This window comes from Oncorhynchus mykiss, chromosome 28, assembly GCF_013265735.2.
Source record: "Oncorhynchus mykiss isolate Arlee chromosome 28, USDA_OmykA_1.1, whole genome shotgun sequence".
NCBI lineage: Eukaryota > Metazoa > Chordata > Actinopteri > Salmoniformes > Salmonidae > Oncorhynchus > Oncorhynchus mykiss.
Genome location: NC_048592.1, coordinates 28054334 through 28126276, shown reverse-complemented (window position 1 = coordinate 28126276; position 71943 = coordinate 28054334). Strand labels below are relative to the sequence as shown.

The window sequence follows — 71943 nt, the reverse complement described above, 5'->3', positions numbered from 1 at the left end:
CTGTTATCCCATTTTGATGATGTATGGCATAGAAATGACTATTGAGCCCATGGTGAGACGGAGCACACCAACTGACTGTACTAGAAAAAGAAAGGAGGGATAGTCTATTGTAATGTTATACATGGATATGTAGGCTATGCGTTCCAATGCACACACACACACACACAGAAACTGTGGACCAATTTCTTCTCTAGAATGATAATAGTTGTCCTCAACAATCAATGCAGATGGAAAGTATACAACGACATGGCTTCAGAAATCCAATTTGTGTGGCAGACGTAATTTGACCATGTTTGCCGAATACCCGAGTAAATCACTTGCCCTGTGTCTTACAGAGAATATTTATAATTAAGCGATGTAGTTGGTTGATGATAATTAAAATTTTGCTATGCATCGACGCTCCTGTCAAACATCAGCTGTCCCCGTCAAGCCTCACACACACGCTCCCTGCTCTCCCACAGTCGCACTCAGAGCTATCTTTTCACTCAGTGAACCACAGCTCCCCTTTCCAAACACACACACACACACACACACACACACACACACAGAACAGGAGCCGGTGTGTTCGTGTATAGCTATTGCATTTGTTACGGTTGATCTAACTTGAGCTAATCTCACATGTTCTGCATTGACTCAGCAGGTCACTGTACCTCCTCATCTCATCTCATCTCTCAGTCCTTATGAGTGTATCATGAATGACGTACAACCCTAATGTTGAACAACTGAAGAGTCCACTGATGAAAAACCTAATGAGCCAGCGGCACAACTGAATGTGATTGCTGAGATTATCATCAAAGTACTTTATGCAATGAGTTGACATTCCCACCCTTCATAAAAAGCGGAACAATTATCTCTCTGTAAATATTCTGTTTGGGCAATTTTGTGAGATGGGAGGCATCGCTGACTGCACTAGCCTGGTCCCAGAGCTGCATGTTTTAGCCAACTCCTCTGACTATGGTTGTCTTACCATCCAATATGTCCTCAATGTAGTCTAAATTCTCATCTGCAAGGCTTTTCCTGTACAGGATTCTTAAGGTAAACTGAAACATTACGCTCAAAGTGGAACTGACAGAGTTTTAACTACTTTGCAGATATGAAACAAACATACAATCGTAATATTAGTAAAAAAAATAAAAATCCCAGTTTATGCTACAAAACCGACTTCCTAAGAGGTTTTAAAAATAGGTTGTATTTGCTTCAACATTCCATGACGTACAGTAATACATTGTTGGCAGAATAGATGTACAGTATGCAGTTCAATAATGCATGATTGATATAATTCACCAATACATTTCTTGGTACTCCAAAAAATATTGCTATCAGGTTGTAAATCACAGATGGCCTGGTACATTGTTTGCTGCCTCTATTTCGGTATGCACTGTTTCAGTTTCAATAACTCAATATGTTGGACAAAAACGGATGAATGTAACAAAGTCTGGGAATGTCAATACAATCAAACTAGCAAGGGCAATGATCAGAAGTCAGTCATAACATAGCTAATAGGCTAGCATATCTATTCATGTAGAAAGCTAAAATCACAGAGCCTAACGTTAGCTAGATAGCTAGCTAGCTGCTAGGAGGATGTCATGTCATTGGAGGAGTGGGTGAGTGACTGACTTTTTCCCCTCATATCATTTTTCAGTGACTATACTGTACACAGCTAGAGCTGCAGGTGTAATTTGGTTAGCTAGCAAGAACTTGAACCTTCACAAATTCACTCTGGCTATCTACTCCGACTTCAGAGCACTCTCGTCTGAGTGTGCCAGAGCACAGAATAACTGATGAATTTACGACTGTGCAACACCCACTGAATATGACTGACCGGTGTCAGTATACGTAGGCAAAAAAAGTAATACTTAGTCACGAATGCTCTAGATAACATGTAAGCAGCCTAACCAGCTCTGCTACAGCGAATACAATGGTCAGAGTAAGTTGTTCCCTCATTTTTGTCTGGAAGTAGCTAGCAAGCAAGCTAGCTAACTTTAGCAGTTAGCTTTGGGTGCTTGGTTGGGACAAGCATGCACTGTTGGCAGGCAAGCTGCAGAAGGATGAGTAGGCTACAATTAAACAAAGGTCTACTGTAGCTCTGATTGGCTATGATGCACAGGTCTGCGTAGACTCTGGTCCTGGACGAGACAGATGTTTTTATTAGGATTTACTGCAGACAATTGTCAACATTTTCACAAATGCATTAGTATACGTAATTCCCAAACATTCTAACAATTTATGAAAACGTGAAAATGACCACATCTAAGTGCCCGCTTGTCAGAATTTCTTTCAAAAAGTGTCATTCTTCCTGGGGGTGTACATGAACATATTTTAATAAGATTTCATGTTGCTAAAATGCTGTCAGTTCCACTTTAAACTGCAGTACATGGTAGATAGAAGTACGATACAGAATTTAGAGCACTGTGCGCTGAGACTTGGTCTTGCCTTCTCCCCCACTAAACCAGAGGCAAATTACAACATCCCTCACACGCATTGGTCTGCGTGCCATACGGGTGAGCTCTCGCAGAGGTCAAGACAGGTCAGCTCAAACCTAGAATTATTAACTGATACAGGTCTCACTATCTGTGTGATCAGCATGCGAATAGCAGTCCCTACTGTGTTTAGCTATTCCTATACCACACTATTAGTAATAGAAAACCACCTCCTAACTACTCACCTATGACCTTGCTGGTAGAATTGCTGCTCATGGGAAGAAGTTGTGTATCTTAATTGCACTTTTCCTTAAAACAACCAACTCAAGGGGATTTTGTTATTCAGCTAATACATCTAATACAGTATATGCAATGTGTGTGAAACATTGGTTCATATCCGGCTCGAAGGACCATCGCTTTTTCAGCATGAAACTTTGAAATTCTCACAGTTAAATAATGTTGAATAAGTTGTGTATTTCTGAACAGGTAAATGGAGAGATATTTAAGGAAAATGTTCAGTACAAGAGTTATTGAAGCAAGCTCCAAATAACATGCTCGAAGACTAACTTTTAATGTCGAACGATCTTCTGCTCTCAGTGTGAATTTTATTCCACGAGTCATATTATTGATCATTCATGATGACATTTCCCTTTAATTATCTTAGATATTTTTTATTTTACCTTTATTTAACTAGGCAAATCAGTTAAGAACAAATTCTTATTTTCAATGACGGCCTAGGAACAGTGGGTTGCCCCTGAACTGTCTGTTCAGGGGCAGAACGACAGTTTCAGCTCGGGGATTTGAACTTGCAACCTTTCGGTTACTAGTCCAACACTCTAACCACTAGGCTACCCTGCCGCCCCAGATCCAGTGGAGTCAGTATGGAGATGTTATAATATCAAAGAGATTAAAGTCCCTTCCTTAGAAACCTGAAAATCTATTCCTTAACTACTTTTTTTTTTAAATGGCAAATATCAATTTCAATCATTTATTTGCATGTTGTCTTTTCCTCCCAACATTTTTCCTTTCCAAATTTAAAGCAAGATGTCTCACTGGTTCTGAATAAGTACAACCTTGGCATACTCGCAGTCCTCCCTTATCTTGCTTTAAAGAAGTGCAAATAAACTCTCAATTAGATTACATAAACTGTGAACAAGACTTAAAATGTCTTCCCTGCTGCTAGGAACAACAGTTAAAACGGTGAAAACACAAACTAATGTATGTTGGAAATAAAGCAGGAAGCACCCATTGTACCCAGCATGTTCTCTCGATAGATTCTGAACAATAGAGCATTTGTTAGGTGTTGTTTTTTTTTTACAGTAAGTACACTTGGGGAGTTCGAAGGGAAGGCAAGATAATTGGGATCGATTTTATATTGCCTCTGATTGTTGCAAATCTGCTGTCTGATCCATTGTGTCTGTACTGTGGTCAACATGATGGCCTGAAAAGTATGACAATCTATTTGTCTCCAAAACCCCTTTTCCTTTGTGGAAAAATGACCTGTTTTCGGGTCTCAACAATTGACGGTTCAATACATTCCCACCAACAGGTTAACCACCAGTGCAGTATGAAGAGGCTATTTGATATTTGCTGGTGCCATATTTAAAAAGGGCAGTGTCTGAGGGAGTCCCAGTGGGGAGTAGCAGGCTTGAGGGTTTGACACTAATCCACGGTGATGTATCTGTTTAGTTAGATTCTCAGATGAGGTAGAGCGAACACACCGCACTCACTATCACTTTGCAGCACCTGCCATTTTATAAGCTGACAAATTGCATTTATGAGGCACTCCAACAGCTCATTTAAGAAGTGTGTGTGTGTGTGTGTGTGTGTGTGTGTGTGTTTCCTATCCTTCTATTCTTGAGGAACACAATTCACACTAACGATAGGAGTCTTTTAATTTATTTCCATTCTTTCTTTTCCCAGGAAACCACAGTTGAGCTGACTATGGGTGGCAGTGGCACATCAAAGACATAGAGGCGCAATGATCTAGTCAGCATCTAATCTCCGGAAACTAAGGATTTAAGATGTCGTGACCAAGGAAGCGTTTACAAAACACTGAGACATTTCGCCATATTGCTGCAGTAGTAGGTATCATGTAGCAACCTTTATGCCAGAAGCTAGACTTGCACAACAGCAGTCCTAGTTTACCACCTGAGGCTTGAAATTGCCCACTGCAACCTTCATCCTGTCCATATAAGAGCCTGCCTTAATTGCTCAAAAACAAACACTGTGGGTCAAAAGCAATGCATTTACATTAGAACACATGTCTACGGTAAGATATACTGTACAGTTTAGCCATGAGATTGAGCTAATTTCCGACAAAGACCACAGTACAGCCCTCCTTCTCCTCCTCATCCCTCCATCCCATTTCCATGACAGATTTGTGTACATTTGTGCGTCTCTGCAAGGCAAGGTGAAACATGGAAAAATGTTTCATTTAGCCGGCAGGTGGCTCAATTATCCTCTTCCCAGCAATTAGGCACAACACATCGTCATCTTCAAGGGCACCATGGACAAATCTGTTATCCTGCTCGTTTTCCAGCAGCGCTGAGCCTGTCAGACCATGGTTTCTACCATGGTTGGATCCACTGTATGCATATAGTGTGATTGTGGGGGGAGGGGGACAAAATGCTAGTTCTGTTGTTTACAAGTAAGCCTGCTGTACTGATTAAAAGACCTTTCGGTCCCACTTTACAAAAGTGTTGCAATTACTGGGGTATTTATTTGGTAGTTACATAGAGGTACAGTGTAATTACAATATAAAACTGTGCCTTCTTTTGTAAATAACACTTATCTACATAGGCATTGTAACAACTTTTCTCCAATAGATGTTCAACTAATTTGCTCATTCACCACCAGAGTTAAGAAAGTATCACCTTCCCTTGCACCGCACACTTTTGTCCTGCACTGTATCCGTGGCAGACAACATTTGGAGAGGGCATGAAGGTACGCAAGCCGTGTTTCTCAGTATGTACAGTTAATGATGTGTTGTTTTCAGATTAGACTCGTCTAGTCAGAGAGGTGCCAGGGAAACAAGGTTGTTCTGTCTTTACAGGAACAAGCAGAGGCCTTTTCACAAACAGATGAATTCAAATATGCAGCAATAGCCAGGGAGAGCAGACAGATTTAGGAAGGGTCACTGTATCACCTAATGAGCCTCAAACAAACTCCACAATAAAACTGTTGCTTGGTCAACTTCTCAATATGTTTGTGGGTGCTAATTCAAGCCAAGTAGACCTACACAATAGCACTGAGTATGAAAAGCAAAAAAACACTTGCTACGACGTTGTTGTTTCGCAGTGTACCGAAAATCTCAGGTGATTGAGTTTTATCATACTCTATGTCTGCCAAAGGGCATGGAAATGGCCTCGTCCTGGCATGGAAGCTAGTGAAATGAGACTGACCTAATTGTATTGCCATTGATTGTTTCAACAGTCACTGTTCGTTTGACTGACAGTGACCTCATAGGTAATGATCATTTGTCCAAGGTAATGAAGAGATAGGATGCCTCGGAAATTACACCCTATTACCTATATAGTGAACTACTTGGTCAAAATAAGTGCACTACAGGCCAAGGAATAGGGAGACTGGTGAAAAGTAATTCACTATATGCTGTCATTTGAGATGCGGACTCAGGGATTTGTCTTTACCATCTGTAATCACCTGTTGCGTTTGAATGATGACAACTGTATAATCCTCCTATCGTTGTCATGTCATGCATGGCACATCCAGATCTGATCTGGCATCAGTCTAGTAATGACCTGTCTTCCTCACTGTAAACCCAGAGGCTACAAGCAAAAGCCTCAGAGAGCGGCAGGTGTGGCCGACTGTTGCTCTGAAGCATCAGGTTGAAACACTTACAGTGTCCCCACAGACCTATTCAAAGGTTGGTGGAATCCTTGATATAACTTTGATATAACTCATTAGATTAACTTTAATGTCTGCTATAATGTCTGCTTTAATGTCTGCTTTAATGTCTGCTATAATTAAACATCATGATCATAATTAACCATTGTCTCAATTCACATCAGACTAAAAAAATAAAAATAAAGAACCACAGTGTCCTGTGGCTGTGAAGGAAATAGTGCCTTGGTAAAGAACAACAGTGTCCTGTGGCTGTGAAGGGAATAGTGCCTTGGTAAAGAACAACAGTGTCCTGTGGCTGTGAAGGGAATAGTGCCTTGGTAAAGAACAACAGTGTCCTGTGGCTGTGAAGGGAATAGTGCCTTGGTAAAGAACAACAGTGTCCTGTGGCTGTGAAGGGAATAGTGCCTTGGTAAAGAACAACAGTGTCCTGTGGCTGTGAAGGGAATAGTGCCTTGGTAAAGAACAACAGTGTCCTCTGGTGGTTGTCATTTAAAAATCATGCACTGTTCTGGTCTAAGAGTTTACAGATGCAAAATTGCACATTCTACACCTCTCTCTTTCTCTCCTTCTCTAACACACACACACACACACACACACACACACACACACACACACACACACACACACACACACACACACACACACACACACACACACACACACACACACAATAGATGTGTGTTTTTCCAAGGCCTAAACTGTCAATCACCCCTCCCCAGTACCATAGCTTAAGCTTCAACTTTAAAGCTGACATTAATTTGGAGCTAAGGGGGCAGGGGATACATGCACTATTCAAATATTTAGCGACTCACTGTGTCTATGTATGGAATACTTGTGTTCTTCTTTCATTCCAGCGCTTTCATGTGAATATCAAAGACATCAAAATAGAGTCCCATAAAGAAGTTATTGAGGTTACCACTGAAAATTACACACGCATATTTGTGTGTCATCAACAATGAGACATGGGACACAGCACTGCGTGTGTTTGTCTCCACACACACCAGTGCATTCACCTCACGTGGTGGTTTGAGTATAATGGTCTCTCCTAACTGACTCTCTAATGTTTGCCTACTCATCTCAAGCATGTCAGATGTCTTATCTTCTCCAGGATAATAAGATTGCCCTTGAATTTGTGGAGAACAGTGTTGGAAAATAAATGTTGGTGGGGGAGTGGTTACGATAGGGCAAAATGACGTATTATCTTGGTTTGTCAATGAAATCATGACTTGTTTGATTTCTCTGGGTGAACGGAATAAGAGCTCCGTGAAGCAGGAGAGTTGAATTTAGTTTAGTTAGTTAAGTTTAGCAATTTTTTTTTACATCCTGCGTCACTCCGTCAAGGGAAGTAAAGTATTATTTCTAACAAAGATGTCTACATATATTTCAGGATGTTGTGTATCCCTGGAAATAATCAGATTTCACGTAAACTTTAGTTTTGAAAACATAGCTTGTCCGAAAAAAAGTGATCTCTCGGCACAACCCCGGGTATGGGTTAACTTTTTAAAACCATGTTTATATTTGTCTTATCTTCATTTCCCAAACAAAATTCAACACAAACACTTAATATATATATATATTTGAATAATTTTAAGCATCTTTTAACACAGGCTTAAGACCTAACAAACACTTTGTACTTTTTTTAAACAACACTTTTAACATAGGCCCTGTTGTTACCTCATATCCCAGCAACAATGCCTTGCATTATGCCTGGGAAGAAAACATTGGCTCAACTTACCCCAAGACAAACATTTTGACTATATTAGCCCACGTAGCTCATATTGAAGTTTATACAGACACCAACTGGTGTATAGAATAATCTTAAAATTATCTACTTTGGTTTAGTTAGACACAAGCATCATGAAACCTCAATAAATAACACAATAACACAATCAATTAATTTGACTGGACCTAATTTGCTTGCCCCTTTTTTCATGTGGTTTCTTACTTCACAGACTCCATGAAATTATTACCTCCTCTTAAATATTTGGTCAACTGATTAACTTGCTATGCTGCCTAAAAAACAAGTGTGGCTCAACTTACCCCACTCTCCCCTATAAACATTGAAAGTAAACAATTTCTCTCATGGTTGAAGTCACAGGCGTCACCAACTAACAACAACTATGCCTTGAATCACATTGTAAAGCCACATTCTGCCGTGTTCTCCCAACAGCCTGCATTTTTCTTGAAGGCTGGGACAAACACGCCTCATTCAACTCATTGAGGGCTTGATGATTAGTCGACAAGTTGAATGAGGTGTGTTTGTCCAGGGCTACAACACAAATGTGTGCTGCTGGGGGAACTGGAGAACTGGAGTTTGGAAACACTGGCCTATTGTACTGTATGACAGACATACAAGAACATATTTTCAGGCCCTTTCCCTCACCCATCCCCTTTCCACCAATCAGAATCATTATGCCCCGTCCCACATTTTTCTTTTTTTCCCTGACAATAACACGTTTATCTCTCACCTAAAAACCTTCTACTCTACTTTCATTAAAAAGGCCAGTGTCCTCTAGCTGCATTACTCAGGAGCTAACGAGTTAGGGATAATTAAGAAGCCAAGCTCAATAATGGGGAGAGGAGCAGTAATGCCAGGGTAATTGAGGCATGTGTGTGTGTGTGTCTGTGTCTGTGTGTGTTGTTACCATTGCTGTGAGGGGCAGCTCATGAGAAAGATAAGAGCGGCATCACCACAGTCAGTTCAGGGTGAAATGCCACATTCGATGACTGTCGTTCACTAAGTCATTATGCTGATAAAGATTGCAGAACGTTGTGTGCGGTTTAGTGTATGTGCAATGAAATGTATATTTGAAAATGTAGAGGAATTGAATGAATGCAGACACAGACAGTCCAAGTATATGAATACGTATCTATTTGTAAAGTAAAGGTGAAGGGTGAGAGAGGGTGTCTGAGGGTGATAGAGAAGGAGGGCTGTTATGAGACATTCATGTTATTGTGTAAGGTACCCATTGTGGAATATGTACACTCTTTTTCAAGCCAAAAAGAGGTGTAAAAGAAATGGTGACCTTACGCCATGTTGATCCAACCCCTCTTCAATCGTGACACGATTCGTATACAGAGAAAGAGTCCTTCCTATCCTGTGTCAGGGGAAACAAGAGACAGTATTAACAAAAACAGCATTAGTGTATGTTGTTACTACTCTTCAAGGTTATTGAGCCCAAGACAATTATAGGTCAGAGGTTGTACCTTGTTCCCAGCAACAGTCCAGCCACCCAGTCTAGTCCAGCCACGCTGATAAAGGTTATGACATTTAGGACGATCTATGGGACATAGAAGGAAACGTGAGGCCATGTTGAACTGTTCTTCTGATACACAGCAGTTTATGAGTAAAGTGTTCTATAAGTATGCATGAAGCTACGATCGAAGTACTCACATTGAAGTTCTCTCTCACGAAGGCCTCTCACCAAAGGCCCACAGTACAAGAGACAACCCACCTGAGGAATATCTCATGGAACAGAAGCAGGGCATACCACATGATGGATGGATAAGTCTCTACTAACATGGATATATCTCGATTAAAAGGTGCCAAAGTCCTCTCCTGGTGTCTTACCTCAGAGATGTTCATACAACACATTTATGAAACCACCACTTAGCTTAAAAATCAATCATTATACTGATTTGAGGTTGAACAGACAAAATAGTTGTGTCATAATTTCTATTTCCTGACTGACTTGCTGCCTCTGCTCCAAGCCCTGTTTTATCCAATGAAATGCCAGTAGGTGAGTGACATTTAAGCAGTGTTATTTGGGGACTGTGTGTCAGGGAAAAGGGCAGGCCAGGTGGATTGATTGTCCAGGGCAGGGGGTGGTAAAGGTGTTGGAGTGAGTGGGTTTCATTAAGGTCTGGTAAATCACGGAGAAAAACAAAGACATTGTATCCCTATGCCATTCACAAGGACTATCTCCTATACCAGGGGTACTCAACTACTATTTGATAAGGCCCGTTCACGCAAATTTCCTAGGAGGTCCGGATGGATATTGTAATTTATCGGCGAAGAAACAAACTACCACCCTGCAACCCCAAACTGTTTCAACTTTTTACAACCCTCTTGTTGGCGGTGAAAACTTTTTGCAGATTTAAGCATATTTCCTGCAATTCTACACAATTTGCCATGGGGTGGACAGAAAATGTTGCCTTTTCAAATGTAATTTCTTGCAATTCTACACATTTTGCCATGTCTTATTTGAGTTCATATACCTGAGTAACTCAATAAACTCAATGGGGGCCCCCTGGGGGTCGAGGCCCCTGCCCACGTAATGTGGCCATGATAACTTCAAGATGTAGATATATGGTTAGCCTAACTTACCTACCTAGCTAATATGGGCTAGTTGATCAACTGGACATGTCTGACAGGTTATGAATAGCTCTTCAAGGTCTGTCAGTGAATGACATAACAAGAGGAAAACTGCCCATGCACGAGCAAAATAATAAATAATAATAAATACAATTTTAAAAAGTCTGGACCCGCGGCCTGTATTGACACTGTCCTGGGTCCAGATCACGGTCTGCCAGCTGCGTATGGCTGCCCTTCACCATTCAATACCTGTATAACGTTCATACACACGACATACAATTCTGTACCTATACCATTCATAAGGAGACTTGTATACCATTCTACCTGTATACCCTTCATACGGACTGTACCATTATTGACCTATCTACCATTCATACGGACACTCTCCGGTTCAATTCTATACCTGTATACTATACCATTCATAAAGACTATTATACCTTTCTGTGCTTAAATATTGTTTAATAACATGTCTCATGTAACATTCTGTACCTGCACCATTGACAGTGACCATATGAATCTCTCAAAGTCGTTCCTATCATCAACTGTAGGAATTCAGTGCAGATACCCATGACAGCTAGTTAATAGGTAGGACAGACAACAGTTACGACTACTTCTCTGCTTGTGATTTCTAATTATAACAACTTGATGGCTGGGCAGGACAGGAATAAGCAAATATGATTGAATGTGCCTCAGAAAGGTAAAAGACATCCATCTTCCAATACGCAGCTTTTTTAAGATGAGATCAATAAAACTATAAAACACTGCCTAACATTTAAATGGCCTCATTTGCAGGCCTTCTGTAAGGGAGAAAACAACTGATATTGACATACAGGAAACTCTGAGTAATGGTTATGTTGAGGGTTCTATTTTATTTATGGACTGATGGAGGCAGGAATATATGATGAGTGGTTCTGTATGCGTCCCACAGTTTCAGATAAACTTTGCAACAACTTTTCAGTTCAGTATTTTTTAGTGGCGCTAAATAAAACCCATGTATTTAAATGGCAGTTACATAGACATGAACAGGGTTATGGGACATGTTACATAGACATGAACAGGGTTATGGGACATGTTACATAGACATGAACAGGGTTATGAGACATGTTACATAGACATGAACAGGGTTATGGGACATGTTACATAGACATGAACAGGGTTATGGGACATGTTACATAGACATGAACAGGGTTATGAGACATGTTACATAGACATGAACAGGGTTATGAGACATGTTACATAGACATGAACAGGGTTATGGGACATGTTACATAGACATGAACAGGGTTATGGGACATGTTACATAGTCCTAAGCAGTTTCAAATCGCAACTAGGATGCTGTATACAGACAGCATCCTAGTTGAGCATTGTTCCTGTACCTGCCATCTGAAATTAATTACAGCCTTATGTGTATGGACATATGTCGAAGAAGCGAGTGTTTTCCAGTTAAACAATGACAATACTAGGCTATCTATTAGAATGGAAGACCCTGGATAAAATCTGTTTTTACATGTTGAGGTTATAGATATGCCTTTGTCGATGGGAATCTTAATTTTTTGTTCAACTGTACACTTTTATTAGCCTTGTACAAACATCCGGAAGTTTTGCGAGATTACATTCGGGTTTCGTGACATGGATACAGCTAACCATTTACAGTGAATTCAGAAAGTATTCAGACCCCTTGACTTCTTCCACATTTTGTTACGTTACAGGCTAATTCTAAAATTGATTAAATTGTCCCCCCCCCCCCCCCCCCCCCCCCCAACCCCTAATCAATCAACACACAATACCCCATAATGACAAAGCAAAAACAGGTTTAGGTATTTTTTTAAATGTATTAAAAATAAAAAACTGAAATAGCACATTTACATAAGTATTCTTACTCTTTACTCTGTACTTTGTTGAAGCACCTTTGGCAGCGATTACAGCCTTGAGTCTTACTGGGTATGACGCTACAAGCTTGGCACACCTGTATTTAGGGAGTTTCTCCCATTTTTCTCTGCAGATCCTCTCAAGCTCTGTCAGGATGAAGAGCGTCGCTGCACAACTATTTTCAGGTCTCTCCAGAGATGTTTGATCGGGTTCAAGTCCAGGCTCTGGCTGAGCTATTCATGGAAATTTAGAGACTTGTCCCGAAGCCAATCCTACATTCTCTTGGCTGTGTGCTTAGGGTCGATGTCCTGTTGGAAGATGAACCTTGGCCCCAGTCTGAGGTCCTGAGTGCTCTGGAGCAGGTTTTCATTAAGGAACTCTCTGTACTTTGCGCCGTTCATCTTTCCTTCGACCCTGACTAGTATCACAGTCCCTGCCGCTGAAAAACAACACAGCATGATGCTGCCACCACCATGCTTCACAGTAGGGATGATGCCAGGTTTCTTCCAGACTTTCATTTTCAGGTTTCATTTTTTTACAATTTCACCCATATTTAACTAGGCAAGTCAGTGATGCTGGTCTGAGAATCCTTTAGATGCCTTTTGGCAAACTTCAAGCGTGCTATCATGTGCCTTTTACTAAGGAGTGGCTTCAGTCTGGCCACTCTACCATAAAGACCTGATTGGTGGAGTGCTGCAGAGATGGTTGTCCTTCTGGAAGGTTCTCCCATTTCCACAGAGGAACTCTAGAGCTCTGTCAAGAGTGACCATTGGGTTCTTGGCCATCTCTCTGAACAAAGCCCTTCTCCCCCTATTGCTCATTTCGGCCGGGCGACCAGCTCTAGGAATAGTCTTGTTGGTTCCAAACTTCTTCCATTTAAGAATGATGGAGGCCAGTGTTCTTGGGGACCTTCAATGCTGCAAAAAAAATTGGCACCTTTCCCCAGATCTGTGCCTCGACACAATCCTGTCTCTGAGCTCTTCGGACAATTCCTTCAACCTCATGGCTTGGTTTGTGCTCTGACATGCACTGTCAACTGTGGGACCTTATATAGACAGGTGTGTGCCTTTCCAAATCATGTCCAATCAATTCAATTTACCTCATCTGGACTCCAATCAAGTTGTAGCAACATCTCAAGAATGATCCGTGGAAACAGGATGCACCTGAGCTGAAATTCGAGTCTCATAGCAAATGGTATGAACACTTATGTAAATAAGGTATCGTCATTATGGGGTATTCTATGTAGAATTTTTTTTATTTTTAATCCATTTTAGAATAAGTCTGTAACGTAACAAAATTGTGGAAAAAGTCAAGGGATCTGAATACTTTCCGAATGCACTGTATGTAAGCTTGCAAAATCAGGGTGGCTCGCGAGGCTAAAACTGTATGGCTGTTATTAATTTCAGACGCTAGGCATCGGAACGATACGCATCTGTATACAACATCCTAGACGCAATCCGAAGCTAAGTCCTATGATGCAACTTTCATGTAACATCAGAGTTTTGTGGATCACTTTATAGAAGTTTTTCTATATGACCTTAACCTTCATGTATTTGATGAAGAGGTACAAGAAGGAGGAACAAATCTGTCAGGAGTAGAAAGCAAGGCACAACTTTTCAACTAGGGAATAGCCAAAGTGGATACCTGAGCTGGCAAGGTGAAAACCCTGTCGATGTGCTGTTGAGCAAAGCACTTCACAGTAATTTGCTCCAGGGGTGCCATGCAACTATGGCTGACCCTGTATAACAACACATTTCAAAGCACCTATCCAGTGTGTGACAATAAAAAAAAAGATTTGAATAAACTAACAACTTTACAAATCTTTGATTCAAATGGTAGACTTTGCTGCCATCATGTGGATGGTAGAAAAACATTTTGAATACCTTTTACATGTTCAATGCACAAATGTAACCCATAACTGAATGTTAATCAGATGTTTAGATTAGTCCTTCCGTTGACTATCATATGGAAAGTATAAAGTTCACATAATCTGCACCAGTCTGGAAAAGCACGACTTGACAAAAGCCATGATGGCTACGGCAATGTGGCCACAAACTCTTGGTACAGTTTCAATAGTCCAACTTGCTCAAACTCCCTTTGTAGCTCCTCGAGGGACAAAAACTCTTTGATTTCAAAAGATGAGATCCTGTGAATGAGAGAAGAAACACATTGAGGGATGATAGAGTGAGGAGCAGTAAATGAAATCAAGGACTGATTACAGTGAGTTCTTGAACACATTACCAGAGACCTTTATAATGCCCAAATGTACAATTGCAAAATGCCCACGTTATGACACAAATTCATATGGAAAAGCTGAGGAAATCCTTAACCGTTTGAGGTCTGAGACTTGGGTTTCGCAAAGAACTCTCATCATCTTCTCTTTGCATCTCTTTCCTGATGAATCCACATCTACTTTCACAGTTCTCTGGAGATGGATGTATTCCTACAGAAGGAAAACAAACAGTTGTTTTGGCCTGTAAATATAATGACCTGTGAAACCAGCAGTTAATTAATACTGTTCAAGTACAAGTTTAGCATGGGTAGTAGTTATTCCTGGTTGGCAAATGATGAAGGAGGCAGGGTAATAATGATCAATAAATGTATTGTATGATGTTGCAATAATTAAGGTGCCAAGTCAACATGTCCCAACACTGTTTGTCTGAATTATATTTTCCAACTTTCATATTCAGTTCAACTTTCTGGACATGCACAGTTAATTACTGAACAAAGGAAAAGTGAAAAACAACACAGACATTTTGTGGAATGACATACATACTATGCTTTTTCAGTAATTAATTTAGGTTCAGATGGAGTATGAACACCACATCTTTAAAGAAGTGGATTAGGCCTCAAACAAAACATATTTATGGAGGGGAGTGAATTTGGACAGTGAAGCTACCATTTGTTATTTGTCTCTATAATCCAGCATTTTAGATTTGAGATAATATGTTTTACATTAGGTGACAGTATAGAATGTCACCTATTTTGGGGTATTTTCATACATACACTACCCTATGTATTTATTTGGACAGTAATACTAAAACTTTAAATTTGAGATCAAACGTTTTATATGAGGTGGCAGTATACAATGTTACCATCTATTTGAGGGTATATTAATAGATACGTTTTACCGGTTGGAAATTAAAGCACTTTATGTATCTAGTCCAGCCATTTAAAGGTGTCATAAGAATTCATTTTACTCAATGTTTAGTATTTAGTCCCATATTCCTAGCACGCAATGACTACATCAAGCTTGTGACTCTACAAACTTGTTGTATGCATTTGCAGTTTGTTTTAGTTGTGTTTCAGATTATGTTGTGCCCAATAGAAATGAATGGTAAATCATGAATTGTGTCATTTTGGAGTCACTTTTATTGTTAATAAGAATATAATTTGTTTCTGAACACTTCTACAAGAATATGGATGCTACCATGATTACAGATAATCCTGAATGAATCGTGAATAATGGGTTAGGGTTAGTGATTATGCCCCCAAAACACGATAACCTCTCAATAACCTAGCATTTTTGTGTGTGTGGGGGGGGGGGGGGGGGGGGGGAAGATATTTATACCTCTAACTTTCTCACTCCCCTGTTGACTTTCATTATTCACGATTCATTCAGGATTATCCGTAATCATGGTAGCATTCACATTAGATGTTGAAATGTTCAGAAACATATTCTAATCTTATTAACAATAAAAGTGATGATTTACCATTCAATTCATGATTTACCATTCATTTCTATTGGGCACAACATAATCTGAAACACAACTAAAACAAACTGCAAATGCACCCAACAAGTTTGTAGTCACAAGCTTGATGTAGTCATGGCATGCTAGGAATATGGGACCAAATACTAAACCTTTGACTACTTTGATAAACTATAAACAAATTTGTTCAAATACTTATGACTTCTTCAGAAGGGGGGGCCTAGATACATAAAGTGCATTCATTTATAAATGGTAAAACAGATATGTATGAAAATACTCTTAAATAAAGGTGACATTCTGTACTGTCGCCTCACATGAAACATTTAATCTCAAATCCAAAATGCTGAAGTATAGAACAAAATGTAACATATGGAAGGGAGTGTACATGACATCATTATATCCAACATATCGTGAGGGTTTACATAGGTTAACATACACCTGAGCCAAATACATTTAAACTCAGTTTTTCACAATTCCTGACATTTATTCCTCAGAAAAATTCCATGTCTTAGGTCAATTAGGATCACCACTTTATTTTAAGAATGTGAAATGTCAGAATAATAGTAGAGAGAGAATGATTTATTTCAGCTTTTATTTCTCTCATCACATTCCCAGTGGGTCAGAAGTTTACATACACTCAATTAGTATTTGTTAGCGTTGCCTTTAAATTGTTTAACTTGGGTCAAACGTGTCAGGTAGCCTTCCACAAGCTTCCCAAAATAAGTTGGGTGAATTTTGGCCCAGTCCTCCTCACAGAGCTGGTGTAACTGAGTCAGGTTTGTAGGCCTCCTTGCTCGCACACGCTTTTTCAGTTCTGCCTACAAATTTTCCATAGGATTGAGGTCAGGGCTTTGTGATGGCCACTCCAATTCCTTGATTTTGTTGTCCTTAAGCCATTTTGCCACAACTTTGGAAATATGCTTGATATCATTGTCCATTTGGAAGACACATTTGCAACCAAGCTTTAACTTCTTGACTTCTTAACTAATGACTTGAGATGTTACTTCAATGCATCCACATTATTTCACATTATTTTCCTTCCTCATGACGCCATATATTTTGTGAAGTCCACCAGTCCCTCCTGCAGCAAAGCACCCCCACAACATGATGCTGCCACCCCCGTGCTTCAAGGTTGGGATGGTGTTCTTCGGCTTGCAAGCTTCCCCCTTTTTCCTCCAAACATAACGATGGTCATTATGGCCAAACAGTTCTACTTTTGTTTCATCAGACCACAGGACATTTCTCCAAAAAGTACGATCTTTGTCCCCATGTGCAGTTGCAAACTGTAGTCTGGCTTTTTTATGGCGGTTTTGGAGCAGTGGCTTCTTCCTTGCTGAGAGGCCTTTCAGGTTATGTCGATATAAGACTAATTTTACTTTAGATACAGATACTTTTGTACCTGTTTCCTCCAGCATCTTCACAAGGTCCTTTGCTGTTCTTCTGGGATTGATTTACATTTTTCGCACCAAAGTACGTTCATCTCTAGGAGACAGAACGTGTCTCCTTCCTGAGCGGTATGACGGCTGCGTGGTGGCATAGTGTTTATACTTGCGTACTATTGTTTGTACAGATGAATGTGGTACCTTCAGGCGTTTGTAAATTGCTCCCAAGGATGAAACAGACTTGTGGAGGTCTACAATTTTCTTTGCTGATTTCTTTTCATTTTCCCATGATGTCAAGCAAAGAGGCACTGAGTTTGAAGGTTGGCCTTGAAATACATCCACAGGTACACCTACAATTGACTAAAATAATGTCAATTAGCCTATCAAAAGCTTCTAAAGCCATGACATAACTTTCTGGAATTTTCCAAGCTGTTTAAAGGCACAGTCAACTTACTGTATGTAAACTTCTGACCCACTGGAATTGTGATACAGTGAATTATAACTGAAATAATCTGTCTGTAAACAATTGTTGAAAATATTACTTGTGTCATGCACAAAGTAGATGTCCTAATCGACTATAGTTTGTTAACAAGAAATTAGTGGAGTGGTTGAAAAACAAGTTTTAATGACTCCAACCTAAGTGTATGTAAACTTCCGACTTCAACTGTACATCATATTCATTATTTATCATGTGTTATAGCTGATCTGAAGAGACGTCATTGCATCAGTTAAAGTCTAAACTCTACACTACCTTGATACTCCTTCTTGCGCCTTGCAGAAGGACCAGTATCAACTTCCCCAAGAACAGCCTTCCGGTGAGCCCCAAATCCGAGCTCCACTTTTCAATTGCCTTTATATATTTTGTTTTGGACCTCATATGGTCTATTAGAAAAAGAGCTATCCACGTCTCCTCCTCACCACCCTCCTCTTGCACCTCCACCAGGGACTGGTCATTTAAAGTAAGTTCAGTGAAGTTCTGTTGGAGCCACAGCAGTAGTTCATGAACCATGGGGTCTGGCTCCAGTGTGGAGGCCTTTTCCAGCAGACTCTGCTTGATGTGTTGGCATTGTTTCCTGGAGAGCTGTTTAGAGCTGACACTTATTTTTGGGACACAGTGGGGGTACTCTGTTGGCAGCTGGAAGAGGAGACTCAAAAGAGTTCTCTCACTGGTGGCTGCTTCCACCTCCATCTGGATGCGGAATACAAGTCCCTTTTCTGCTGTGAAAACACTAACATGTTCAAGTAACTCACAAAACATCACACCACATGTAAAATACTACTAGCTATACATAGCTAGCATCTAGGCTAGCCAGCTAGCTAACATAAAGTAAAAACTCTAGCTACAGTGTACATAATGTATTGTGGAAATGCCAACTCCAAGTACCTTAACACCACAATGATTTCATCCACGGGGTTGAGCGCAGACTAGTTTGGGAAATTAGCTGCCGACACACATGCAGTCGATACCTCAAAATATAAATTCTTAAACCCTTACAGTGTACCTATTCTTGTTTTTACATGCCTTTGTTTTATTTTAAAAAAGTATGGATTTCAGCAAACAATCAAAAACAACCACCGACTGTTTCCTTGTTGAGATTTGCACCGGGTTGCAAGCGTTTTATTTAAAAGTATAGATTTCAGCAAACAAAAAAAGCATGCAACAGAAGACAAACATAGGGACAAGGTAAGGGTTTAAGAAAATACATTTTTGAAGGGTTCCCCAACTGGCGGCTTGCGGGGTGATTGCCTCAAAATAATTTAAAATAATTTAGCAAATAAATATTATTTTAATTGTTGGACGAGTGATTTTAATTTTGGAAATCTGTTCCATAGTATTCCCACGCTTAAGAGAGATATATGTTTTTGCTTCTACATACAGTGAGTCATGTGGCCATGGCTTGCTGTATTAAGCAGGCAGACTGGGATCGCAGCACGTTAGAATGTGCAAAACAAGCAAATTTGAGTGTGGTACGATCATTGGTGCCAGGCGCGCAGGTTCCAGTATCTCAGAAACAGCCAGCCTCCTGGCCTTTTCAGGCATGATAAGTGTCTAGGTTTTACAGAGAATGGTGCAACAAACTAAAAACATCCAGTCAGCGGCAGTCTTGTTGGCAAAAAACAGCTTGTTGGTGATTGGTCGAAAGAGAATGAGACACTGGGCTACACTCCTATCTGCTAAAAACAAGAAGTGGATCCAGTGCGCATGCAACCACAAATACTGGACAATTGAGGAGGGGAACCTGCCTGGTCTGACAAATCCTGGTTCCTGTTGCATCATACTGATGGCAGTCAGGATTTGGAGTAAGAAGTATGAGTCCATGGCTCTATCTTGCCTGCTGTCAACGGTACAGGATGGTGGCAGTGGTGGTGTGGGAAATGTTTTCCGGGCACACGTTAGATCCCTTGATACCAATTGAGCAACATATCCATGCCACAAATAATTCAGGCTGTTCTGGAGCCAAAGCAGTGTCCTATCCAGTTCTAGATGTGTGTACCTAATAAACTGGCCAATGAGTGTATGCGATCATGTACAAAATGTAAGCAGGGTTAGAAATTATGTTTTAAATCAAATAAAGTATACAACATGTGTAGTCTAACTGTGAAACACTTACTTAGGGAACCTTCCCAACAATGCTGAGAAACAAAATAGATAAATAATAGAAAGGTAAAACACGTAATAATAAATACACATTGAGTAACAAACTTGCCTATATACAAGTGGAAACAGTCAAATAGTATACCTGTTTCGGCTTCTTACGGTCAATTTGTAGCCTACAAATTATTTGTAATGATGTTCTGGGCTCGACGTCTGAATCTAGTCGATGATCCCTGGCATAGCGATTCTAAGGAGTCGGAATTTCATTTAAAAAAAGTATAATCTGCGCCCAACTCCGTGGATGAAATCATCGTGGAGTTGAGTTACTAGGCAAATCACAGCTAGCTAGCTCAACAATTTACCTGATTTCTCAAGTAGCTCAAATTCGTCCTTTTCACAGTATATTGCTGATAAAACGGACATTTCATCCAATGCCAGCTCAGACATTTCAAATAACAACTGTCATTCAAAATATCTCAAAAGAAATCGGTGCTTCTTTCACTCATTTTGTAAAAAAAATTTACGCGTTAAATGTGTGCTTGTTGTTTATGTCCGATGTACTTCAAGTCCCTATTTTTAGTTCCACCCGTATCCAGACAAGAAACTATGGTCAAGAGAGCTGATTTACTTGTAGTGTAGCTAGCTAGTTCAACTTGTAATTAAAACTACACTACATGACCAAAAGTATGTGGATACCTGCTCGTCAAACATCTCATTCCAAAATCATGGGCATTAATATGGAGTTGGTCCCCCCTTTTCTGCTATAACAGCCTCCATCCACTCTTCTGGGAAGACTTTCCACTAGAATCTGTTGGAACATTTCTGCGGGGACTTGCTTCCATTCAGCCACAAGAGCATTAGTGAGGTTGGGCACGGATGTTGGGCGATTAGGCCTGGCTCGCAGTCTGCGTTCCAATTTATCCCGAAGGTGTTAGATGGGGTTGAGGTCAGGGCTCTGTGCAGGGCAGTCAAGTTCTTCCACACCGTTCTCGACAAACCATTTCAGTATGGACCTCGCTTTGTACACAGGGGCATTGTCATGCTGAAGCATTATTCATCACTCCAGAGAACGCGTTCACTGCTCCAGTCCAATGGTGGCGCGCTTTACACCACTCCAGACAACGCTTGGCATTGCGCATGGTGATTTTAGGCTCATGTGCGGTTAATCTGACATATAAACCCATTTCATTAAGCTCCCAACTAACAGTTATTGTGCTGACGTTGCTTCTAGAGGCAGTTTGGAACTCGGTAGTGAGTGTTGCAACCGAGGGCAGACGATTTTTACACACTACGTGCATCCTGCACTAAGCGGTCCTGTTCCGTGAGATTGTGTAGCATACTAGTCCTGTTGTGAGCTTGTGGCCTACCGTTGTTGCTCCTATATTTTTCCACTTCACCACAACAGCACTTACAGTTGACCGGGGCAGCTCTAGCAGGGCAGACAATTTACAAACTGACTTGTTGGAAAGGTGGTATCCTATGACGGTGCCACATTGAAAGTCACTGAGCTTCTTCAGTAAGGCCAATGTTTGGCTGGGGAGATTGCATGTGTGCTCGATTTTATACACCTGTCAGAAACGGGTGTGGCTGAAATCCCCCCTATTGGGTCAAAAGGGAAATAAAAGTTATCTGAGTTTTTCCCGCTGTGTACCGGAGTCCTCTTTGCTAGCAACATCGGTAAACAGTGTCCTTCGCCCCCGCCTAACGAACACATGCCATTAACAGAACTGCGGGAAATAGTGGGCGAAGGACACTTATCGGTGTGTACTAGCTTTAGCTAGATACCGTTGTCGCTCCCAGAATCTTCTTCTTCTGTGGGGTTTATCGACAGTTGGCATCCAACGTTATGGTGCATTACCGCCATCTATCGTACTGGAGTGATAGTTAAAAAACGGACCGATACAAATATAGAGGGGTACCTGCAGGAATGCCCGGAATTTCGAGGCTACAGTTGCACCCTTCTCAATTGTACCGAAAAACGGTTAATTACTCAGAGCGTCATTATCTGTTCACAATACACATTAATCACATCTGATGGTCAACAATAAATAGCAGCGTGTGATTTTCAGATAGACAGCTTATCTCCAGTTTTCATCTATACAGAAGCTTATACTATACTAAATAAAACAAATAATTTGCCCTGAATTTAACTAAATTATAATTTTAAAAAGGCAACTGTGTGATGCATTGAAAATCAAGCCAAAGAATACACATTAACCTGTTTTATCTGGGACAATACATTATCAATTTGTCTTCATTGAGAGTCCATTCCAAATGGTTGCTTCCATTGACCTGGGAGTTGACGCATTTAGTCATTGGGACACTTTAAATACATGCTACAAACCCACAAATACAGTAGCCCTCCCTTTAACTTAAAACAACACCATACAAACATGCCTTTACTTTAAACATAATACGGGATACAAATAGCACACAGTTCCATTTTATCAACTTAGGAGAAAAGATTCACTAAAGAAAAGCCACCAATTAGTATGTCCTCCCAAACAAACAATTTTTATAGTGAGTAAATATACATGTGATTGCGTGTGTGGACTCAAAGTCAATCAAAACAGTTCACTTCAAGCAATGAAGCCAATCTAGCTGTCAATTAAAAGTTGAGTTATTAGCAGAGTGCCAGAGTCTGATACATTAGTACTCCCTCAAATCAATGAATGAGAACATAGAGACGGTATTCAACCCTGTGAATCTTAAGTGGTAGAAGATAGCCTTGTCCCAGATCTGTACGTGATTTAGCCAACTTCTCTGACTATCATTGAATGGCATGACATCATACAGAACTGGGATCAGGCTATTAGTGTGGGGAGTGTTGGGGTTTAAGAGGAGGTCCAGCGCCACCAGGCCACTCTCATACGGTCCCACACGGCGCTGAGGGAGTCAATGGCAGGACGCACGTCCAGGATGGTAAAGTTCTGCTTATTGATCTCACCGCCGTCGTAATAGTCAATCACATAGCGCACCTCCTTTCCACAGCGGTCTACGATCCAGTCGTGCCTGTCAAACGGTAAGCCATACCTGCAAACACAAAATCCGGTCGTATGATCTAGTGTATCACAAATAAAAACAACCAGAAAAAGAGTGCTAGTGGTACTTCTTGGGCTAGGTCTGTGTCAAGAAAATGTATATATTTTTGCATGCAAACTCAGCAAAAAAAGAAACGTCCTCTCACTGTCAACTGCGTTTATTTTCAGCAAACCTAACATGTGTAAATATTTTTATGAACATAAGGAGATTCACCAACTGAGACATAAACTGAACCAGTTCCACAGACATGTGACTAACATAAATGGAATAATGTGTCCCTGAACAAAGGCAGTTCAAAATCAAAAGGTAACAGTCAGAATCTGGTGTGGCCACCAGCTGCATTAAGTACTGCAGTGCATCTCCTCCTCATGGACTGCCCCAGCCCTCAACCTCCGAACCAACAGGTCCCAGATGTACTCAATGGGATTGAGATTCGGGATCTTCGCTGGCCATGGCAGAACACTGACATTCCTTTCTTGCAGGAAATCACGCACAGAACGAGCAGTATGGCTGATGGCATTGTCATGCTGGAGGGTCATGTCAGGATGAGCCTGCAGGAAGGGTACCACATGAGGGAGGAGGATGTCTTCCCTGCACTGATATTGCCTGCAATGACAACAAGCTCAGTCCGATGATGCTGTGACACACTGCCCCAGACCATGACAGACCCTCCACCTCCAAATCAATCCCGCCCCAGAGTACAGGCCTCGGTGTAACGCTCATTCCTTCAACGATAAACGCAAATCCGACCATCACCCCTGGTGAGACAAAACCGCGACTCGTCAGTGAAGAGCACTTTTTGCCAGTCCTGTCTGGTCCAGCGACGGTGGGTTTTGCCCATAGGCGACGTTGTTTCCAGTGATGTCTGGTGAGGACCTGCCTTACAACAGGCCTACAAGCCCTCAGTCCAGCCTCTCTCAGCCTATTGTGGACAGTCTGAGCACTGATAGAGGGATTGTGCGTTCCTGGTGTAACTCGGGCAGTTGTTGTTGCCATCCTGTACCTGTCCTGCAGGTGTGATGCTCGGATGTACCGATCCTGTGCAGGTGTTGTTACACATGATCTGCCACTGCGAGGACGATCAGCTGTCCGTCCTGTCTCCCTGTAGCGCTCACAGTACAGGCATTGCAATGTATTGCCCTGGCCACATCTGCAGTCGTCATGTGCCCAAGATGAGCAGATGAGCAGGGACGCTGGGCATCTTTCTTTTGGTGTTTTTCAGAGTCATTAGAAAGGCCTCTTTAGTGTCCTAAGTTTTCATAACTGTGACCTTAATTGCCTACCGTCTGTAAGCTGTTAGTGTCTTAACGACCGTTCCACAGGTATATGTTCATTAATTGTTTATGGTTCATTGAACAAGCGTGGGAAACAGTGTTTAAACCCTTTAAAATGAAGATATGTGAAGTTATTTGGATTTTTACGAATTTGAAAGACAGGGTCCTGAAAAAGGGAGGATTCTTTTTTGCTGAATTTATGTAACTTCCATGCAGAACTGTTTACATCAAAAACTCACCCCATGGGGGATGGTAGGGGACGCCATGTGCGACTGACGTGTTTTCCGTTTGCTCCCGTGGTATTCTTAAAGTTTATGTGAATTTTGCAGCAGAACCGTATTTATTTTCAAATATTAATTTGGTGATCCCTTTCCGTAAAAACCAAGACTACTTTGCTTCCGAATGTCAGCATGTCGACCAAACATAAGGCCAAAAGCATGACTTTGAGAAAACCCGGCCTACAAGACCCGCTCTCATCACCGCCCTCTCCTGAGTCTGAGGGCCCGGGGACGCACACTTTACCCGGGGGTGCGGCTTGGCCTGGCGGCGCTGAAATGAACATTCTCGAGGCCATCAAACTACTACGCTCTGAGATAGTTGAAATGAAAACACAGGTGGTTGCTACGATTGAGGCCAGAATACAGGAGGTTTCTGATACTTTAAAAGCAGATTTAACCATCCTGCGGAACGAGACTGTGCCAGCAATCACATTACTCAAAACAACAACTGCGTCACACACTACAACGATTGCAGCACTGGAGACCTCCGCTACCAATGTCTCCGATTTAACTACATCCCTGGAGGCTGAAGTTAAACGCCTAGCTGCGGATTTGAAAAAGGTGAAGGAGAGCTGTGTGAGTTTAGAGGGATTCTCTCGCCGCAATAATCTGAGACTTGTATCGGTCCCAGAGTCAGCGGAAATGTATCGCGCCACGGATTTCATTTCAGGGCTGCTGAAGGATGTTCTTGCCTTAGATGAAAAGCCCCTGATTGATCCGAGCCCACCGGTCGCTGCGCCCAAAGCCCCGGGATGGGGAGAGGCCCCGTGACATAATTCTTCGAGTGCACTTTTTTCATGAGAAGATGGAGATCCTCTGACGAGCCCGCAATACCACTCTGAGCTTTCAAGGACAGAGCTTCTCCATCTACCAGAACTACTCCCCCACTGTTTCCAGGCAGCGCGCCTCTTTCGGACAGGCGAAACGAGTGCTTCGGGACCATCCAAGTGTGAAGTATGGACTGCGATTCCAGGGCCGTTTATGGATATCTCATGAGGGTAAAGACTACACATTTGAATCTCCGGATGAGGCTATGGCTCACATTCAACGTCACATCAGGAAGTCTTGAATATGCTCACAGTTCATCAACTGTTGCTTGCGAACTGTGGATAGTAAGTAACCCACCTGTGGTACAATTATGTTTAGATATAACAGGCTAGTCTTGTATAGTTGGCGAAACTATTCAGGCTTATTTGATGTGATCTAATGTTTTGATCATCTAGTGTGCGTGCCTTACAAGCATTCAGTCATTTTAATTTAATTGTATTAAGGTTTTACTTAACTCCTGTGTCTCTAGGCTGTCTCGCTCACCTATTTAGTTTGTTTACACATTGTCTCAGTGACTCAAAATATTTTTGGTTATTTGTTTACTGCATCCGTTTGCATTGGCCCAGTAAACAGTAAATGTCTCGAGGCTACACGGTTTTTGGGGTCTCACTTTAATTTTAAAAGTTTTGAGCGTCATTTATGCCCAGCAAATGTTCAACGTTGCGCACACATAGTTTTTTGGTATTGGTTGTAAGCTGTCTCAGCGTCAACTAGACTACGATTATAATTACTATTATTTTTGATTGTCTTACTACGATTTCCTTACTTCAAATTCGATTTTTGGCTGAGAGCCTTTATACATTTTATTTATTTTCTCTCTCAATGCCTGTTATAAGACTGGGAATACAATTATATACATCTACAAGTGGTGCTTTTGTCATTCCGTTTGCACAAGGGATTCGCCTTTTTTTTATTTGAAAAAAATACATACAAATCTTTCTTTTTGCTGCTTGATCCACTAACAAAACGCGACTTTAAAGAGCGGGACTGTGGGTTTAGGTCTAAGACCGCACTCTCACAGACATACTGTGCGAAGAGAACATGTTCTATTTAGGCTTGTACCTCGTTTGGGGAGGTATTGTCTAGGATGGGGGGAGGGGGTGGGGGGGCAGGTTGAATTGTTCAGTTCTAATGTTGTCATTTTGTCTTTTTAGTTTTTTTTTCTGGTTTTTTTCTGTACTTTTTCCAAACATTTACCACCGTACATTATTACTCTGAGACAAGTTATTCTGGGGGTTTTGGGCGCTCATTGCTTTTCCATTCTATGCTCTAATGACAGGGTTGAATAACGGGAATGCCCAGAGGGGCCGAAATAATGCGATCAAGTACATTTCATGGAACACGAAAGGGGTTAACAACCCGGTGAAGTGTAAGAGGGTGTTGACACACTTAAAGGGTTTGAATGCAAATATTGCATTTCTACAAGAGACTCACTTGAGGACTGGTGAGCATTTTAGGATGCGTAAGGACTGGGTTGGTCAAGTGTTCCACTCAAACTTTCATAGTAAATCAAGAGGTGCTGCTATTCTGGTTGATACAGCTACTCCCTTTGTAGCTTCTGAGGTTATTGCTGATCCTAAGGGACGATACGTCATAGTAACTGGTGAACTGTTTTCTACCCCTCTTGTTTTGGCTAGAGTTTATGCTCCCAATTGGGATGACACAAGTTTCATTTCTTCCTTTCTGTCTGCTGTTCCCAATTTAGATTCTCATTTGTTGATTTTAGGGGGGGATTTCAACTGTAAAATGTCCCCTGTTCTTGACAAGTCCTCACAAACAAATACAGGCCCATCTAAATGTGCCCTACTTATTCCATCCTTTCTTCAGAAATATGCTATGTTTGAGGCCTGGCGTTTCCTACATCCTACAGATAGACAGTATTCCTTTTATTCTCATGTTCATCAAACATACTCCCGGATTGATTACTTCTTTTTGGACAAAAAACTTCTGCCTAACCTTCGGCAGTGTACTTACGAGAGTATTGTTATCTCTGACCATTCACCATTAGTGCTTGAACTAGAGTTTCCCCAGCGACCTCCTATGTGTTATCAATGGCGTCTCAACCCCATTTTTCTCTCAGATAAGGAGTTTGTCAATTTCATTTCTTCTGAAATCACCTTATTCCTAGAAACTAATTCAACACCAGGTATGTCCTGCTCTACCATATGGGAGTCTCTCAAAGCATACCTACGTGGCCAAATTATTTCTTATACAGCCAACCAAAACAGAGTTCGCTCCCAGCGACTTCGGGACCTGAGCGAGTCCATAGCCACATTGGATGAGAAGTATGCTACGGATCCTTCCTCTGATCTGCATAAAGAGCGCCAACTACTCCAATCTGAATTTGATGAGCTTTCTACCAGGCAAGCTGAACAGTTACTCTTGCGAGCTCGATACAAAGTCTATGAACAAGGCGACAAGGCCAGTAAACTCCTTGTGCATCAGATCCGTAAATCTGAGGCCTCACGTTTAATCCCACAAATAAGGACCCCGTCTGGTGCCACCACAGTTATACATAAAGAGATCAATGATCAATTTAAACAATTTTACTCTGCGCTATTCACCTCTGAATCCCTTCAAGACCCTTTGCTGATTGACTCCTTCTTTAATGGCTTGAATATGCCTTCAATTGATACAGACTCCCATGACTGTCTAGAAGAAGAATTTACGCTTGAGGAGATTGCAACAGCAGTGTCCGCAATGAAAAGTGGTAAATCACCGGGTCCGGACGGTTTTCCAACCGAATTCTACAGGACGTTTTCTGGTCTGCTTTGCCCATTCTTGTCTCGACTATTTGCAGAGTGCCTTAATACTTCAAAGCTACCGCCTAGTCTTTATCAGGCTTCAATTTCATTACTACTAAAGAAAAACAAAGACCCCCTGGAATGTGGATCCTATCGCCCAATCTCGCTTTTAAACTGTGATTACAAAATCCTAGCTAAGCTTTTAGCCATCCAAATGGAAGGCTTGCTACACCAAGTAATACACTCTGACCAGACTGGCTTTGTGAGAAATAGGCATTTATTTTTCAATATTAGGCGCCTTATGAATATACTGTACTCCCCAGCGTCGGGGGACCCGGAGGTGGTGGTCTCACTTGATGCCGAAAAAGCATTTGACCGCGTTGAGTGGGATTACCTAACAGCTGCCCTTTATAGATTTGGCTTTGGCCCCAAATTCATTGCGTGGATAAAGATTATTTATTTTTCCCCTAGGCTTCGGTACGGACTAATAACTTGTCCTCTGACTATTTTCCCTTGCACCGCGGATCCAGACAGGGTTGCCCACTCTCCCCCTTGTTGTTTGCTTTGGCAATCGAGCCTCTCGCCATTGCACTACGCTCTAATGATGCTATTCAAAGCATAATCAGGGCGGGCTGGGAGCAGAAAGTCTCGCTATATGCTGACGACCTCCTTTTGTTTATCTCCAAACCCGATACCTCATTGCCACGTGCTCTATCTGTTCTTAAAAAGTTTGGATCAATCTCAGGGTACAAGCTGAATCTAGGCAAGAGTGAGCTTTTTCCGGTAAACAAGGCTGCTTTAAAGTGCTCTTTTACAAGTTCTCAGTTTAGGATTGTCTGGGATCAATTCACCTACTTGGGAGTAAAAGTGACAAGGAAATATTCAAATTTGTTTCAGGAAAACTTTGTTGCTCTAGCAGACAGATTAGATTGAAACAATATTTTACTTTTTGGAATTCGCTACCCCTTTCTCTTATCGGAAGGATTAATGTCATTAAAATGAATGTGTTGCCCAAATTTTTATATTTATTTCAATGTTTACCCATTTTTATTCCAAAATCTTTTTTTATTTCACTGGATCAAACATTCATGCATTTTATTTGGGATGGCAAGGTACCACGGATTGGTAGAAAACATTTACAGAAGCCTAGGTCATTGGGGGGTTTAGCTCTACCAAATTTCCAGACATACTACTGGGCTGCAAATTTCAGAGCCGTTCTGTACTGGATGCAGACTGATCCTACTGGCCCTAGACCACTCTGGGTCCAGATGGAGTCTGAATCGTGTAAACCTGCAGCACTTTCCTCTGTGCTGTGCTCATCTCTCCCAGTGTCCCTAGGCAAAAGGTGTGTCAACCCAATTGTAAAGCAGTCTCTTCAAATTTGGAATCAGTTCCGTTTAGCCTTTAGCCTCCGAGGCTTTTCTCTATCAGGCCCAATCAATCAAAACATTTTATTTCCTCCATCTTTGAATGATGGGGCTTTTGGCATTTGGCACTCACTAGGCCTCTCCTCGCTAGCCCAATTATTCTTTGATGATATATTTGCCTCTTTTTCTCAGCTGCAGGAAAAGTTCAATCTCCCCCAATCCCACTTTTTCCGCTATCTCCAGACTAGAAACTTTGTCAGAGCTAACACACCTGGATTTCCCAATAGGCCTGCGAATACAGCTATAGAGAGCATCTTGGAGCTGAACAAGCTTCCTAGGGGCGCAATTTCAGATGTATATGCAATCATTCATGACTTACAGAACCCTTCTTTGGTGCCTTTAAAGACTCGATGGGAAAAGGATTTGGGGGAGGAACTTGGGGAGGACGTCTGGGAATCTGTGCGGCACAGGGTGCACTCGTCCTCTTTTAGCACTAGACACAGCCTCATTCAATTCAAGGTGGTTCACCGTATCCACTGGTCAGGGGGCCAAACTTGGAAGAATATTCTCTGATTTTGATCCTACCTGTGTCAGATGTAAAGTGGAACCAGCCACACTGTTGCATATGTTTTGGGGCTGTCATAAACTGTCAGGTTTCTGGGAATTAATATTTAAATGTTTCTCTGATATATATGACACTGTTATAGTTCCGTCTCCCCTTACAGCCCTTTTTGGAGTACTGCCCATGGGTACCCCCCTATCAAGAATCCAGTCGGACACTGTTGCTTATTCAACTCTTTTAGCTAGACGGCTAATACTACAGAACTGGAAGATGGCAGCTCCCCCATCTTATAAATATTGGGTGAGGGATGTGTTGTGCTCTCTGAAACTAGAAAAAATAAAATTCAACTCACGTGGGAACCCCAAACTGTTTAATGAGGCTTGGGCTCCATTCCGGTCTTACTTTAAACAGTCCATCCTCTGATGGCATTCCAATTAATACTAAAATAAGTCTGTGACTTAAGGGTTGGAGGAGCTTCTCTGTGTTTTTGCTGGGGGGGGGGCACATCTTGCCCGAGAAGAGACTGAAGTGTGAGCTTGTTTTTCCCAGTTATTTTTACATTTTGTTCACGCCTACATTAATTATCATTCTATTTTTTTTATTTTTTATTTTAAAGCATTGTAAACTTTATTTTTGGTCCAGTGGAGGGTCGGTCTGTGGCCATGACTCTCTGTGAGTGGTTGCATTTCTCCACCCTTATCCCTTGACTGTTCACAGGAACAATGGTGAGGTGTTTGCTCTGTCCCTGTACTATAGATTGCCCTTTAACCTCTGTAGCCTTCTGCCTGGTGTGTTTAACTTGTCTAAAGTATGGTATCTTTAAAGCTATTTTTTTATTTGTATTTTTTTTCTAGTTGAGTATATTATTTATATTGCTTTGTCTTGTCTGTGTGTGTGTAAAACTTAATAAACAGAGTTAAAAAAAAAAAACTCACCCCATCCAGTGGCGAAATCTGGCTCTAGGAGTGAATTCTTTTGCTTTGCCTCCAAACCGTAACAGGGAGGGTCCGCATGGACATTCCCTAGAAAGAAAGAAATTAAATACAATTCACATATCTGGTATGGCACACATACAGTGCCTTGCGAAAGTATTCGGCCCCCTTGAACTTTGCGACCTTTTGCCACATTTCAGGCTTCAAACATAAAGATATAAAACTGTATTTTTTTGTGAAGAATCAACAACAAGTGGGACACACTCATGAAGTGGAACGACATTTATTGGATATTTCAAACTTTTTTAACAAATCAAAACTGAAAAATTGGGCGTGCAAAATTATTCAGCCCCTTTACTTTCAGTGCAGCAAACTCTCTCCAGAAGTTCAGTGAGGATCTCTGAATGATCCAATGTTGACCTAAATGACTAATGATGATAAATACAATCCACCTGTGTGTAATCAAGTCTCCGTATAAATGCACCTGCACTGTGATAGTCTCAGAGGTCCGTTAAAAGCGCAGAGAGCATCATGAAGAACAAGGAACACACCAGGCAGGTCCGAGATACTGTTGTGAAGAAGTATAAAGCCGGATTTGGATACAAAAAGATTTCCCAAGCTTTAAACATCCCAAGGAGCACTGTGCAAGCGATAATATTGAAATGGAAGGAGTATCAGACCACTGCAAATCTACCAAGACCTGGCCGTCCCTCTAAACTTTCAGCTCATACAAGGAGAAGACTGATCAGAGATGCAGCCAAGAGGCCCATGATCACTCTGGATGAACTGCAGAGATCTACAGCTGAGGTGGGAGACTCTGTCCATAGGACAACAATCAGTCGTATACAAATCTGGCCTTTATGGAAGAGTGGCAAGAAGAAAGCCTTTTCTTAAAGATATCCATAAAAAGTGTTGTTTAAAGTTTGCCACAAGCCACCTGGGAGACACACCAAACATGTGGAAGAAGGTGCTCTGGTCAGATGAAACCAAAATTGAACTTTTTGACAACAATGCAAAACGTTATGTTTGGCGTAAAAGCAACACAGCTCATTACCCTGAACACACCATCCCCACTGTCAAACATGGTGGTGGCAGCATCATGGTTTGGGCCTGCTTTTCTTCAGCAGGGACAGGGAAGATGGTTAAAATTGATGGGAAGATGGATGGAGCCAAATACAGGACCATTCTGGAAGAAAACCTGATGGAGTCTGCAAAAGACCTGAGACTGGGACGGAGATTTGTCTTCCAACAAGACAATGATCCAAAACATAAAGCAAAATCTACAATGGAATGGTTCAAAAATAAACATATCCAGGTGTTAGAATGGCCAAGTCAAAGTCCAGACCTGAATCCAATCGAGAATCTGTGGAAAGAACTGAAAACTGCTGTTCACAAATGCTCTCCATCCAACCTCACTGAGCTCGAGCTGTTTTGCAAGGAGGAATGGGAAAAAATGTCAGTCTCTCGATGTGCAAAACTGATAGAGACATACCCCAAGCGACTTACAGCTGTAATCGCAGCAAAAGGTGGCGCTACAAAGTATTAACTTAAGGGGGCTGAATAATTTTGCACGCCCAATATTTCAGTTTTTGATTTGTTAAAAAAGTTTGAAATATCCAATAAATGTCGTTCCACTTCATGATTGTGTTCCACTTGTTGTTGATTCTTCACAAAAAAATACAGTTTTATATCTTTATGTTTGAAGCCTGAAATGTGGCAAAAGGTCGCAAAGTTCAAGGGGGCCGAATACTTTCGCAAGGCACTGTATCATGACATGCACTGGTCGTTCAGGAGTAATTTGAAGCGTCAGTAAAGTGCTTATTAAAGTGCTGTGATTATTATTATTGACGCTGCTGGTCATCTATGAACATTTTAACATCTAGGCCAGGTTCTGTTATAATCTTCAACCGGCACAGCCAGAAGAGGACTGGCCACCCCTCATAGCCTGGTTCCTCTCTAGGTTTCTTCCTAGGTTCCTGCCTTTCTAAGGAGTTTTTCCTAGCCATCGTGCTTCTACACCTGTACTGCTTGCTGTTTGGGGTTTTAGGCTGGGTTTCTGTACAGCACATTGAGATATCAGCTGATGTAAGAAGGGCTTTACAAATCAATTTGATTGATTGAAGTGCGCTCAACCTTACATGGTATTGTACCAGAGTCTGAGATGTTGATTGGTTACTCACTTCTTATGGAATTGTTCCCATTTGAGGATCTCCTGCCATGCCTGGTCATTGTTCTGGTTGTGAATCTTGATGATGTTTGTCATGTCTTTTTGACCAAGATCTTCATCCTTCCAGTGCCATCTGTGAAACAATTTTAATGAGTCAGTACACAACAGTAGAAACCCAAGCCCATAGAGATATAACTATAGGTTCTATCAATTCAATACATTCTATCTCAATGTCCAAGCCATATCTCTTCAGTGTTCTGATAGGTCGACTGACCCTTTCCTCAGCATGGCATTCCAGAACATCTGTTCCGAGGGGTAGACCCAGTTCTGATCTGTACCACCCCGGGGGATCTGGGACTCCTCTCTGTTCACTGACAGATCAAAGGGCTGACCTGGGGCAGGCTGCTGATTGGGTGGCGGCATCTGGATAAAGAGAAATAACAAAACATAACGATGAGATGTAGTCTTCCGGGTTTTAAGTCTCATCAATATATGCTGTAGTGTCATCTATCTCCTAATTGACTTGGTTTGATTCGATTTTAGCCTATTAGTCAACCAGTTCCTGGGTTATGAAAAAAGAGAGGTACACTAAACAACATTTAGTACATCAGTTTATATAAAAACTCTGTAACACTTTACTTTAGTGTTCTTATCACAGCGTAATTATAGTTGTAGGAGTAACAAGTATTGTAATTACATAGTAGTAAGAATTATACACAGTGCATGTAAAAGTATTTTAGCTGCTTTGCGTACCATGTTTGCTATATCGATGTCAGACACAAATTTCTCTCTGTTGGCTGCTTTCATGGGGCACTCCACAAACTCGTATGCCCGATCCTGATGTGTTGGCCCTGCCTGGTCTGAAGCTGGGGCTGTTGGGGGGGCTGTGCTCGCAACCTGGGCCGGGGTGGATGCCTTGTGCATGGGACACTCTGGTGGTGGTAATGGTGCACCTGAGAGGATAGGTCAAAATACATTAGTACAATGAAAAATAATATCTGCTTTGTTATTGCTATGCAAGGTGTGATAGCTGATGGGGTTATGGGTATACATTGCAGACAACAGAGAACCAATAGACAAACACAAACAGTATCAACCTGACACAGCTGAAGAGACTTACTTGGTTTGGTCTCCTTTTGCATGGGGCATCCCTGGGGTGGTGAGCCAGCATAGGGGTGAGCGACCACAAAGCCCTCTGCTTTAACTGTAGAACCAGACATGGGATCCATTCTGCCTGACAAGTTAGTCACTGGATAGGTCTACACCCCAGACCTGTCAGTGATATAACAGATATTAACGTTAAGAAAGAAGAAATGGGTAAAGGGTCATGAATTCCTGCTATGCCTCATCCCACGTCTAGCCTGTTAATTAACCAGTCATACAGCTAATGGTCAAAGATTTAAACAACAGCACCCCTAACTTGTTATTTCCATATGTCTGTAACTCATGACAGTTGTCCTAAATAGGATATTACAGTAACTGTTGAAATTAGCATTGCAACAGCAGCGATTATGTAAATATCACGACTTTGCATGCACTCTGGACCATATCAGCTGCCGGATACCGTAGCCGTAGGACTCCCATCCCATGCTGGTTTGAAATTCGTTTAGAAATGACAGACTAATTTCATGACTAAACTCGTTGCCTATTTCTTGAAATATATAAAGTAAAACAAACGATTTTACTATGGATTAATCTAGTAAATATAAACGTGTTACCTTGATGAAGGTAGCCCGTCTATGCTGCAATGTCGTGAAAGTTAGCAAACACTACACACCCACAATGCATTGGGGGAATGTTCTGGTTACTTTTGGGGTAATCTCAATTGCTTCCACTTCGCGTCCTCTCCAATGAGGTATAAACCGGGATTCCTATGAGTTGTAGCCGCAATGGCGATTCCCATTCCTAAACTGCCACATACGCTACAATGGCACAGATATAAAGATGAGTCCTGTATCTATCTCTATGGTTATAACGAACAAAGAACGGTCCACTCGACTCTCTTCAAAACCATTTGCAGAAGGTCAGAAGGAGAGACCCAGACAGCCTTGTCACAATTTACCCATGATACATCACGGTTTTGATGCTCGTGTTCGAGAGCATCAAAACCAAAGCGTTTTTAAACCAATTTCCGGACACGCTTACGAAACAGACCAAGCAGACTAGGCTGGCGATTGAGAAGTCAATTGGAGAAGTTGTTTTTTCCCCCATAGTTGTTCATTTTCTCGAAAGGCACCACCTAAATTCGTCTTAAGAAGTTAAAAATGTTATTACTCCAACCTCTTGAAAGTGACAAACTGACTCGTTTTCATTTTCGTAAAAAAAACAAGTATTTGATTTGACAGCGTGCACACGCGCAGTTCGGCGCGAGAGACACGTTAGTACGACCGAGTTTAGCTATCCAACGTCGCCATGACAGCACACAATGGGAATGTCTATTGGAGAAGCAGTTTCTGCCTATCTTCATACTGTACTGTCTTTGTTCGAGAGCATCAAAACCGTGATGTATACTTGGTAAATTATGACAGACGTGAATGATCTAGAAATAATATTGAGTAGTTATTTAGGATGCAAGGTGATTTGTAGATCAAGCAGTCTCAACTCACCTTTATCCCATTTAATCCCATCATTTTTCCTTACACCCAGAAATCTGCTCCTTTTATTCTCTGTCACCAACGCACAAGATGACCTTCTTATAGCCTTTAGCCGTACCCTTATCCTACTCCTCTGGTGATGTAGAGGTTAACCCAGGCCCTATAGCCCCCAGTTCCACTCCTATTCCCCAGGCTCTATCATTTGTTGACTTCTGTAACCGTAAAAGCCTTGGTTTCATGCATGTTAACATCAGAAGCCTCCTCCCTAAGTTTTTTTTTTTTTCACGGCTTTAGCACACTCCACCAACCCTGATGTCCTAGCTGTGTCTGAATCCTGGCTTGGGAAGACCACCAAAAATGGTGACATTTTTAACTGCCAAAGGGGGTGGAGTTCTGTCATGCTATCCAGGTCTGTGCCCAAACAGTTTAAGTACTACTTTTAAAAATCCACCTTTCCAGAAATAAGTCTCTCACAGTTGCCGCTTGTTACAGACACCCCCCAGCTGCGCCCTGGGCACCATATGGTAATTAATTGCCCCCGATTTATCTTCCGAGTTTGTACTGTTAGGTGATCTAAACTGGGATATGCTTAACACCCCGGCCGTCCTACAATCTAAACTAGATGCCCTCAATTTCACCAATTATCATGGAACCTACCAGGTACAACCCAAATCTGTAAACTAGGGCACCCTCATAGATATCATCCTGACCAACCTGCTGTCTTCAACCAGGATCTCAGCGATCACTGCCTCATTGCCTGCTTCCGTAATGGGTCCGCGGTCAAATGACCACCCCTCATCACAGTCAAACGCTCCCTAAAACACTTCAGCGAGCAGGCCTTTCTAATCGACCTGGCCCGGGTATCCTGGAAAGATATTGACTTAATTCCGTCAGTAGAGGATGCCTGGTTAGTCTTTAAAAGTACTTTCCTCACCATCTTAAATAAGCATGCCCCGTTAAAATTTTTTAGAACAGATATAACCCTTGGTTCACTCCAGACCTGACTGCCCTTGACCAGCACAAAAACATCCTGTGACATACTGCATTAGCATCGAATAGCCCCCACGATATGCAACTTTTCAGGGAAGTTAGGAACCAATATACACAGGCATTTAGGAAAACAAAGGCTAGCTTTTTCAAACATAAACATGCATCCTGTAGCACAAACTCCAAAAAGTTATGGGACACTAAAGTCCATGGAGAATAAGAGCACCTCCTCCCAGCTGCCCACTGCACTGAGGCTAGGAAACACTGTCACCACCGATAAATCTACGATAATCGAGAATTTCAATAAGCATTTTTCTACGGCTGGCCATGCTTTCCACCTGGCTAGCCCTATCCCGGACAGCAGCTCTGCACCCCCCACAGCAACTTACCCGAACCTCCCCCATTTCTCCATCACCCAAATCCAGATAGCTGATGTTCTGAAAGAGCTGCAAAATCTAGACACCTACAAATTAGCTGGGCTAAACAATCTCTTTCTAAAATTATCCATTGCAATTGTTGCAACCCATATTACTAGCCTGTTCAACCTCTCTTTCGTATCGTCTGAGATCCCCAAAGATTGGAAAGCTGCCGTGGTCATCCCCCTCTTCAAAGGGGGAGACACTCTAGACCCAAACTGCTACAGACCTATATCTATCCTACCTTGCCTATCTAAGGTCTTCGAAAGCCAAGTTAACAAACAGATCACCGACCATTTCGAATTCCACGTACCTTCTCTGCTATGCAATCTGGTGTCCGAGCTGGTCATGGGTGCACCTCAGCCACGCTCAAGATCCTAAATGATATCATAACCGCCATCGACAAAAGACAATACTGTGCAGCCGTATTCATCGACCTGTCCAAGGCTTTCGACTGTCAACCACCGCATTCTTATCTGCAGACTCAACAGCCTTGGTTTCTCAAATGACTGCCTCGCCTGGTTCACCAACAACTTCTCAGACAGAGTTCAGTGTGTCAAATCGGAGGGCCTGTTGTCCAGACCTCTGGCAGTCTCTATGGGGGTGCCACAGGGTTCAATTTTCGGGCCGACTCTTTTCTCTGTATAAATCAATGACGTCGCTCTTGCGGCTGGCGATTCTCTGATCCACCTCTACACAGACGACAACCTTATGTATACTTCTGACCTTTCTTTGGACACTGTGTTAACTAACCTCCAGACGAGCTTCAATGTCGTACCACTCTCCTTTGTGGTCTCCAACTGCTCTTAAATGCAAATAAAACTAAATGCATGCTTTTCAACCGATCGCTGCCCACACCTGCCCGCCCACCTAACATCACTACTCTGGACGGTTCGGACTTAGAATATTTGGACAACTACAAATACCTAGGTGTCTGGTTAGACAGTAAACTCTCCTTCCAGACTCATATTAAGCATCTCCAATTCAAAATTAAATCAAGAACCGGCTTCCTATTTCTCAACAAATCATCCTTCACTCATGCTGCCAAACATCACCCCCAAATCCAATTCCTCCTTTGGCCGTCTTTCCTTCCAGTTCTCTGCTGCCAATGACTGGAACGAATTGCAAAAATCACTGATGCTGGAGACTCATATCTCTCTTACTAACTTTAAGCATCAGCTATCAGAGCAACTTACAGATCATTGCACCTGTACATAGCCCATATGTAAATAGCCCATCCAACTACCTCATCCGCATATTGTTATTCTTTAAATTATTTTCTCCTTTCTACCCCAGTATCTCTACTTGCACATTCATCTTCTGCACATCTATCACTCGTTTTTATTTGCTAAATTGTAATTATTTCGCCACTTTATTGCCTTACCTCCCTAATCTTACTTCATTTTCACACACTGTATATAGACTTCTCTATTGACTTATTAACTCTGTTTGTTTATTCCATGTGTAACTCTGTGTTGTTGTTTGTGTCGCACTGCTTTGCTTTATCTTGGCCAGGTCGCAGTTGTAAATGAGAACCTGTTCTCAACTGGCCTACCTGGTTAAATAAAGGTGAAATAAAATCAAAAACAAGAATAATTGTACGTTTTTACATCCATAGTTGTACATTTTTATCTATACTTTAAGAGCCAGAGGTAATAATGGTGGCCAAAGTAGCCAAAGGTATGGGACTTTTAGAAAACAATGTGATGACCAAATGATGCCAAACCAAGGTTTTAACATCAATCATTTTTTTATTAATATTCCTCAAAACTCATTGACCACTGTATCCTCCTTTTGAGGGGATGTTTGCAGTCCCGCATTGTCTCCACAAGAGAGCAGCAGCAGACAAGTGTTGTCGTGTTGTCTGCTGACAACTGTCTGAAGACAATCAAAGCAAGTATGAAAATGAAGTTAATAAATCATTCACTTCAACTAACTCAAAGAGTACATTATTAAAATATATATTTCTAAATGAAATATTATAACTAACATAGCTGTAAATGTCACAATAGCTTGCATATTCTCACCCAGAGATCCAACAGGGAAACCTGAAAGGCATAATGCAAGATTCTTGCATTTAAGGCCATGTTCTGCTTACCCGGAGCCGGAGTCAGATGAACTTGCGGATACCATTTTTATGTCTCTGCACACAGCATGAGGGAAATAGCGGTAGTTTAGCTAGCCAACGTTAAATAGCGATAGCACAAGGACTGGAAGTCTAAAGGTACAGTAGCATTGCTATTCTAACTTCATACTGCATGCAGACATACACGTTCATCAGACTCTGGGTAACAAGAAAACGGGATTAAATGCGAGAATCTTGCAGTATCCCTTTAATTACATTTTTCACATTACATTATGAAGCTTGGCTTCTGAAGTTTGATTTGTAATTTGTGAACTGTGTGGAGATGCTTGTGTGAAGTTATAGTGTGGGTGTGTCGGTTAGACATAAGTGCACTTTTATTGCTGTTATCATGAATCACACTCAGTAAGGTCACTTCTAGAGATAAAATTACAATACATTCTGGCATTTGTTTGCTGTGCTTTGTCTAAATCTACCCTGATACTTTATGTGCATGACTAATATTTCCTAGGCCTACTGCATGAGCAGGCTCCTGAGCATAGACTTCAGTAGTCTGACAATATACTTCTTTTACATCCTAATGCTGGTGAAAACACAGATTTCAAGTAAGGATTTTATTTTTGTACAATATCTCATGATATTTGTACAAGAGCCATCTATATGGCTTCATAAACATTACAAAACTATGTGAGTTCCTTTAACATTCTCTTCCATGTCAGTTCATGTAATTGTGGCAATACACACAAGACACCTTTGGGTGGACATACATACAATTTACAATCCAAGGGTCCAACAGAAAAGAGGACCTGTGCTTTAGAGTATTGTCTGTTTGTTTCCATCCACTTCCTCCATCTGTAAGGATCAAGAGAAGACGCAATCCAATGGCCTTTACCATGTCCCCTCCCATCATTTTGGAGGACTGTAGAGCTTGTTCAATTGGCAGTGTTCTGGGCAAATAAGTATAGTGGTACACAATTTACCTAGGGCTGGTCATGGGATCCTAGGGAGTCTCAAGACATTTCCAGTCCATGAACCATTTGATCCAAAAATGTCCATGAACCATTTGAACCAGACATACAATAAAATAACTCCACCATAGCCTTGTGCAACCTCTCAGTGCACTTTCCCATTCTGTAGTTTTTCCACTTTTACCTTTCCGGGAGAGCGCAGGACGCTAATGCAGCCACGGGCCATTTTATGCATCCACATGACGTTCATAATGTCTAGACAGAAACTGGGGCCCATCCATGCACAACGGCCACCAAAAGTCACCCGGTAGAAAGGTTCTGTCCCGTACACGGCGTACATCCGGCTGTAATACATTGGCATGACCGCTATCCTCACCAGGAAGAAGGATAGCGTCATGGCAATTCCGTTGACCATATTTGGTAATGATTTCTTTGGGTAACCAAGCACTTCAAAGAACCAGCTGAAAGATAGATACAGTTAGTATAGTTACAGAGTGAGATAGCAGTTGTAGAATTCAATTGTAATGGAGTCATGGATATCAACTGGCATTGTTCCAGAAAGGTGGCTCTTAAGACATATCTACAGTATACCAAGAACTTAAAGGTTTTAAGTACAATTCCTTAGGGAACTGCCCCTCCCTACCTTCAAGCCTATGCTCAAACACTACACCCTAACCCGAGCAATCCGTTCTGCCACCTCTGGCCTCTTGGCTCTCCCAACCCTACGGGAGGACTCTTTCCTGGCACCCCAATGGTGGAACAAGCTTCCCCCTGACGCTAGGACAGCAGAGTCCCTGCCCATCTTCTGAAAACGTCTGGAATCCTACCTGTTAAACTAACACTCACACTTGACTCCTTTTCTACTAATCACTGACTTTGCTGATAGCTACTATGAGGAAAAATATACTTACTTTGACTGTGATATGTGGTTGTCCCACCCAGCTATATTAAAATGAATGCACTAACTGTAATTCACTCTGGATAAGAGCGTAAGCTAAATGATTCAAATTTAAATGTAAATGTTTAACATTGAATCTGTATTTTGTCTTTGTTGGATTAAATCAGGATAATAGTATACAATTGGAAAAGTATGTGACTGAAAACTACTATAAGTAGTTACACATTAACGGTCAATAGTGTTTCTGAAACGGTTGAATGCACTACTACCAATGACAACAGCCACTTGGCAAATACTGTAAGGACAAATAAATGTGTATTTTATGAGATTCCCTCTACTTCCCAGTAAACATTCTGTTTGTGTGTGCGTGATTCTATTTGGCACAGAGGTTACCTACCGCTGGTTCACACAAGGAGTGGAAAGCTCTGCGACCAGACGGAAGTTAGCAAAATAAGGCAACATTCCTATGCTCTAAAAGAGAGAGACAGAACAAAGTGCAAAGAAAATAATGGCAAGAGAAGTACTTTCCATAATATGTGAATTCATGATACATCATGATCGTAAACCTACCGTACGATCCCAAAAAAATAAAACATCTAGGTGTACTTACTGGGGTTATGACACAGTTAATAAACTTGGGTCACATAGAAATGTTCAAAATGTGTTCAAAAATTGGTGGTGACAATCCAGCAGTGCATGCTCGTACCGCTATGTACTGGTAAATCCATACTGTTACTAGGCAACATGTGCTCTATGTATCACAACAGAATCCACTACAGACAAGATAGGAAGGAAGGGACCCCTTCTATAGCCATTTGACACAGGCCTGTTCTTTGTTTCGGACATTTTTTGCATGTTCTGTATTGTTAGCAGGTTAGAGACACAAGACTGTGTTCATTGATCACACATGTAAGTGGAGGAAAGACATGGACATAAATACCTAAACAGAAGAAATATGCAACTAGTGATAACTGGCACCATTAAAAGCCCCCATCCCAACATTGAAGAATATTTTAAAAAGCATTCTAGAGAAAATAAAAAAGATATGGACTAACTATGTGGATGCTGTTATTAAGTTATTATCTAAATATACATTTCTAAACATTTACCCTACAATCCAGTCTAAAATTACCCCAAAAAGGGACTGGAAATGATCCAGTACATTTTACTGAGAAAAGTCAGTGGTAATTTAAAAAAATGAAATAAGAGGAAGACCCTGTCTTTGTAGTGATATATAGGGTCTAGGGTATAGGCTCAAAAGGTCAAAAACAACCTAAAGGCAGCATGCACCAATCACCATCACAGACTGAGAGAAGTAAGAGAATACATTATGCACAGAAACTCTACAGTCTGGTTTCCTGGACACAGATTAATCCTAGTCTGGGACAACAAAAAAAATATATTCAATGGATATTCTCCATTGAGCATGTATTCTAGTCCGGGACTGGTCTGAATCTGTGGCTTTGAAATGGGCACAACAACTCATCATCGTATTCCATGCAAAAAATGGTCCCCATCCTGATCATTATCATTGTTAGTCTAAGCAGCTACTGAGCCTGACGGCCCAGAATAGATTCACAGGACAGGACCAAGAGTGAACATCTACATCACATGGTTGTCTAGCTTTTGGTGGTGCGTCAACTGCAAGCCATATATCAAAACTGTTTTACAACTGTAACTCCTTTCGAACAATATATGCGCTTGCTTACACTGTACCTTCCCGAAGAAGGGAGGGTAACGCTTTAGTGTACAGCAGGGGTCGGCAACAGCAGGGGTTGGAAACAGTATTTCCATAAATAAAAAAGAGATGCGTAATCGTGTCTCAATGTAATCAAGGTATGAAATTATTGTTATTTCTTAAATACAATCTCTTTTTGGGCTTAGTTGTGGTCAATTTGCAGTGTACAAATTTTGTCGACCATTCGCTCCGACAAAAATAGGCCCGCGGCTGAATCTACTTGCCTACCCCTGGTTTACAGTGTTCTATTACTGCGTAATAACCCTAGTAAGTACAGCAAAACAACTGAGTAATAACACTTATAGCAGTGTATTTATAGGTCAATAACAACACTGTAAATCAAAGTGTTCCAAATATAGGTCTACACATATTAGGGACACTGAATGTAAAGTGGAACCAAACTATTTCATCCCTGACAAGCACTTTGTTATCTATTCTAACCAATCCCATCAAACTACATGGCTGTTCATCCTTGGCCCTTGTCCCTTCCCCATCTTGCCTGCACATTCTGCTCTGGGTCAGTAAGGAACTCACCAGTACATAGTAGTAAGCATACAGTGCTGCCAGGTGGTGGATTACAAAAAACTTGTCCCCTATCGCCCGCCAATAGTAACATATGAGCAGCATATCTGCAAGACAGACAAGGGAGATAGCTCACTGTATGGGTCAACATAATCCATGGAAATATGAAAAGTAATACAAGTGTTAGACATGTTTGAAGTGGAGACCCACCTGATAGGAGGTAGCCACAGGTTATGGCCACATTTATTTTCACCAGTGACGGATCTCCCCTATTGGTAAGAAAGCACAAAGCACATGTTTAAAATATAGATAAATGTTCCAAATATAAGATTATATCAAGAATTGCACACTTTGCAGTCAGGGAGAATCTTACCAGACTGGGTCTTCATTGACGGCATCATCAAATAGTAATATGTAGAGACAAAAAAGGCCCACTATCAAGGCGTGAAATGTAGACACAGTTCTAGAAAAATATCACAAAAAAACAGACACACATACTCATAAAAGCATACTAACTTAAAGTTGACATTTGGTGGCAGCTGTGGGATTCCATGACATGGGAAAATGCTAAACAAGGATATTTGAAAGGGTCTATGCTCAGAAATGTACTTTGACTGGGAAAATGATAATCCAATATGTGTTCTGATAGGAGCTTTGAATTACATGATTGAATAACACCAAAATATAACTTCTCCGTCTCCTGATGATGTACCTGGAGTTCCACTCTACGGTGTGTTTAGGGCTGAGACGGCGGTACCCAGGACAGAACCGAGCAGAGATACAGGGACTGACAAAATGGAACAGACACTGGAACGTCACAAAGCTGGTGGCAGCGATGGACAGGACCAGCGGAGAGAAGCTCGCCATTACCACTCGTTACTGAGAGAGAGAAAAACACACAGTTCATAGTAGAGAAGCAAATCACGAATGTGAAATATACACCCGTACAGTAGAGTAAGTCAGACTTTTGCCTACATCATGCACTGAATCATGTCAATAGGAGTTCGACTGATATTCTGCTCCTGTACCTGTAGGCCTGTGAGCAGTGAGCAAAAAGGGAGAAATCCTGACTTGAAATCTACAATACCAGTGTATGATTGGCACCGTTTTGGGTATAAAGTAGTTAACTTCTAGAGCCCGCAGCAACAGACCGTAACCTGAACTTTGTATTTGACTTGGTTTTTGGCATGTTTAGAACAGAGCTGTTAAAGCATTTATGGGGTCTTTTTTACTGTACTGTACAGTGCAGATATGGTATCACCAACTGTAGATACTGTATACCCAAATATGTCAACACCTGCTTCTGTACTATCTTATCTCAGGCCAGGACCCATGTATTTACCACCGGCTGGCTGCCTTGCAACAGTTTGGAATATTTGTTGATTTAGTTGCATTATCACATTGAGGTCATGGGTCAGCTCATATACAACCTACTAATGCCCCCCCCCAATAGACCAGTCACACTAATTTATGTGGTCTCCAGGTCCTACCTTTGTTGTAGTGGACCCCCTGCTGTGCACTGCAGTTATTCTGCAATGACTGTGTCCAAAATACCACAGTTGACTGCAGTTACTGCACGTTTACTGCAGTTTCAAAACGGAAATATTTTGTAAGGGCCAGAATGACATTCTGTTCACGTGACATTACTTAAGACTGGAGCGACCATATTTCATGCAAGGATTTATTTTGCAAGGCATTTTGGAGAGAAGCGAAACTGTATGGCAAAATGCATTCTTCACTGTTACTTGAAATGTTGCAGTATTTCTAGTTCTTTTTCATAGAACAACTCTCATACATTCTGCTGCCAAAAATAAACTGACCCCTGCCCTACTAAGAATAACATGTCCGTTTCGAAATACTGTGTTGTTTCTTCGAAATTGTGAAGCATTCCTCCTCGTGCCCTTGAGAAAACGGTTGAATGAAACGAAACGGTTGAATAAAACGAACCTCACCTTCAGCAAACAAGTGTGGACCAACCATTCATAGGCTACTTCTGGAAAGTATACTCAACTCTTAAGATCACGTTTGCGTCGCCACTAGCTACCACAGTCATAAAGTCGTAAATCTGGTTAAACCTCGCCTATTTCTACAATGGCTCTTCTTCAAAACTGATTTTATACCTAACCCTAACCACACTGTTAACCGTATGCCTAACCCTAACCTCAAATTAAGACCAAAAATCAAATTTGTTTGTTTGTTTTTATGAATTTTTCACGATAGAAACCATTTTGACTTTGTGGCTGTGGTAACTAATGACAACCCTTGCCTGGCTCTGTGTCAAAATCGCTGACGGTTTGTAACTAAATACAGAGGCATAAATTGATCCCCATACATGTCCCCACAGCCCAAACGTCAGCCAGGTGGGGACCTCCATGCTTTCATCAAGTATCTTGTCAGGTAGTTGTTGATCACAAGTGACCCTGTCTGAAATAGCCAATAACCGTGAGAAACTATAGCATATTGTAGAATACCCTACATTGTTGCCAGACAGGAAATCTGAACAGCTGATCTGCTTTAAGTAGACACAACCTACTTTTTCTAACTAAAACGTGAATAACTACTGTACAATGAAACAAGATCTCTACAGAAACATTGACTACAGTATACTGTAGTAGTAGGTTATGATGGTAGATACTGTATTGGCAGCATAAGAGAGTAACACCATTAAAGTGTGATAGGTCAATAGACAGGCAGACAATTGTGATACAAGGCAAGCAAATTGTACATTACTGACAGAAGCATTCTGTACTTACACTCAAGTCCCCGCACTAGTTTCTAAGAAATTATATATTCCACCGCGTACAGATACAAAATGTTGGAGTAATTGGCGACTGACGCCTGCTCAGTCGATATAGCACACCATTGCACAGGCAATGACGCCCTATACTAACCTTGACGTCATCGTGCGATACCAAAGCGCCAAGTGCAATAACGACAAGTGCATTTCAAGGGGAGCAGCATATCCCGAGATATAAATATCCCCCCGTGATGTCGAAACCCAGCCTGTGTGCAAGAGGCGTTGGTCGTTGTAAGGACATATATTACAGGCTATGCTACACCTTGGCTGAGAAACTGAATTGGAAAAATACGCGTAAAACTGGTTGGCCGACATATTTACCCAAAATGACTCCACATCGAAACGCAGATTATTTCTTAAACGCAAGCAAACGGAACGAAACGTGGAGGAACCTACCTGAATTTGGGAAAAAGCGTAAAACTGGTTGCACGACAGATTTAGGCAAAATTACTATAAGGATATCCGCATATCTACATGCAGGAGGAAATGTAAACAAAACTAGTTTGCTTACAATAGTGAAGCTGATAACTTACATTGTTTTCACATAGCCAATGATGCGAACGGAATGGATTTTAAATTGCCTAATCATAAAGCTGCCTTTCCATATTTTAAAAGAATATGGTACCTAAAATACAAGCTATAATTGCAATGACTATTCATTTGTGGCTTTGTTTCCCCGAAATGCCTGTTTTGAAATCAGCTATGGGGGATTAATTAATCTGATAATTGTAACCTGATGTTTTTTTCAATAGTCTCTTCTTGTCTTTTAACGTCATATCTCTCTCCTCCTACCAACCCCCCCCCCCCCCCCCCCCTCTCTCTCTCTCTCTCTCTCTCTCTCTCTCTCTCTCGCTCTCCGTCTGTGTTTCCGGTGTGTGTACGTCCGTGCGTGTGTGTATAGATGGTATGAAATGACGAAACAAGATTGCTGTAGCTGGGTAGCATTCAGCAGGACGCAACGTTTTGGAACGTTCAGATAGAAATAGGCTATGTAGAATAAACTTGCCTCTCTGACATGTAGAATATGAATCACTTTGGCTCTTTTTGTGGAATCTATCTATCTGCAATGTTTGGCAACTGAACAAGGGCCAGGATTTATTGTGCTTTCAAGGCAACTCGGAAACTCGGGACCTCCAAGTTAAACATTTGCGTAGAGCTTCCTATTTGTTGCCTCTGATACTTTCCAAGTGGGAAACTCTGGGCTCATCTTTGTGTCGCGTTCAGGTCATGTCGGAAACTCAGACCTTCCGACTTGCTTACGCGTTGTAGAACATTTTCCCCGATTTCCCCACTTGGGAAGTGTCAGAATCAACCAATAGGAAGCTCTATGCCAAAAACGTGCATTTAAACTCAGAGGTCCCGAGTTTACGGCATCTACAACGGAATTACCTCCCCCAAAAATAAATTGTGTCAGTCCTTGCTTTGAGTTGCAGTTCCGAGTTGTCGTGAACGTGGCAATAGAGCAGGGAGGAGTGTCATACTATTACTGTATGGCGGTGTTCGAGAGCATCAAACCCGTAATGTATCATGGGTGAACTACAAATAATAATGAGTAGTTAGTTATATGTGATGCAGGGTTACTGTCGCCTGCTATGTCGAACAAGCCTACTGTCATTCACCCACAGCATGTCATTGAACCAGCCATATAAGGAGACAGTGCTGTATGAACTCTAGTGCCCCCATTATGACCAACATCGATTCAGTGGTTCTCCTGTACAGCTGTTTATAAATCACCACTAGATGGTAGGATTCCCTTTCTGTGTCACATCATGTATGATTAATAGGCTACTTTCTGCATTATTTCCTTGACCAATGAGGTAATCTCGGTTAACACAGAAGGAAAGTATTGTGTAATTGGTCAGATGCTCTATCAAGTTCTGGGCCCATATTGCTGCGTTTAGACAGGCAGCCGAAACCAGATATTTTTTTCACTAATTGTTCTTTTGACCAATCAGATCAGCTCTGAAAAAGAGCTGTTGTAAAACGATCTGATGTGATTGGTCAAAAGACACTTACTGGATGAAAAAAAATCAGGTTTCGCCACAGATGGTTTGTTTACGTTTCTACCGTTGTGGCTAGATGGAATAGGCATACAGCGCCATCTAGTGGTCGCGTTGGAGACACCAGTTGTTGACAATTGTAGCATTGTAGCTAAGCGTAACCCTAACCCTCTTCCTTTTTTATTATTTTGTTTTATTTCACCTTTATTTAACCAGGTAGACCAGTTGAGAACAAGTTCTCATTTACAACTGCGACTTGGCCAAGATAAAGCAAAGCAGAGCGACAAAAACACAGAGTTACACATAAACAAACGTACAGTCAATAACACAATAGAAAAAAAATCTATGTACAGTGTGCAAATGTAGAAGAGTATGGAGGTAAGGCAATAAATAGGCCAGAGGCAAAATAATTACAATTTAGCATTAACACTGGAGTGATAGATGTGCAGATGATGATGCGCAAGTAGAGATACTGAGGTGCAAAAGAGCAAGAAGATAAATAACAATATGGGGATGAGGTAGTTGGGTGTGCTATTTACAGATTGGATGTATACAGGTACAGTGATCGGTAAGCTGCTCTGACAGCTGATGGTTAAAGCTAGATAGGGAGATGTAAGTCTCCAGCTTTTGGCTGTTGTTTGGGCCTCAGAGAATCCAGTTTCCCGGTATGTAGTGAGGGAGGACTTTGCATTTGAGATTAAATTCACTACGATATCAAACTGCATTGAGGCGGATTGGAGGAGCTTGTTCACCTTGTTTGTCAATGTCAGTATCTCACACCATACGACAAATCAAGAAGCGGTAGGACCCAACTTCCTCTGCAAGATCTTGCAAGTGCTTGTGCCTCCACTTTGGCCACAGGATCGTTGATCGTCTGTCTGGCTTCCAGTAATGCCTCCCGAACCTCAGAAACCTGATACCTGATTGCATGAACACTTTGGAGCCTACTCTCCCAGTGTCACTTCATGAGTTCATAGTTACAGTGCCTTGCGAAAGTTTTCGGCCCCCTTGAACTTTGCGACCTTTTGCCACATTTCAGGCTTCAAACATAAAGATATAAAACTGTATTTTTTTGTGAAGAATCAACAACAAGTGGGACACAATCATGAAGTGGAACGACATTTATTGGATATTTCAAACTTTTTTAACAAATCAAAAACTGAAAAATTGGGCGTGCAAATTTATTCAGCCCCCTTAAATTAATACTTTGTAGCGCCACCTTTTGCTGCGATTACAGCTGTAAGTCGCTTGGGGTATGTCTCTATCAGTTTTGCACATCGAGAGACTGACATTTTTTCCCATTCCTCCTTGCAAAACAGCTCGAGCTCAGTGAGGTTGGATGGAGAGCATTTGTGAACAGCAGTTTTCAGTTCTTTCCACAGATTCTCGATTGGATTCAGGTCTGGACTTTGACTTGGCCATTCTAACACCTGGATATGTTTATTTTTGAACCATTCCATTGTAGATTTTTCTTTATGTTTTGGATCATTGTCTTGTTGGAAGACAAATCTCCGTCCCAGTCTCAGGTCTTTTGCAGACTCCATCAGGTTTTCTTCCAGAATGGTCCTGTATTTGGCTCCATCCATCTTCCCATCAATTTTAACCATCTTCCCTGTCCCTGCTGAAGAAAAGCAGGCCCAAACCATGATGCTGCCACCACCATGTTTGACAGTGGGGATGGTGTGTTCAGCTGTGTTGCTTTTACGCCAAACATAACGTTTTGCATTGTTGCCAAAAAGTTCAATTTTGGTTTCATCTGACCAGAGCACCTTCTTCCACATGTTTGGTGTGTCTCCCAGGTGGCTTGTGGCAAACTTTAAACTACACTTTTTATGGATATCTTTAAGAAATGGCTTTCTTCTTGCCACTCTTCCATAAAGGCCATATTTGTGCAATATACGACTGATTGTTGTCCTATGGACAGAGTCTCCCACCTCAGCTGTAGATCTCTGCAGTTCATCCAGAGTGATCATGGGCCTCTTGGCTGCATCTCTGATCAGTCTTCTCCTTGTATGAGCTGAAAGTTTAGAGGGACGGCCAGGTCTTGGTAGATTTGCAGTGGTCTGATACTCCTTCCATTTCAATATTATCGCTTGCACAGTGCTCCTTGGGATGTTTAAAGCTTGGGAAATCTTTTTGTATCCAAATCCGGCTTTAAACTTCTTCACAACAGTATCTCGGACCTGCCTGGTGTGTTCCTTGTTCTTCATGATGCTCTCTGCGCTTTTAACGGACCTCTGAGACTATCACAGTGCAGGTGCATTTATACGGAGACTTGATTACACACAGGTGGATTGTATTTATCCTCATTAGTCATTTAGGTCAACATTGGATCATTCAGAGATCCTCACTGAACTTCTGGAGAGAGTTTGCTGCACTGAAAGTAAAGGGGCTGAATAATTTTGCACGCCCAATTTTTCAGTTTTTGATTTGTTAAAAAAGTTTGAAATATCCAATAAATGTCGTTCCACTTCATGATTGTGTCCCACTTGTTGTTGATTCTTCACAAAAAAATACAGTTTTATATATTTATGTTTGAAGCCTGAAATGTGGCAAAAGTTCGCAAAGTTCAAGGGGGCCGAATACTTTCGCAAGGCACTGTATGTAAGTCTACCAATGGAAACTGAATGGGAACTCAAAGTCTGAGAAAACAGGAAAAAAATTATTTCGCAAGGCACTGTATGTTCACGTGTTTCGTCAAAACACTCCATCTTTTTGTGCCAGCTGAAAAGAAGGTGAAGAGCTTTTCCACATGCCCAAAAAACCCAACTGCATCTTTTGAAGATTTGGCAGCATCTGCAATGACAAGATTTAGAGTATCTTCTCCACATGGGACAAACATGACTCTGGGATTTTTTTTGAGCAGTCTGGCTTTACTCCTTGGTGCGTGCCCTTCATGTTGGCCCCATTATCATAAACTTGCCCTCTGCAATCTTCAAATGGAATCTTCAGCTCGTTCATCTTATCTAAGATGACAGATTCAAGCCTGTTGTAACCTCAACATTCACAAAGCAGAGGAAGGGCTTCTTGATCTCTGACTTTCCCTTTCAAGCCACGCTTCTCAGAATAATGGACATTTGCTCCTGGTGACTCATGTCAGGTGTACAGTCCAAGATAATGGAGAAGTACGTTGAGTCTCTTCCTTGAGTCACTATTGCTCACAATCTGTATCAGCTTACCAAGGCAATGAGCATGTGTCTCTCTATCTTTAATTTTGCTGAGATGATTTTCCATAACAGGGTCAAATTTTGCCAGTAATTCAACCTCTTTTATGAAGTTTCCATTACCTGGTTGGAAGAGTTTATCTGATGAACCCCTTAATGCTAGGTTTCTGTCAGCCAGAGACTGGGTGATACTTATTAAACGTGTAAGGACATCCCACCATCTCTTTCTTTCAGCCTCCAAAATTGTCATTTGTATCTGGTAAAGAGTATCTCCCCGACTTAGGCACAGATCAAGTTCTCTCCACTTAATCATATTGTTTGTGTGTTCAGGACTATCCTCACGGTGTTTCAGAATGCCGTTGATATTTCACCAGTCATTCACACCTTCCTTTATTATTTTGTAGTCTTTTGTAGAAAAGAGCTTACAGCGAAAACAATACACAGCGTTGTTTTTGATTGAATATGAAAGCCAGCTCCTGGTAATCTTTTCCCCGTTTGACAGCTGTCTCTGTAATAAGCCTGAATGGAAACCTTTTCTAGAATTGTCTTTAGGGTAAGAAAAACCCAGTCCTGGTTTGAATGGACCTCTGCGCATTAACTCAGTCCTCATAAAGTCTGTTAAGACTGGGGGCCAATCTGGGTCATTTGGTGGAGCAGCAACTGTTCTATTAGGGTCTGAGCTGCTTGTATCTGATGCTGGCTGGACACCTCTATTTGTGCTAGTACTGTTTGAAGCTGCCTGTACTTCACTTGGGTCTGTGTTAGTACTGGCTGAAGACGGCTGTACTGGGTCTGTGTTAGTACTGGCTGAGGCTGCCTGTACTGGATCTGTGTTAGTACTGTCTGAAGACGGCTGTACTGGATCTGTGTTAGTACTGGCTGAGGCTGCCTGTACTGGGTCTGTGTTAGTACTGGCTGAAGACGGCTGTACTGGATCTGTGTTAGTACTGGCTGAGGCTGCCTGTACTGGGTCTGTGTTAGTACTTGCTGAAGCTGCCAGTACCGGGTCTGTGTTAGTACTGGCTGAGGTTGGATGTGGATCAGCTGAGTCTGTGCTTGTACTGGCTGATGATCCAGCATCTACTCTACTGACTTAAGCATAGCACCTGTAAATTATAGACAACAATATTATATATTTTATCAGCTGCATCAGACCCATTCAAACTGGCTCCCCCAGATTTCCTTTTATACATTTTGAAATATAAAATATAAAATTTTCGTCTTGCATTAGTCCAGAGTTGTAACTAAACCTTGACTGGGAGACTAGATAATCATTGTCTTGTTTTAAAATTATGTTCGCCTATGAGGAGTGCAATCACGCCCATATATTGTCTGGACTGGTCCCCAGAGGTTGCTGCTGGAAAGCGCGAGTTTAATTTCGTGCACGCGCATATAAATGCATGTTCACGCACAACGTGATTATCTTCTCCGAGCTGCAGTTTATAAACACCGTTGGCGTTTATCAAACGTAATAAATAGTTGTATTTCACTCTCACTTTTGTCAGGCACAAAGCCACAGAACACAGCCCTGGAAGTGGCTGGCAAGCAAGCAAGACACAGAAAGACCAAGAGATGCACTGCCAAACTAGGTTAGCAAAACAGACAGACTAGAGAGAGATGCACTGCAAGCCAGCAGATCAATTTAACGTTACTGTTATTTGCTGAAATCAAACTTGGAGAGGAGAGAACACAAGTTTACCTCACTTCTGTTCCCGCAATTCACTCTCATGGTGTTTCTTCTCTCTCTTTTCGTGACCAGAAGGATAGTTCCGCTTCATCCTCTCATCGAAGTTATAAACATTGACACCCGCTTTAACACTAGGGGGATGCGGGGCCCTTGCGTAATTTGCGGAGCCCTTCGTACCTATTGTAGTGAGCGTATAGGACCGCTCGACTCTGGTCACTGGTTTGAGTCGCTAAGCCAACTAGGTGAAAAATCTGTCGATGTGCCCTTGATCAAGGCACAACCTTAACTGCTCTGGATAAGTGCATCTGCTGAATGACTAAAATATACTCTATGATGCTCAATGTGTCAAAATGGCTTTTGAATACATCTAGTCCTGAATCTGGGAGGATCTCTTGTTTGGTTTCTACTAAATCATAAATGACATTAGGCCCAATGACCACAGCTGGGGAGAATTCCGAGTTGGGATGGGGACCTCACTGCATAGGAGAGGGAAACATGGAATTCCCAGATATGTGATGACCATACAAGGACATTTGAAATAAATCATGAGATAAGTACTTAAAGTACCTGTACTTTAATCCTAAGAAGCCCAGACATGGTCAGTACTATCTTTGCCAATGGGAGCTATTCTCATCATGGGAAAGATGGGAAATTGTGTTTTATTATATTGGGTAGTATTTGACGGACTATGGCTAGTTGCCAGTACTCTGCTCTCCTCATTTTGGATTTGAGTTTGAGCACTATATGCACACACACACACACATACATGCAAAACATATATCTTTCTCCCCATTTTTAACACTCAACCATAAAGATCCATGCCATGTATTTGCCGGCAGGACCTGATGTAGAGAGAGACAGAAATGACTGATGGACTTCACAGTAAATGTCTTGGCATTACAATATGGGTTTCTGCCCTGCTGAAATAAGCCCACTGACAGTTTTCAAGAGAAATGTCTTCGACAGATGTTTGCAGTGGCGATTTTAGCATGTAAATCTTGGTGGGGCAACATTTTTTTTTACATGCATGCCAGCAAAGCCACTACACAACACAACACAACACTAAACAATACATGAATTGCACTATAGCGGTGACAAACGGTACCCACAAACTGTTAGGGCCCACATAAAGCTGTCCCAACAGCAGAGTCCGAACAGCAGTCCCAAAACATTACCACTGCTAGACCTGGCTACCAGCGGAGCCTTGTCTGGCAGCGAAACAGTTAATTCAGCCTCATTTACTGCCTTAAAAAAAACAAAGCTGATATGGCTGACTTGCTTAAACAAGTGTGGTTTCTACTGACAATTGAGATGTACAAACTATGGCATAAGGGGATGACGAGCGGATAAAAGGCAATCCGTAATTTCGATCAAGACATTAATGAGCGAGCTAGAACGGATGTAGTCAATATAACTATTTGTTCAGCACTTTTGAAATGTACAGCGACAGGATTCAGAATATGGGCCGTTCTTACAATATTCTCCCTGTACACCAAGTCAGAACCGTAGGATACATAAAGGGTGCATATAAGCAGACAATGAAAGCTCTTACAATATTCGATGATGACATTTCTCTAAAACAGGCTATAGGCGACATGTGCACCACCAAGTCAGAACAGTAGGTGAAATTAAGAGTGGAAAAGGGACCAAATTATTAGGGTGAGGCACATAGGCTATTAACAGCTATCACAACATACACTTAGTATTACTTTCTTAGCTACAGTATACATATCTCCCTAGCATATTAAATAATTTATGCAGCAGCATACAAGACATTTTTGGACTCACCTTGTTATGCTGTGTTCACTTGAACAGGAAGGTGGCGCGACGGTCCTTCGTGGGAAAATTTTGTCATCAAAGTCTGGCATTGTCTGATTTATGGTGCTTTCAAGACCGAATCATGATGACGTCAGTGATCTTCAGGTCGGAGCTCTAGAACATGGCCCAAGTTCCCGGCATGCAATTTCGATTTGGATGACGGTTCAAAACATATTTTCCCAGTCAGAGCTCATTTTTTTTTCAGAGTTCCCAGTTGTCTTGAACCCACTGAAGTCAGATTTCCCAGTTTCAAGTTTCCAGTTGTTTTGAGCGCAGCAGAAGTCAAGCTGGATTGACAGCATGGCCAATGTTGAAAATGTATCCTTTTAAGTTTGGAAAAGAGACCCCTTAAACCCAAACTAGGGACCACACACCCACTCCACTGAATAGGAGGCTTGTGATTGCTTGGCAATGCTTCCAAACCACTCATTATTGAATTTGCAATTTCCAACTTGTGTAATGTTTATGTCCAATGGCTGATGAGCACCAAAAAGTTTTAACTATAATTTCTCTTCATTATTTCTCTTCATATGACAAGGATTGAAAAATAATTGTCTACTTGATTAATGATGATGACTGCTATCTTGCTAGCTAAGATTTTGAAAGTATGATGTTGATCAGTACAATCAAAGCTACTGTAGATATAACGTGATTTGACGTCATTTTATCTGTGGCCAATGACCCTGAGTTGACTTGGATGGGCACTTTTAATGTAACTCTGTGGCAGCACCCGAGTGGCTTGAATTTTTTTGCTCTACCCTTAGATTTTGCAGTGACACAGTGTCCCCATGAATGACAGAACGCTGAGCCAATCACGGCGCAACTAGAGAACAATACCAACCCCTACTGCCCATATTTTCCACTGGCTGCCCCACCACAACAGAAAGCACTGAGCTAGGCTGAGACACCTGCATTTTGAAGCTGCCTTACTCAAGAAAGCAAAAAAAGAGACCAGGCTTGTATGCAACTTTATTAACTGAAAGATTATTTGTATTTTTTTTACATTGTTTGCAGACTGATATGTGACATGTATTAATGTCAAAATAACATGCAAAACAGGCAACCCCCAAAATGGTTGTATTTTAAAAAAATCATAATAATAAAAATGTGGGGCAGCCCTAAATGACTGGATGTTTGTCATTTGGGAAAACACTTTCATCTTTCATTAAACTGAAAGTCTTAACTGTCTCACTTCCTTCCTAAGGAAAAACACAACGGTTAACAGTCATTGCTTCAGCATTTAGTAGTACACTACCTGCAGTAAGTGTGCCGTTGGCAGTAGTTGTTGGTGAACAAAAAATTATGCCCAGTAATAATTATGCAACAGGTTAAACAGGAACAAGAGCTGAGTAAGATCAGTGGAGTCTTTACAGTTGTACTGCTTGTGCAAACACGCAGGATAAATGACTGGAAAAAGGCAATTGAATTTCCATTCACAGTTTGTTTTTCTCTTTTGTGGAAACTGTAACCTACCTAGGCGAATATCAATTCTCTCCCTTACTTTTCTTCTCTTCATCACCTAAGTTACAACCAAAACAATGGAATCATACACATGATTATGTTTCATGTTTCAGCATGTTTCATATACAGAATGAAAATGTTTGACATACAGTACACTCTTAGAAAAAAAAGATTCTGGATAGAACCAAAAAGGGTTCTATGCTTGCTTCATACAGTATATGTCAGAGCTTAAGGTTCTATATAGTACTTAAATTGGCTCCATATAGAACTCTATATGGAACCCAAGGAATGGAATCAATTTTGGTTCAGTGTAGAAATGGTTTTATATATAACCTTTAGGGGTGCCATGTATGAAGCAAGCAATATAACCTTTTTCGGTGTGTACCCAACACTCAATACAACATCAATAATAACAAACACTTGAATCTTTCTATGAGGCAAATGTACAGTATTAGTATGTGACTGTCATCCTCCCAAAAATTGTGTGGTATATTTCCTCAACCTTTCAAATGACTTTTCCTCAGAAATTTAACCCAGAACTATTTTGTGAGTATAAACAGACTAGTAGACTAGGCCTAGAATACCCTAGGTTATTCAGAGGAAATGACAAAAATGGGACCTAGCTAGCTCTCATAGTGGGAATAGCATGGGGAGTTCTTCAGGGGCTAGCTCTGTTTGTGTTTATTTCAGGATGAGCACTTCTAGCAGAACGTTTCTATTGTGGACAGTCTTCCTGTTTATGGAGGTTTGGTGTCCCTTGACAGCACTGCTCAATGGACAGGAAACACATGGAAAGAGGGAGGGAGGAATGGAGGAAAGGATTTGTTTGCATTCTGACAGCAAATGTAGAGATAGTATACACAGAGACTTAGGTATCCTTTACTATTTTTAGAGCTGATCTCATTGTAAATGGAAACTTACTTATTCTCATTTCCCAATGCATTGTGGAAGGATGCAGTATTACTGTCACCCCCATGCTTTGCTTTAGTATTCTAATCCATGTTTTGGGGGAAAATAGGCAGATGTTTCATGACTTGTAGCCTACTATAATCAAATTATATATCTTCATAATTACGTTTGATTGTTTGTAATTCTCGTTTAATTCTATTTTTGATGACATTGTGATATATATGCAACATTATCGAAAGGTATAAGTATAATATAGCCTAATCAGGGGAAACTTGACAAAATAAATTCTGAATCTGTTATTGTGAATAACATTTTGTTTGTCCGAAGGCTTTCTTTCTTACACCCTTATATTCAGCGCTATCCATAGATCTATTCTCCATTTAAGAGTAAGCGAGCGCAGAGAAATTCAAGGCTTCTGATTGGTTTACCGCAGGTATCTCTCGCGCTGCACACTTTTTTTTTGGTCTAGAGGAGCTACTGCAACTCAAACTTTCTGTACGAACGCAGATCCTTTCTCTCTCTCCATCTGCTCGCTGAAGAAGCAAATTATCTCGGTTTAGAAGATTGACGGTTTCACACTGTTGTACGGAACTTGTTACTTTGTAACACAGGAACCTTGGAAGAAGCAGCAACTTTTGTTGCAAATTATTGACACAGTTTTACATTTGCAAAACAAAGGACCATGACTCAATTCAACAAGGGACCAGTGTACGGGTTGACTGCAGAATTGAGAAGCAAGGTAAGCGTGACTATTAGGACTACAATTTTACATATCAAATTGATGCATTTAGATTTTTGTACGTTTTTATTTAGGAAACTAATTATTTGCATTCATCAAGTGGCCCACGTGAAACTGCTTCGCATCAGTCGGTGCATTCATTTCCCTCGATACGACCTGGAAATGGTTTTCCTTTTATGGAAAGTGTGTGATGGCAAATGGCCACGTACTTCAGAAGCATATGAATGATGATCAGTCAATGTGCCCTTTGTCTTGTAAATATTGTCTACCAGGTTACGTAGTGCAGAATACCCCGCACAACAAATTGCAAATAGGTTGTGATTTAATGTCTTCAACATAATGAATCTGCACTGATAATGTCTGTTTTGGAACACTACCTTGGAAACTAGTGATCAACACACATCACCAACTAGGCTGTAATAAAAATATGTCCATTCTCGGGCCCCTTTTCCCAGACCTTTCACAAATGCAACCTTTAATTCGGCTACATGGTGATGCGGGATTTACAAATGTACAATACTCCTTTATGATCTTATTTGATGCTTCTGGTTCATGTCAAATAAATGATGAAAGCTTCATGAATGAATGGCAAGGCCAACAACTCATTGTTGCTCCACCATAGTGGGTGGAGCCTGTATGGGCGGTGTAGGGGCCCCTATACTGCTGAGTGAAGTCTGCAGTACTAGACAACATCCTCGACAATGCATTCTCCTCGTCTGACCCCTCAATAGTTTGTTGTACTTTATATACCATCTAAAGCTGTAGCATTGCCTTCCTTGTCAGACCTTATCTCATATGGAATCAGTTTGCTACTATTGTTTTAAAGGGTCCCGTTAGATGTACCATGCAGCACAGCTTTGAATAGATGAATGATGGGCTGGGCCCCCTGCCAAGTCTTCCATGTTTTCTTGGTTTCTGCTTAGGGCTTGGTGATATGACCTAAAAATTATATACAACTTTTTTCCCTCAAACTTATGTGCTATTCACAATATATATCTCTGAATAAGAGCAGATGCTCTTATCCAGAGCCACTTACAGTAGTGAATGCATACATTTTCATACTAGTCCCCTGTGGGAAACTAACCCACAACCCTAGCATTGCAAGTGCCATGCTCTACCAACTGAGCTGCACGGGATACACTGCATTTCAAACAGCCATCAATAATCAAATGAATTCAGGGCTTATGAAGTTATACCTAGGAAAAACATGTTTTATTTATTTAACTAGGCAAGTCAGTTAAGAACAAATTCTTATGATGGCCTAGGAACAGTGGGTTAACTGCCTTGTTCAGGGGCTAAACAACAGATTTTTACCTTGTCAGCTCAGGGATTCAATCCACCAACCTTTCGGTTACTGGCCCAACGCTCTAACCACTAGGATAAAATAGTCAAAATAGTTGAACCTGCTTTTTTTGTGATAATCACTTATCTTGTTTTCAAGTCCGTCTATGAAAATGCCCTTTTTTGTTACAAATTTAACAGTAACCATGCATAATGTACATTCACTAATAATGACTAACTTATTGTAGCAGGCATTAAGCTTGGGGCGGCAGGGTAGCCTAGTGGTTAGAGTGTTGGACTAGTAACTTTATATTTCAAGTTTAAGCCAACTTGGATCTATTTGCTAGCTAACAAGGCAAAACAGTTTAAATGTTATGAACACACCCTTCTGTCTGCCTCCAACTGTTTGAACAGCATAGCATGCCTGTCCACTTTGTTCAGATGTTGAAATCAAGTGCCCTACCTTATTTCTCAGAATGAGAACAAGTTGCTGATTCTTTATATAATAGCGTTTTATGCTTATTGTACATTTATAAAACACAGACTAGACAGCTAGTATAAAAGTCTTTGGCAAAAATGCTGCTAGCGGTAGGCCATACTAGCTACTGGAATGCCGTGCGCGACAAACTGAGCATTCATTTTCCAGAATCAAGGTTCATAGATACTCTCGTTTGAGTAGTGTCTGCTCTGTGTGCAATTTGAGTAGTTGAGACATAAAAAGGGTATCGTTAAATAGGTTAACTTCTCCACTATTACGGCAAAATAATGTCTCAATGTGTTTTGGTGTCCATATGAACGATTCTGTTGGACCAAATGCAAATAGTGAGATGAAACCTCCTTGTCAGAGAGGAAGAAGTGATCTCCCATCTTTGTTTGTGTGAGTGGCAGGAGGAGTGGCTTGATATGTGTAAACTGTAAACACACAGGAAGAGGTGAAGTGAGAGGTTTCACTCTCTCTAAAATCTGTCCCAAATAATCCCAATGCGTTTCTATGGGCTTATTTTGGATCTAAGCTTGTCGTCTGCCTTCCTGCCTTTGGGACAACGACTCCCGTTGTTAGAGCGGAGATATGAGCATCTCGTCATTATATGCAGATCTCTGGTGTAAATGGGAAGGTGAACACAGCACAAGGAGAGAAGGAGACGAGACAAAAAAGACAACATGAGAACAAACAGACGTAAACTCCCATATAAAAAATAAACTAGATTCTTGCGATGCAGGCATTTGGAACATCGCACAAAAACATAAATTCGAATTAATCAAATGAATTTGATATATCGCCCAACCCTACTTCTGTTCAATTGAGCACATTGTTCCTGGGGAGAACCCCAGATGGCCCAGAGGTCTATCAGCCACATGTTCAGTCTGTCTCACACATGAACTAAAGAGGTGGATCACCTCCCTTTGTCTGGGTACAAATCAACTACAAATCATCAGTACACCAGTACTTTTTCTTGACCACCTAGCTTGACCCACTTATAGCTACCGTATATCTAGGGCTCAGAGTTTTCCCAGGTCAAGCCACATAGTCTGGAAAAACTTTCCCCAGTCGTCTTTATCTTTTTATACCGATATCCACAGCTCCTCTCCGGTGGATTCCCCCGGTACTGCTGCTCATTCCGTGCACCAGCTCCGGAAGTCTACGTCACCGGCCTCTAGGCGTCACTGAACTGTTTCATTATGCACACCTGGTTCCCATTCCCCCTGATTAGTAATTGTATATATATGTGCCCTCTGTTCACCATTGTTTTGGGCTTCGTCCTCGTGCCTTTTCATGGCATGTTGTATTTTTGGGTGGAGTATTAAAACCCCCTATTACGTATTCCTGCGCCTGTCTCCAATCATTTATACAACGTGACAGAATAACCGACCCTAAATGGAGACAGCAGGAATGGCCTGTCCGACGCACCCGCAGCTTCTGCAGCTGCAACTGGCCCCTCCGAATCCGCCGCAATTTCAGGCAACTGGCCTGTCCAACGCCGGCTCAACTTCGGCAGCTGCAACTGGCCTGTCCGACGTTGCTGCAACTGGTCCATCCGGCGCTGTCGCAACTTCGGCAGCTGCAACTGGCCCATCCGACGCAACTTCGGCATCTGCAACTGGCCCATCCGACGCTGTCGCAACTTCGGCAGCTGCAATTGGCCCATCCGACGCAACTTCTGCAGCTGCAACTGGCCCATCCGACGCAACTTCTGCAGCTGCAACTGGCCCATCCGACGCAACTTCGGCATCTGCAACTGGCCCATCCGACGCAACTTCGGCATCTGCAACTGGCCCATCCGACGCAACTTCGGCATCTGCAACTGGCCCATCCGACGCAACTTCGGCATCTGCAACTGGCCCATCCGACGCAACTTCGGCATCTGCAACTGGCCCATCCGACGCAACTCCGGCAGCTGCAACTGGCCTGTCCAACGACAATGCAACTTCGGCAGCTGCAACTGGCCCTGACCGACCCGCACCGCCTTCCTGTGGTTGTCCTCAAGGTTGGGGTCTTCCCACTGCAGGTGCAGCGCGTCAGGGGGGGGTACTGTCACAGATTCCCCCGGTACTGCTACGCATTACGTGAACCAGCTCCGGAGGTCTACGTCACCAGCCTCTAGGCGTCACTGAACTGTTTCATTACGCACACCTGGTTCCCATTCCCCCTGATTAGTAATTGTATATATATGTGCCCTCTGTTCACCATTGTCTTGTCGGTTATTGTTCCCATGTCCGTTGGTCTTGTGAGTACCTGTGCTTTGTTGTTTTGGCTTTAGTGCTGCGTGCATTGTGTACTCGTTATTACGGGTCTTATCCTGTGAATTGTTGTGCACTTGTTATTAGAGGTGTTGTCCCGTGTATTGTTGTTACGGGTCTCGTCCCCTGTATTTATTAGAGGTTTAACCTCAGTCTTTTGTTTGGGTTTACATCCCTGTGTTTATATGTTTGTTTTGGGCTTCGTCCTCGTGCCTTTTCATGGCATGTTGTATTTTTGGGTGGAGTATTAAAACCCCCTATTACGTATTCCTGCCCTTGTCTTTCAATCATTTATACAACGTGACACTTTTTGTCATTTCACTCCCATTTAAATGTGATCTCAAAGTGTGTCATTCCATCCATGCAAAGCAGTGGTTCCATGAACTTCCTTCCCTTTCCCCGCTGTCTGCCAGTGTGAGCGGAGACATTTTCCACGTTGTCTGCCAGAAGATACGCTTTATTAGAAGTCTGACGGAGATATGCCAGCCCTTCAGTGGTCTGCTTGTGGAAAATAATTATGTTTCATAGGAAGTGCCATGAATGTCTCTGAACTGTCAAGCGGCGCACAAAAACCTCAAAGCCAACCTCCCTTATAACTTTTTAGTATTTCTTTCTAGTGAAGATCTACGTAATGCAGTTCAGGCAAAGCCTTTGCTGCGGTTTCCCAGACCCAGATTAAGCCTACTCCTGGCATTCTCGAGGTAGAATCTCCATTGAAATTGCTTTTTAGGCCAGGAATATGCTTAAACTGAGTCTGGGAAACTGTCTGTAATAGTATAGTTAAAGCCCCAGTAGAGCCCTCCACACGGGTTCCTGGTCATGGTTCTTATGGTAACTTCTGGCAGGCTGGCACCCAGATGTGTTCCAGGAAGTAAATAGCTGATCACAATGGGAGGCTCCCATCACTTGGACGTCAAGACCACAGTGGGAGCTTTGGTGTGTGTGTCACTGGCTGTCGTCAGCATTACCTTACGCAGCCGTTATTACTTTGATGGTTAAAAAGCACCGCACAACATCTTCACAACTATGGCTGTGTCAAACAGCAACAACGTAGTACATTGTACTGGTGTATCAGGCTTGGGTGATTGGAGTCTATTCCATTTCAACTCAGTGGATTCAGGAAATTGATTATTGACTTACTTGAAATGGCATTGACATCGTTCTATGTTTTTGTTAGCAGCTCAACACATCCTCTGTCAATTGGTTTTGCATGTTAAGTGAGTTCTCCATTTTAAAAGGTAATGTTTACTTTACCTTTTAGCTTTTATTAGTGTGATGCACTTTATCAGTTTGATTAATTTGGAAATTCTCAGGAAATGCTTGTATGTGCCGTTTATGAATACGTAACATGCATGAGTACAATAGAGCTCTACACTACAAAGGACGTTGCTTTGTCCAGTAATTGAAGCAATGATGAAAGTGAATTAGCCTGCTTTGTAAATGACCGTCTCCCTGGCTTTCAGCCATATCGCAAGTTGTGTTATCTGATACCGTCCAAAACGGTTAAACTCTGCCAATACCTGGAATTATGAATCTGATACAGGGCTGAAACTGTTGTTATACCTTTTCTTCCATATCCATATCGCAATAAATTGCCTGAATTGATGCTTTCACAATAATTAGAACAATAAGTTTATAACATTAATGTGCACATTTTTTATTATCCTTTTAAATACTACTACTAGTTCGATGGTTGTAGCCAACAATTGTCCCATTAACAATCACCCATATTAGCAATCTTATTTGATTTCAAACTTCACATATCTCTAGTATAAGCTACGTATCATACTGAACGATATCAGCCAAATGCCCACCATAAGTATGGTCACTTCACAGTGAGGACTTTAATAAAGTGGTGCTGTGATGGCCTGACATCTGCGCTGTCTCAAGGACAGGACACTTAAACGTTCAGTCCTCTAGCAATTATGAAAACCAGACTGGATGTTTTGACACATGGACATGTGCCTTGCTCAAGGGCACATCGACAGATTTTTCACCTTGTCGACTCGGGATTGAAACCAGCAACCTTTCGGTTACTGGGCCAACACTTTTAACCTCTAGGCTACCTGCTGCCCTACCTATACCCCTTCTGTAACCTACACCCCTAGTGAGAGATGCAGTACAGAGTTACAGTACATAGTGGGCTATACCGCTACAAACGTGTCCACATCATGAATACCCGTACGAGGAAACAAATAGAAAGAAGTGAAGGCCATAGAAAAGGGAAGGGTATTCAAGAATGTGCTTTCTTTTATGTGAACATTCAACATTCAACACATACTGGTTAATCTCACTACGAAGACGCAACTTGCGTCATTTTCAATAAGGATGAATTCAAGCCACCTTCCCTACACCTTTTTGCACTTCAAATGACTTTGGCCAAGCTCCTCTCATCACACCGTCCTTGTATCGTATCTGCAGCATTATGTGTCTGCAGCTACTTTTCTCTCCTGCTCACAACAGATAAGGCTGCGGTGAACATCATGTGCACGGTGCGCCTCATACATAGGACTTAAAATATATCCCCTGAAAACAGTATGTAAGGGTAGCCCATGTCCAGCCACACAGAGCACAGAAGACATGTTTTGTGGTGTTGGCTTGGCAGATAGTTGTTTGAGACAGGACTGAAGAGATTATGCTCAAGTGTTTCAGTCGGGAAATATTTGCATGTAACTGCCAGGAAAGACCCAACACTTGTTCTGTTTTGCATAATTGAATGTAAATGCAAAATAATTAAGTATTCATATATTTAATCAAACTGGGGGCTGTGTGTGTGCGCACGTGTGTGCACGTGTGTGCCTTCCCTTTTTAATTAGCTCTAGCATCACAACACGCATGGCTGTTGGGAGGGAATGTCATGTTTTTGTTGAAACTCCTCTAAAGTGCTGACGTGGCTATCCTCCCTCTGTTGAGGAGGTCCCAGAGTGGCCCTTTAAACCCCACGCTGACACCTCAAGGAGAACAGGAAGGAGTCTTCCTTGAGTGCTGTTAATAAACACTGGCTATAATTGCCCTTCAAGAAAAACACAGGATGGAGCAGCAGCACTTTTTGTTTCTGACATATTGGGAGTCTTTTTTTTCTCCTTTCTGGTTATTTTTAGGTCAGGAGGATGTGTCCTAAGGATAACAGTGACATTTTGAGTCATGGCTCACTTTTGAGGATGGATAGATTCGAATTGGAAAAGGAAAAACTTTATTGTTCACACAATATGGAAAATGGCCGCCTTCCGGCTGTATGTCAACAAACTAGAGCTGAACAATTAGTGCTTTTAAAGTCGGTTTGATTCTGAAAAAAAATATCACCATTTTCGATTTTGGTTTAGATTATTTGGGTTGAGTGCTGTAACAACACAGAATAAAACAATTCATAAGTCCCATAATGGTAGTGACTTCTCATTACTGATTATCACTTATTAACCATTTATTCACGTTACTTTAATACAATATTTCAGTAACGGTGTATATTACATTGGTTTTATTTGATGACTTTATTATTTCATGCCAAGTCATCATCTCATCTCTATAGAGCTGCTGTCTGACAAAATCACTATTTTGTAGTTCTTCAAAGTAAGTAATGCATACTTGTATGACTGCTGAATAAATACCAACTATCAATCACTTGGAATATGTATTTCCAGGTTGAGATACCTTGCGAAGCAAAAGCTGCTCTCTATATCGCCTTACGATCGTGCATTCTTCTCTCTTCTGTAGCAGGCGTAAAAGAAATACAGACCGGACAGGTAGATGCACAATGGATTGTGTTCATTGAAGTTAATTACCATGTTTTATGCACTAAACTATATATTCAGAAAATTGGCCTGTTGGAAGCTACAACTCCCTACTACATGGCACAGTTCAGGCTGGATCTGATTTATTTCTAGAGAAACTAGACATTTTTCTGTGAGCATTGAACTCACAGAAAAAAAACACAAAATGGAATTCAAATAATTGAACCGAGTTGGTCAATTAGGTGTTTAAAAATGGGTGAATCGCTCAGCACTACAACAAACAGCAATATGACAATGGGCCTAGGGCTACATAAACAGACATGGTGAATTGTTTCTACCTCACCTCACGCTCATCATCATTGCATCATTCCACTCCATTGAACATTTTCCAGAGCCACGGAAGGTTAATCATTTATTAACGCCTCACCAGCTGTCTCTCTTGTCAAGGCTCCATTCAATGCTATTTCCTCTCCAATAAATGGATAACCAATATTTGGACAGATTGTGGGTTTTGTGGTAACAAACAGTAAGAGGTTTTTGGAGGACAAAGCCTGTGATTTTTGCAACATGCAGTACAGTAAAGTCGTATCCATAAGGAGCGGCCCGTTTACAATACGGCAATCTCAGTCTTTTTTCAGTCCAGATGTTGTCTCCATTCCCCAGACCCATCAGGAAATGCTTCCAGTTGCGTGGGCAGGAGTGGTAGTATAAGACAAGGGGGTTTCTTTCTCTGCATGCCTGAGAAAAGAGAAAGATGAATCCATTTCTGCTTTACTCCCCCTCTTTCCTCTCTGAATGCCTAGCTAGCTCTGCTCTATCAAGTCCCAAGAACACTGGAGCTATTGTTGGGCTGTAGAGGAGAGATTGCTAGATCCGAACAGGAACTGTTCACACTCCCTTCTGTCAGCCATCCACGGGACGTTTTAAAGGCCCAGTGCAGTCAAAAACGTGATTTCCCTGTGCTTTGTATATATTTCCACACCGAGATTGGAATAATACTGTGAACTTGTGAAAATTATGATAATGGACTTTTTAGTGAAAGAGCTGGTTGAAAAGACTGCCTGGAATTTCAGGTTGTTTTGGTGGGATATTATGGAACGTCGTTTGGGTCTTTGCGTGTAAAAAAAGATACACATCAAATAGTGTTATTTGACGTGTCAAATAAGCTTGTTGACCAATCAGGACCTGAATGTGACTGCACGTCACATAATAATTTAACACGTTCATTACTGGTCAGACCATCTATGTGAAGCTAGCCAAAATAAGGATTAGCCACAATAGTAGACTTTGTGGTTAGCCTTCAAATTAAAAGTATGTCATTGACAGTGATGCAAATGAATACAAAAAGTAGAATTATGCTATAATTGAATAGATCATAATAAACAAGGTTATATAACATCATTTGACAAATCTGTTGAAATCACACTGGCTGTATTAGACTTTAGAATTGCATTGGGGGCATACTTATTTCACTGTACAGCCTTTCCTATGGATTGTGGATCAATGACATGGCGTATCAGTCTACTCCGTGACACCCAGAGAACATGGGATATCAGTCTATTCAGTGACACCCAGAGAACATTAGCTTTGTAGCTCTTATTGCGGGACTCTGAAACAACTGAATTGAGCCATATTTATTGTCAATCTACTATGTGTATTGAGCGTTATTCCAGAGGAAAAACAATACTGCGTGGATGTTTTGGAGTCTGATAACTCTGAGGAGGATGTTGGGAAAAAATATCTTCGGTATTGAGTAGACTGATACTCCGTTTCGTTGATCCCCACAAGCATATACAGTTGGCATTGCTGTTATGATTTCAGTTGTCCTTGATGTCCTTTGTTTTAAATGTAATATTATTTAATTTTTTGCATTGTTGTTTGCTGTTTTCTTCTGTCTTTTCCTTATTTCTCTTTAGTTCATTCTCTTGGTTGTTGGTGCAGTGGGGGGTTCTTGGGGGTGGGGAATGGAATTAATTGTATTTTTTCTTTGTCTTCTTCCGGGGGGGGGGGGGGGGGGTCTCGAATGGTTGAGGGACAGCTATTGGGGAACTGTGGGGGGGATCTTGGAGGGTTCGGGTTTCACAAGATTGTGATCATGAAAAAGGAAACTATGACATATATTTTATATCATTATCATGCACACGCACCCTCACACATAAGGATGGCTCTGTTGCAGAAAGACTGATACATGTTTGATAGTGTCTTGTTGCTGTATTGTTTGTCCTTCATGTTCTAATAATTTAATGTTACCCCTTCCTTGTGTTTTTTTTGTAATTCATTTTTTTAAATATAAAATATATTGGGTATTGAGCAGACTGATACTCCATTTCATTGATTGACTTTTATTTTGAAGGCAAACCGCAAATTCCACTATTGTGCCTAATCCTAATTGTGGCTAGCTTCACAACACATAAACCGGTCCGGTCGAGCCTCACTAGCCAGATGAAGCTAGCTGGCTGTTTATAACGTTAGCTTTGGGCAACGGGGTTACGTAGTTGGCTAGCTATTTATTTTCATGAACTGAAGTTAAATGTCAATAGGCGAACAACACGTGGCTACCTAGGTAATACTTACTCGCAAGGATTCCTAAATCATTGCTAAGAATAATGAAAATGACTGCAGTTTCTGCTGGCCATTGTTTTCAGGCTGGTTGTATTGGTGCTAGCTAGGTCCCAAGCTAAAGCTAGCTAGCTATCCCAGAAGTAGCGGTCAAACAAATAATGACTTATTAACAATGCGGTATTGTAAACACATCGTTCGTGGCCGGTGAGTGCTTGTTTGCAGACTTTTTTGTACGGCTTTGACAGTGCTACTGATAGTAGTGGTGGCGCTTGGCTTGCAAATTCAGCACACACAACATTCTATAATAGAATTGTGTTATTTGACATGTCATTGGGGTGGCAGCATAGCCTAGTGGTTAGAGTGTTGGACTAGTAACCGAAAGGTTGCAAGATGGAATCCCCAAGCTGACAAGGTACAACGTTCTGCCCCTGAACAAGCCCACTGTTCCTAGGTTATCATTGAAAATAAGAATTTGTTCTTATCTGACTTGCCTAGTTAAATAAAGAAATTTAATGAAAAGCTTATTTAATGTGTCAAATTGTGTTATTTGACGTGTATCTTTTTTGACCGGCAAAGACCCAAACGGCATTCCATGGGATGGAGTTTTGGCTATCCACAGTGACAGCACCTTGCGTAAATTAGTTCGACCAATAAGTAACAGTTCCAAGCCTCTCTCCCAATAATGGCACATTTTCTGTTTTCCCTTCCCCACTTAGACCTCTCCCAGACAGTTCTAGCAAAGTTCTTGCTTGAGAAATTGCACTTGTTAAGAAGCTATTTTTACACTTTTTTTGGCCATTTAAATGAAAACAGTCACAGTAAGGTACTTAATTGTTACCCAGAAATGATTTGATATTGAGAAAAAAATGGCTGCATTGGATTTTTTTTTAAAGGACTCCCTGGGACATGAGTCTCATAGTAACGGCTAGCATAGCGTAGCTTGTTTGGCACGACACAAGGTTGTGAGGGGCACTTTTTCCTTTATCTACCTTTCACATTGAACTCTGACCCTTCCAGCTTGGTATCGAAGTTGGATTAATTATTTCAGGGACATCACATCAACTTTCCCCTCCTTTTAACCACATTGAAGACTCTTTGCCCTTTTTGAAGACTGCTGGTCTTTGTAGGAACGGCGGCCATCTTTCTTACACACAGCCTTTGAGCAATACTGAAATAATTGTTTTCCCTTTTCATCTTGATGACAGATTTCAGATTTGACTCTGTCAAGGCTCTCATGTTGGCGGGTGATGAACTATTAGGCACAAAAGTCTGGTTTGTTATGTGTGTGAAGGGTGATGAACTGTTAGAAACAGTTAAAGTGGGAGTTTTTATGTGTGAGGTTGATGGGATTTCAGCCCTCTGTCTTTCTGAGAGAACTGAAGACTTCTTTCAGCAGAGGTTAGACTCTGAATGTGGAGGATTAGGCCTATCACAGATGGCTCTGAACCTTTGGAAAACCTCTACTTGCTTGTTTTCAACCATAGTCAGCAAGAGGTGCTGGTTTTGTGTGTGTGTGTGTCACTCAAGTGCAGCGTGTGTGTTTAATAAATTGCAGATGAGGGATCTCTTGGATCTACCTCGGCTCCTCCTAGCTAAACACACACTGCCCACATTCTCAAACACACACACACACACACACACACACACACACACACACACACACAGACCTTGAAGAGGGTCTGTTTTGACACTGTGGTAGCTTGACTCAGACAGTGAAAACAGACCAGTGGTATTGCCGATGGCTTTTTGTTTTTGAGGTTGATATAAACTTGGAGGTTTTGTTACTTTGAGATATCTTTGTATTGTTCAGGTTCGGTACCTAACCTTTTATTCCATACATTTGCATGGAAGTCAATAGCCCATGGCTCACAATCTCTGTTTGTGAAATATTTAGTGAAATAATAATTCATTTAAAAAAAGTATATATTTTATATATTTCCACACTGAGGTTGTATTGTGAACAGTTGCATTTTCGTTACACAGCCATCAATAGGGTTTGCATTTTCCTGTCCAAAGACCTTGTAAGAGTCAGATTGTCTCCTTGATATCCAGGTACACTGTATGTAGTGTCTGAACCCCTCTGGTTTCCCCATGAGGCAGTCAGATCTGTGCTTGCGTGCCAGACTGAGGATGCACTACAGTAATTTGAGCTGCAAGGAAGAAACCTGGTCGGTCGCTATTCCACATTCCTTCTGTATGGGGAAACTACTGACTCCAGCATTGTTACTGTACCATAACTTGCTTGGGCTGCTCCTGTGGCGCAGCGAGGAAAAACAATACCTCCTTAGTCGATAATTAGCCCTAGAGCCGTATGTATTGTCTCAGTGCTGATCTAGGATCAGTTTAGCCTTTTAGAACATAATGAATAAGATTACATGGACAGGGGAGTCGTGCTCCTAGATCAGCACTCTGAGGTGTGCATGCGGCATCCTGAGTGCTTTCTCTTGATTAATTAGCGAAAGCAGCAAGATGGTGCTGACAGACATGGCAGCTCTGCTTCTAGCTCCTAAGCAACTTTGGAGTATTTTGTTTTTTTGTGTGTTATTTCTGACATTATTAGCCCAGAACAGTTTTTGTGTTATTACATACATCTGGAAATAACTTCTGGATATCAGAGCGGCGGTAACGACCAGGAATAGGACTTTCCTGAATTCAATCCTTTGTTCGTACCCCCAAGGGCAATTGGACTTATCCCAGAGGCTGCTCCAAGTCGCCGTGGACAGAGAAGAGGTATTCAGAGTGGACTTCTAGTCTGACTCAGGAGGCGGGCACACCATCCACCGCTTCCAAGTATATTACTCACTTACTGTCTCTGGACAATAAAGCAGACGAGCTCAGGGTGAGGATCTCCTTCCAGAGCGATGTCAGGGACTGTAACATACTCTGTTTCACGGAATCATGGCTCTCTTGGGATATACTCTCCCCTTCCATACAGCCAGCTGTGTTCTCAGTTCATCCCACAGACCGGAATAAAGAAATCTCTGGGAAGAAGAAAGGCGGGGTGTATAGTTCATGATTAACTACTCATGGTGCGATTGTGATAACATACAGAACCTTTTGTTCACCCAACCTAAAATACCTCACAATCAAATCCCGACCGTATTACCTCCCAAGATAATTATTTTCGGTTATAGTCACAGCCGTGGAAATTCCCCCTCAAGCCGATACCACGACGGCCCTCAAGGAACTACACTGGACTTGATGAAAACTGGAGGCCACACAACATTCCTGTGTCCCTTCAATATGGAGAACCAGCCTGAGAACATTAAACATGAAATAAAGGGACTTTGGAACATTGGTTTCCGTCAGTCACAATGGTGGTCATGATGATAGGTGGAATATGAAAATGTATGTCATTTTTGTTTTGTTATTAAAGGTTAATAGATGACGTTATTACGAAAACATTGTAACGTCAACAGTTTACCTAGTATATGTTTGATGTTTATACATTGTACGTTGTGTGGAAAATGTCCAAATCAAAGAGAGTGTTTTGGTAAAG

The 71943-nt window shown here is 41.5% G+C and overlaps 4 protein-coding genes across 12 annotated transcripts in view; 1 reads left to right on the top strand and 3 right to left on the bottom strand.

Annotated features, from left to right (window-relative positions):
* Positions 1–13699: 13699 nt before the first annotated feature.
* Positions 13700–20913, bottom strand: rwdd3 (RWD domain containing 3). Of its 4 annotated transcripts, XM_036966806.1 has the most exons (5): positions 20522–20913; positions 20305–20406; positions 18315–18781; positions 14802–14914; positions 13700–14617 (listed from the first exon to the last, which is right to left on the bottom strand). In XM_036966806.1, exons 3-5 carry the CDS (start codon positions 18750–18752, stop codon positions 14506–14508), a joined length of 663 nt encoding a protein of 220 aa, XP_036822701.1. In that variant the 5' UTR covers positions 18753–18781; positions 20305–20406; positions 20522–20913; the 3' UTR covers positions 13700–14505. The 4 variants fall into 4 exon arrangements, with proteins under 4 accessions (XP_036822701.1, XP_036822700.1, XP_036822697.1 ...); XM_036966805.1 differs by having other exon boundaries at positions 18315–18778; positions 20305–20913; XM_036966802.1 differs by lacking the exon at positions 20305–20406.
* A 1453-nt stretch (positions 20914–22366) lies between these two features.
* Positions 22367–35438, bottom strand: LOC110508846 (cytochrome c-type heme lyase). Its single transcript, XM_021589699.2, has 7 exons — positions 35072–35438; positions 34474–34625; positions 34107–34306; positions 33628–33776; positions 33367–33486; positions 31190–31276; positions 22367–23192 (listed from the first exon to the last, which is right to left on the bottom strand). Exons 2-7 carry the CDS (start codon positions 34580–34582, stop codon positions 22994–22996), a joined length of 864 nt encoding a protein of 287 aa, XP_021445374.2. The 5' UTR covers positions 34583–34625; positions 35072–35438; the 3' UTR covers positions 22367–22993.
* A 3643-nt stretch (positions 35439–39081) lies between these two features.
* Positions 39082–47076, bottom strand: LOC110508844 (TLC domain-containing protein 4-B). 6 transcript variants are annotated; one of them, XM_021589695.2, is made up of 7 exons: positions 46890–47076; positions 44272–44438; positions 43933–44022; positions 43770–43828; positions 43572–43666; positions 41697–41770; positions 39082–40862 (listed from the first exon to the last, which is right to left on the bottom strand). In XM_021589695.2, the coding sequence occupies exons 2-7, from the start codon at positions 44424–44426 to the stop codon at positions 40547–40549; spliced, it is 789 nt and encodes a 262-aa protein (XP_021445370.1). In that variant the 5' UTR covers positions 44427–44438; positions 46890–47076; the 3' UTR covers positions 39082–40546. The 6 variants fall into 6 exon arrangements, with proteins under 6 accessions (XP_021445370.1, XP_021445369.1, XP_021445368.1 ...); XM_021589694.2 differs by lacking the exon at positions 46890–47076 and adding an exon at positions 46451–46675; XM_021589693.2 differs by lacking the exon at positions 46890–47076 and adding an exon at positions 46313–46463.
* Positions 47077–57818: 10742 nt separating this feature from the next.
* Positions 57819–71943, top strand: part of LOC118944862 (calponin-3-like) — a 23609-nt gene continuing 9484 nt past the window's right edge. The window contains exon 1 of the mRNA XM_036966771.1: positions 57819–58134. Within this exon, the coding sequence (XP_036822666.1) occupies positions 58078–58134 (57 nt within the window). The 5' untranslated portion in view covers positions 57819–58077. The remainder of the gene's footprint in view (positions 58135–71943) is intronic.

Bases quoted from the DNA above. Each gene is read 5' to 3' on its own strand.
- rwdd3 (XM_036966802.1), bottom strand. From the start codon at position 20,606: ATGTCTGAGCTGGCATTGGATGAAATGTCCGTTTTATCAGCAATATAC. The intron at 18,782-20,521 runs GTAAATTGTTGA...GTGTTTTCACAG, and splicing joins TGAGCTACTTGAGAAATCAG to CAGAAAAGGGACTTGTATTC. The intron at 14,618-14,801 runs GTTAAGGATTTC...TCTCATTCACAG, and splicing joins CAAGTCTCAGACCTCAAACG to GATCTCATCTTTTGAAATCA.
- LOC110508846 (XM_021589699.2), bottom strand. From the start codon at position 34,582: ATGGATCCCATGTCTGGTTCTACAGTTAAAGCAGAGGGCTTTGTGGTC. The intron at 31,277-33,366 runs GTGAGTAACCAA...CTTTCTTTCTAG, and splicing joins TGGGAACAATTCCATAAGAA to GGAATGTCCATGCGGACCCT. The intron at 23,193-31,189 runs GTGAGTTTTTTT...TTGTGTTTGCAG, and splicing joins AGATTTCGCCACTGGATGGG to GTATGGCTTACCGTTTGACA.
- LOC110508844 (XM_021589695.2), bottom strand. From the start codon at position 44,426: ATGGCGAGCTTCTCTCCGCTGGTCCTGTCCATCGCTGCCACCAGCTTT. The intron at 44,023-44,271 runs GTACATCATCAG...ATATTTTTCTAG, and splicing joins ACCGTAGAGTGGAACTCCAG to AACTGTGTCTACATTTCACG. The intron at 40,863-41,696 runs GTAGGTAACCTC...TCTATCTTTCAG, and splicing joins ACTCCTTGTGTGAACCAGCG to CTGGTTCTTTGAAGTGCTTG.